Source organism: Muntiacus reevesi, chromosome 12, assembly GCF_963930625.1.
Source record: "Muntiacus reevesi chromosome 12, mMunRee1.1, whole genome shotgun sequence".
Lineage (NCBI taxonomy): Eukaryota > Metazoa > Chordata > Mammalia > Artiodactyla > Cervidae > Muntiacus > Muntiacus reevesi.
The window spans coordinates 19,207,177-19,268,124 of NC_089260.1; the positions used below are offsets into that span (position 1 = coordinate 19,207,177).

Below are 60,948 nucleotides of genomic sequence, written 5' to 3' on the forward strand. Positions count from 1 at the left end.
CGGCTCCAGCACGTGGCTCTGGGCGCAGGTTTCCTCTCCGCCCGGGCCGCGCGGCAGGGTGGTTTTTGGTTTTCACCCTCTCGGTTCCCCCTCACCGCCCCCCGCACACTCTCCCCCCGTGACTTCTTGTAAAGAAGCCTCCGCTGGTCCCCACCCACCTCCGCCCTCCCGCGGCTGCCGGACCCAGCCGGCCCCCCTCCGCCTCCCCCGGAGGCAGCGCTTTCTCCCCGCCCCTGGCAGCGGGCTCGGCTTCGGAAACTGTTGACTCAGAGGGTGGCCGGGCGGCCAGCGTCTGATGTCAGCTTGGACTGGGGCCAGGAGCGGAGGGGCGCGGGGAGGAGGGCGCCGGTGGCGGGCGGGAGCCGGGGGTGGGGTGGGGAGGGCGCTGGAGGCGCGGAGCGGGGTCCATCCCGGGCCGGGGTCCATCGGGAGGAGCCCGATGCCCGGCGCGGGGCGCGGAGCGGGGTCCACCCGGGGCCGGTGGAGGTGGGGGTGAGGGGCCTGCGCTCGGCGTCCCGACTCGGCGCTGCGCGCTCGGGGACTGCGGCTGCCCGGGCGCCCGTGAGTCACGGTGCGTCACCGGAGCAGATGCCCCGGCGCGGCTGGAGGCTCCCGGGCTCCCGCTGACTCATCAGAAAGCCCTGCCGCGCGGCCCGGGAGGCGGGAGGCGGGAGGAGGGAGGTGGGGGGGCGGGAGGAGGGAGGTGGGGGGGCGGGAGGAGGGAGCGGCCGGCGGGGTCATCTGAGGCGCTCGGAGCCGGAAAACCCCAAGGAGGCGTCTGCGGCAGGGGGGGCTTTAGAGTGGGCGCGGCCGAGGGGAGCGGGGACCACTGGCAAGCTGCCGGCGTCACCTGCGGCGCGGGCCGGCGGCGGGCCACCGCAGGAAGGAACAAGGCCCCCACCGCCGGCACTGGGCGGGCCGCCTCCGGGACCCCCTCCCCTTCCGCGATCTGGCCATGCAGCGCGGGACCCCGGGGAGGGTGGGCTGCAGGAGCGGGCGGTTCCGCGTCACCAGTGCTGGCCCCCGACGTGGCGGGGTTCCACCCCCCTATCCTCTTTAAGACTTCGTGGAGGGAGGGCGGGGGTGTCTGTGGGAAGAGACCGCATCAGCACGCAGGCATCCACGCCCTCGTCCCCCGCCCCGCCTTCTCGACCCGCCCCTCCTCCGAGGAAGCGGCTCCGGGGCCGGGGACACCACGTGCTGGGTCAAGGTCTGGCTTCGGCCCTTTCCTGTCGCTGCCGGCTAACCACAAGGCCCCCCTGGAACTCAGGAAATAGAGCGGCCGGGCCACGGAACTAGCAGCAAGGGGCCTGAGCGGAGAGGGTTGGTCTGTGTGACTGTCCACCCTGCCTAGGAACAGGGACAACTTCTGTCGCATTCAGGAAACGCGTGCAGCCCCTCCAGGCAAGGCGCCCCCACCCCCAGGGCCAGGCGGGGCAGGAAGAAGCCACAGAGGGTCCCTGTGCCGACAGCACCCGCCCTTCCTGCATGCACAGCCTGGCCGGGGTGACAGCCGGGGAAGCGGGGCTGGGGGAGGTGGGGTGGGGGCCGGGAGACAGGCGCTTACAGAAGCCCCCGGGGAGGCTTCCTGGTGGAGCTGGCATGAGGGCAGGGACCTTGAAGAGAAATGATTTGAACAGATGGGAGAAAGGACATTCCAGACGGAAACAAATGCCTGGAACCAAAACCTGGAGGGGGAGACAGCGGGTGAGTTCTGGGAACAGCAAGCAATCCAGTTGGACTGGAAGAACAGAGGCTCCCAGAGCACCGAGGCCTGGCAGCGCAGAGGTGGATCTGGGAAGCAGGCCCCGTGGCCCAGAGGGGACCCGGAGCCGCGGGGTCCCGCCCTCTGCGCCCCCCCCCCCGGGGGGGCACCGAGTCATGCCAGTTCCCAGACGGATGGATTCTTTCCAAGAATTTGTCAGCCACAGCTGCAGGAGCCGTCCTGCCTTGGATGGCTTTTATTAGCTGGTCTCTAACGCAAATCCTCCTTTGTTCAGATTTCAAATACTTTCCTATTCTGTGCTTTGATCACACTCTGTATTGATTTCCCTCAGGATTTCTCAACCCGGACAGCACACTGAAATTACCTGGGGGTGCTTTAGAACACACAAATGTTGAAGCATGGGCCCCCTTCCCGCCAGGTGATTTCACTGGTCTGGGGTGTGGCCCAGGCATCAGCATTCTTTTACTGGGGAGCCAGGGGTGAGAACCGCTGATGTAGATGGTCACCATTGAGAGGGCCCAGACTCAGAGCAGGGGCCCCCAGGCCTGCAGACTTCCCAAGTCCAACAAGCCCTGAGAGCCACCCAGACAAAGATGTCCAGGAGCAGTGGACTCCCCTAGGCTGGAGTTGAAATGTGTTTCCCAAGCATCCACTCTGCAGCTGAGGCCAAAGTTTCCAACAGGAAGGGAGGGTGAGGCTTCTGTTTGTTTCCCAAGAGCCAACTGACCTTTCAAGCCAGTGATAAGCACTGGGGAACCTCACTGGTGGGAGGACCAGGCAGTGGATAGGAACTGTAGCCATTTCCTGCAGACAGCTCCACACAGCAGCTGGAAGGGGCCCTAGGTGGAGGAGGCACCACCTTCTGCAACACTCACTGGTCCTCAGAGGTGGAGGAAGATCCAGCTAAGGACAGACTGGGAATGCCCAGCAACAGGTCCTCTGCTTTCTTATGCACAAAAAGGAGGTAATGATTCCCACCTCCAAGGTTCTTGAGAACCTTGGGATAAATCACCCCAGCATGGGGCTAGTTTTCAGTAGGCATTCTTTTCTTCCTGTTTTGCTAGGAACTCACACATTGAGGGAAAATTTCCCTATCTGGGCCTCTCAGCTTTCTCAGCATGTCCACCCCCACCTCCCCAGAATTGGGGGAGGACTTTGAAACCATAGCTAAGGTCAGGGGTAAAGGAAGGTCAGGTTGAGGAGCTTGGCAGTGGCCCATCTCCTCCGAGGGAAATGACATCGATTAACAAGGGGGTGACCAACCGTCCTCTGCCGGGACTGAGAAGCAGATGTATAGCCTTGAGCCTGGGGAGGATCTACAGCTCCGGGAAGAATTTCCTGACAAAGGGCAACTTTGCCAAAAGGACACATGAGTCTGTGAAAGTGGGAGATTAATCCTGAGTACCCGACCCTGTCACCGCCAAGCAGTGTTGTGTTCCCATTTGACAGCTGAGAAAACCGAGGCCGAGTGACACTCAACCACTTGGTGAAGCAGCAACAGACAGCAAGTGGCAGAGAGCTGGGGCTGGAATCTGAAAGACCGGCAGTTAAATGTAGTGGGGCAAGTCCTCCCCGCCTTTTGATTCTAAGATCCTGGGATTTTTGAGTTTTTCATATCGAGGGTTGTTCACAATCAGAGTCCTAGAAAAGCCACACTTAAAAGACCGAGAGCTGAGGCATTTAACCCAAGGAGAAAGTGGATCATTGAAATGCTTATGCACTCTTCGATCTTTGAATCTTCACCATCGAGAAGAAAACTATGGAGGGTAACCAGTGTTGATTGGTCTCGATGTGAGCCTACTGGGAGGGAGGTGGATATCGACTTTTCCTTTTTTACAGATGAGGAAGCCGAGCAGGGCCGAGGCTGGGATCCGATGCTGGCTGGGAGCTGACAGCATAAATTCCTTCCCCGGTCCCTGAGGGTGGCCTGACCACCTACGGCGGACCGACTGGTGACCTGGCCGCCCTCCCGGGCCAGACTCTCCCCGCGGCGCGGCGGCCCGGGGCGCGGCGGGGCGGACTAGCCGCGGGAACGGAGGCGGCGCGCGCGCGCACACACGCGCCGAGGCGCAGGGCGGGGGCCGCGGGCGCCGGGAGGAGCGCACGTCCCTTCCCCCTCCCCTGGGAACCCGGCGCGCGGGGAGGGCTTGGCCGCTCCCCGCCCCGGCCGCCAGGTGCCCAGAAACCCGGCCTCCCGCCCCCGCGCCTGTTCCCGGCGCAGCCCGGGTCTCGGCGGTCACGTCTCCCCATCCGGCTCCAAAGTACGAGGCAGCCCGCAGCCCGGCCGACCCCGCGGAGGGGCGGGGGCAGGGGAAGGGCGGCGCCGGGGGCGGAGGGGGGCCGACGGCTGGGGCGCGCGGGGCCCCCTCCACCCTCCCCCGCGGCGCGGGCGGGTGTTTCCAGGAGCCCGGCCCGGCCCGGCCCTGGGGGCGAGGCGCGGGCGAGGTCGCCGCAGCAAGGCCGCCGCCCGACTGGGGCGGGAGGCGGGGCGAGGTAGAGAGGCCCGGCGGGGGAAGCCGGGAGACCGCGCCTCCCGAGCGGCGCGCGGGCCGGTGTTGCTGGGGAGGAAAGCGCGGCCGCGGCCCCTCCCGGAGCTTCGCGGTCGCGGCGCCCTCTGCTGCTGCAGCTTCAGAACTGCAGCGAGCCTCCTGCCCGAATCTACAGCTATGGCGCGGCGACTGCGGAGGGGGAAGGCGGATCTGGTCTAGTTCACTGATAATGCTGGTTAATTAAAGATCACCATTCTCTTAAAGAGAATGGACTATAAAGAAAGCTGAGCGCCGAAGAATTGGGGCTTTTGAACTGTGGTGTTGGAGAAGACGCTTGAGAGTCCCTTGGACTGCAAGGAGATCCAACCAGTCCATCCTAAAGGAGATCAGTCTTGAATATTCATTGGAGGGACTGATGTTGAAGCTGAAACTCCAGTACTTTGGCCACCTGATGCAAAGAGCTGACTCATTTGAAAAGACCCTGATACTGGGAAGACTGAGGGCAGGAGGAGAAGGGGACGACAGAAGATGAGATGGTTAGATGGCATAACTGACTCAATGGACATGAGTTTGAGTAAACTCCAGGACTTGGTGATGGACAGGGAGGCCTGACGTGCTGCTGTCCATGGGGTAGCAAAGAGTCGGACACGACTGAGCAACTGAACTGAACTAATTCTCTTTAAAAAAAAAACAAAAAAAACCACAACTAATTCAAAAACGAGTCCTGAGCACTGGAGGCAATTTTGGAAACGTGGAGAAGAAACAAAAATATACTCACATTGCCTGGATCAAGAAACGCTCTTACAATTTTACTGTCTGCCCTTTCAGAGCCTCTCTCTGCTAATCTGTGTGCACATCCTTCATAGAATTTTCAAAATACAGTTTGTCAGCTTTGTGAACATATAGGGTTTGTGTTATTCACTGTACTCTCCTCAGTGTCTAGGAAATTGTTTAGCAGTGTTCTGGGTGCTCAAAAACCAAGAGTTGTTTCTACCAACATGCGATTATGTTTTTCACACTTTCAGGATCTTCATTTTTAGCATGCTTACGTTTTCTTGTACGCTCCCCTGAGTAGTAAAAGATTGATGATAAAATGGTCCACTAGCCCCCTTCTAGAATCTGAAGGAATGTGTTTGGAATTTAGATTTTTCACAGAATACATATAAAGTAACTGCACCACCTCCACCACTAGCTGTGGGCTCTGGAACAACACCCTGTAATCAAACACACCACATTCCTACAGCAAAAAGGGTAAATAAAGACTATAAACATTTTCACGTCCCTTCTGTCAGGTTATGAGGCCAAATGAGTTTACACCAAACTAAACAAAAAACTGAGTTTCCAGAACATTTTGAATTTGAAGAGACTGCACTAAAGTCTAGGACACAAGGGTTTGGAGATGTGAGTCTCTGCTGTGAGCCTGTGTTTTCTCATGTGTTTCAGTCTGTTACACACTGCATGCTCAGTGTGTGTGTGTGTGTGTGCACGCGCGCGTGCGTTCAGTCACTTCAGTCATATCCGACTTGTCACACCATGGACTGTAGGCCAACCAGCACCTCTGTCCGTGGGACTCTCCAGGCAAGAATACTGGAGTAGGTTGCCATGCCCTCCTGCAGGGGATCTTCCCAACCCAGGGATCGAACCCACGTCTCTTATGACTCCTGCATTGGCAGGCAGGTTCTTTACCACTGGTTACCTCAGTAACCTCAGGAAAAACTGAGAGGCCAGCTGATAGGATGTGAGTGAACAAGGGGCGCTGTGTGGAAGGGTGAGATATGGTTGGGTTAGACTTTTGGGTGTGGTCACACCTGCTTCTCCAGGCTGCCACCTTCAAACCAATGGATGTCACCACTTGTGTGCGTGCCTTTGTTTCTTCCTAGATTCACTTTCAGGGCCACATTCATCCCACTGAACCCCGCCTGGGGAGTTTGGAAGAGAGCCAAATTCCCCACAAACTCCCCCACCCACCTGAAGCAGTACCATGACCAAAAGGTCCCAACAGTAATGTCCCCAGGAGGGCACGGGAACCGAGGCGTTCGTCGGTTAAGTCTTTGGTTGTGCTGTTATCACCTGCGCAGACCGTATGCGGCCTCTGGGCTGGGCCTCTCTCTGAGCTCCAGACTGAAGACCCAGCCTCCTACTGCTATCCCCACCCCAGAGTTGCCTCAAATGCCACACGTCCAAGACCACACTCAGAAACCTCCCCTCAAAACCTGGTCCTCTTCTCTGGGGACCCACGGTCAGTGACCAAACCCGTCATGCAGCCACACAAGCTGGAGACGCAGTGCCTCTTCCATCTCCCCCATCCGTATCCAGCCCTGTGCCCTTCTGCCTCTGAAACAGCCCTCCACTGCACCGCCACCCTCTGGGCCCAATGCCAGAGCCTCATCAAGCTGCCACTGTCAATTCTTGCCCTCCCTCAGGTCCTTTCTCCAGAATGAAGCCAGACAAATCCCTCTGAAACACAGTCAGTTACTTTACGCACACCCCCAGGAGCAGCTCCAAGATTCATGGCCTCACTTAGGATTTCTGCCAAATCATTTGATGTCTCTAAAACACACCCCACCCCTAGCTATAAAAACGGTAATGCCACCTCCCTATTTCATAGGATAAAAATAGAAATCCATAAAAAGGCCTGCAGAGCCCTGCTTGGGCTGGCCCTGTCCTGCACCAAGCTTGTGCTCTGAGTCTCTCCAGGGAAACTGGCCTTCTTCCTTAGCCCGTGAATTTCCATCTCCTGGACTTTGGTACTTGCCGTTCCCCTTGTCTGGAACATTCTCCCTCCATCTCTTTACCTATGTAAAGAGGCAGGTTCCCTCTTTGTTCACATCTCACTGCACCTGTCATTTCACCAGGAAATCTGACCGAGCCATGTTCTTCATCATATGCTCTTTAGCATCAGTGCTGCTCCCTCAAAGCTGAGGCTCTTTTGTGTAGTCTTATGTGTATTTGTTGATTACGTCAGGACACAGTCCTGTTTGGTTTGCCCACCGCGGTGTTCCCAGCACCTCACCTGGTGCCTGGGATAAAATAAGTGCTTCCGTGAATTCGTGTGTTCCATGAATCCACTTCCTGTCTGCTCACCCATCCTGGGACAAGCCCAGGAAGAAGAACCGGAAGCACAAAAAGGAGGGGGGTGTTTGTGAGTTCCTTCACCCACCCTGCAAAGAGCTTCTGGTATATGCCACACTCTGGGAATATGAAAAAGATACACCCATGTCCTCAAGCGCTACTGGAAGATGGCAGACTGAGAAACCAGCAAACCAAGTGCCTTCAAGATCTTAACTTTAAGTCCTAACAACTGACCCATGGATCTAGCAAAGCCATAGCCCCACAGGGAATGCTCACCAAAGAAAAATAGATTCCTTCTTTGAACCTGAACCAATCAACAGTCCCTTATGTCCTCACCTACCAGCCCTAATCATTCCCTGTTTTTCCAGCTGACCTCCACCACCTGGTCCTACAAGAAGCCCACCCTGACTTCAAAGACCGAGAGGTTCCAACGCCTTGCCTGGTGTGTGGGCTTCTTGGATGCATCCGACTAAGTAAACTTGGCTTCGTGTGACATAGGCATGTCATTGGTGGGCCTGACACCCCCAACTTGAAGGAAAAAGCCGCATTCAAAATCTTAAGAACCACATTTCTTGAGCATCTAGATGTTCCAGCCTTTGGTTGTATTGTCTCACACCCAGGAACAAGGGTTCCCCCTTGGTCTAAGAGTTGTCATAGTAACTTGTTAGTGGGCGCAGCTCCAGCGGTTGTCATGGTAACTGCAAACCTGTACTTTGTTTGGGATCTGTGGTGGCAAAAACTCATGCTAATAAGGGTGGGTGGATGGAGGTGGGGAGGGAAAGTGAGGGAGAATCCTCTTCTCCTCCTGCCTCCCACCCCTCCAACCTCAAAACCCACCGTGGCAGTGTAAAGGACAGAGAGGCGGAGGCTTGTGTGACGTTCAGAAACACGACAGAACAGACGAACTTAATAGCCACGTGAAATCGGCTAAGAAAACGGAAAAGCAATTGCTTGCTGCAACGTCGAGGTGCTGCGAGCAATGATGATCCACGAGCGCCATCTAGTGGGAATAGCGGCCATTGCCGCCCAACCCCTGAGCCCTCCTTGAGTGGCAGCTGCGTGAGATGCCTGCTCGGTTCCCACCAACCGGGAAGGCCCGCCACCTGCATCTGGGCCCTTGCTAGAAAAAAACATTTTGAGCTTAATGGCCCCTGGCGTTGTGCTCTACACTGTGAAAAGAAAACCTCACCCATATCCTGCGGATGCTTTGAATTTTGTTAACAGTTCTAAAATTTGAATTTAAAGTGTTTCCTTTTTAACGGCTGACTTGCTAGGAACCTAAGAGACAAAGTGGAGTCAGACCTTACCAGGACCAAAAGTGGTGATCACTTTTGGATTAACCTAACCTCTGCTTTATCTAAAGTTGTTTAATTATTTAGAGTTGTTTCCCAGTTTTTTGCCATATTATTGCTTATTTTTTTGGCTGCTTGGGGTCTCCTTTGCTGTGCATGGGCTTTATCTAGTTGCAGCAAGAGGGGGCTACTATCTAGTTGTAGTGCACAGGCTTCTCGTTGCAGAGACGGGCTCGAGAGCGTGGGCTCAGTAGCTGTGGCACATAGACTCGGTTGCCCCGTGGCACGTGGAATCTCCCCCAATCACGGATCGAATCCGAGTCCCCTGCTTTGACAGGTGGATTCTTAACCACTGGACTGCCAGGGAAGTCCCTCTAGTTTCTATTTTATATGAAGGATATTTCAAAGAATTTTTGGAAGAAGGTGGAGTCATCAGTAATTCCACGCAGTCTCCATTACCAGAACATCTTATCCAGGAGTCATCAGGAGTGAGAGGATTTTGAGCCCCAGGGAGATTCAACAAGCAGGATCCCAGGAGACACAATGGCAAACACATGCTTAAACTTTACCACATGCTGAGCACTTTTCTCAGTACTTTAAAGGTAAAAGCTCAGTTCAGTTCAGTTCAGTCGCTCAGTCGTGTCCGACTCTTTGCGACCCCATGGACAGCAGCATGCCAGGCCTCCCTGTCCATCACCAAGTCCTGGAGTTTACTCAAACTCATGTTCATTGAGTCGGTGATGCCATCCAACCATCTCATCCTCTGTCATCCCCTTCTCCTCCCACCTTCAATCTTTCCCAGCATCAGGGTCTTTTCCAATGAGTCAGCTCTTCGCATCAGGTGGCCAAAGTATTGGGAGTTTCAGCTTCCGCATCAGTCCTTCCAATGAAAATTCAGGACTGATCTCCTTTAGGATGGACTGGTTGGATCTCCTTGCAGTCCAAGGGACTCTCAAGAGTCTTCTCCAACACCACAGTTCAAAAGCACCAATTCTTCGGCACTCAGCTTTCTTTATAGTCCAACTCTCACATCCATACATGACTACTGGATAAACCATAGCCTTGACTAGACAGACATTTGTTGGCAAAGTAATGTCTCTACTTTTTACCATGCTGTCTAGGTTGGTCATAACTTTCCTTCCAAGGAGCAAGCATCTTTTACTTTAAAGGTGAAAGCTCACTGAATCTTGTATTTTTTATAGGTGAAGACATGAAGCTCAGAGTGTGAGTGCAATTTGTTTTACATCAATACATGGAAGAGGTAACTGAGGATCAGAGAGGTTAAATAACTCGTCCAGGGTCACACAGCTAGTAAGTGGTAGAAATGGAGTTCGGACGCCTCAAGTCCATGTTCTTAACCACTAGGCTCGACTGCGGCTTCATGAACTCTGAGTCAGGCAGTAGGCAAGGCCAGCAAGCAGAAAAGCAGCTCTGTTGCAAGGTCACAGGCTGGAGGAGGAAGCGGCAGAGAGCTGGGGAGCTGTGCGGCACTGAACCACCTGCGGTTGCTTGGTGTGTAGTCGGGGTTGTGTGAATATTACAAGGTTGTGGACTCCTGCCCAGCCCAGCATGCTGGATGAGGGATATGGGGTACCCTGGAGGGTCAGACCACTTACTGTAGCAGGCCTGAAGATTGAGTGGGGGCTGGCCTCACTCTCATGAGTTGAAAGGCTCTAGGACGCCTCCTGGATTGAAAGTGCCACCTGGGCTAGGGTTTGGGGATATTTTGTTTACTGTCACCCCAATGCTAGAATAGTTCCTGGCCTCAAAATATCAAAAGATATTTGTTGGAGAATGAACAAGCAAATGAACGGATGAATAATAAAGTTATACTCACCCCTGGGCACGGTGTGAAGGAGCCACGCTGAGAAGCACTGTGGGCTCTCACGGGATGTGTGGCAAGATAGCACTTTCTGTTTGAAGGCTGACGGGGGCTAGAAAGCACAGATCCCAGATGGGACTGTGGAGGCGACTGTAAAGCAGATGAGTGATTTAATCAGACCAGTTTCAGAAGCTCACTCTGCGGTCGTAAGGATGGTGGCTCAAAGGGGAGATGCTGGTAGCAGATCAACTAGTAGAAACCATGAAATAGTCCAGGTCAAAGAGAGGAGGCAAGGCTCCAGATCCAGGTCTCTGGCTGCCTCTGGGCCCTGCCACAACCTTGAGGTAGTTTGGTGCTGCAGATTTTCTGGGTCATGCTGTGTGGGGCATGGGTTTGATCCCTGGTCAGGGAACTAAGATCCCGCATGCCAAGGGGGGAAGAGGCTCATTCGGGTTGAAGAAGTTACTTCTTAGACATGCTCTCACACCTCCAGTTGTCCTCTGAGCCAGGCCTGACCTCAGACTCACCTTCCCAAGAGAACCATCTGGAGAGTGGCAAACTCTCCGCATCCCTTTGAATCTACCCTTTCTAGGCATTGCAGGTGCTCCTGAAGTCTCACCTGGATGTTCCCCTCCAGAGTCATGGTGCCCCGGCAGGACCCCTGGATGTTCCCCTCCAGACGGTCCCCCTGGATGTTCCCCTCCAGAGTCATGGTGCCCCGGCAGGACCTGAGGCCTGTTCTCTGTACTGTTCGAGATAAAAAGTTCAAGATGATTGGCAGTGGCAGAAGTATAACGCTGGGCAGTGTCCAAGATGGTCAAACTTTTCCCAGAAGGAGAAGAGGGGTGGGAATTTGAAATGCACACAGGTATCTAGAAGGTAGTGCCGCAGAAAAGTAAAAGCACTGGTTTCTGCTGGAGAGTTTTCAGGTGTTTTTTGGTCAGAATTTTTTTTTTTTAAGTTTATAAGAATTTTATAATAATAAGGTGGGGAAAAAAACACCCAAATCCCTTAACCTTGTAGGGAAAAGGGAAGATAAGAAAGCAGGAAAGTTTGAAAATGTGCTAAGTGAGAAAAGGGAGGGGGCAGAAGGAAGCAGCTACTGTAGGGGGATGGGGTGGGCAGGGGGTGCCCACGGGGCAATCAAGCCAGGGGTCAAGGGTCAAGCTAGTGCCCGGTTCCAAATAGCTACAATACATATCTGTTGTTATAGGTTGTGTTCCCCTAAATTCACATGTTGAAGGCCTAATCCCCAGGACCAAGGGATGTGAACTTCTTTGGAAATAGGGTCATTACAGACATGATGAAATTTCATCTGAAGTCATTAGAGAGTACTCTAATCCAGTATGCCTCGTGTCCCTATAGAAAAGGGAAGTGTGGAGACAGATTCACACATACAGGGAGAAGGCCATGTCCACATGAAGACAGCGGTCTACACGCCAGGGAGGAAGGCTTAAAAGAGGCCCTTTCTTTCCTCACAGCTGTGGGAAGGAACTACCTTGATCTGGGACTTCCAGAACTGTGAGACAATACATCTCTATTGGTTAAGCCGCCCCAGTTTGTGGTACTTTGTTACAGCGGCCCTAGTAAACAGAAACACTTTTCTCTTTTTTTTTGGCTGCACCACAGGGCAATGTGGGATCTTAGTTCCCTGACCAGGGGTCGAACCCAGCCCCCTGGAAGCCTGGAGTCTTAACCATGGGCCCACCAGGGAAGTCCCTGATACACAACTTAGCAGAATTTGTGGTTCTGACCTTCTTAAATGAACACTGAACATGATTGGTTTTATTCCAATGACTGACTACAGCAGAAACTCTGCCAAGAAGCTCTGAGGCCCGGGGACCCATCCCCCAGCTACCGGCCTGCTGAAGGCCCAGGGCTGCCTTCCTCACTGGGAACTGGCGCCCGACTTTGTTCACCTCTGAGGGGAACTGCTTGCCCGGGGTTCCATCTCTTCCCAAGGTGCAGCTGTAGCCAATGACTGGCTAATACTGAGATACCAGGTCCCAGCCCCCGGTTCTCCATTTGGCCCAGTTGTGAAGGGCCATCCCAGCTCCAGAGCCCCACATAAGGTCAGCTGAGGCCTCCGTTGGCACTACAGGACGGATTGCCCTCTCCCTCTGCCCACTCCTGCTCCCCATCTCCTAGGAGCACTTCCAACCAACCTGCACACAGCTCTGTCTCTAGGTGTGTCCAGGAAACCCAACCTAAGACAATGACACAGGTTTATCCAGTCTTAGGTTCAAATCCCTGCTCTGATACAGCCTCGCTGTAAAATTGGGGGGCCAACCCCTTAACCTATCTGGGTCCCCATTTCTGCAAATATGAAATGAAGAAATTAGAGGAAACCATTTCTAGGGCCCTTTGAATCCCTTATGTGTGTGTCACATAGAAGTATCATGAGGCTGCGGAGATGCTGGCCCTGACTACATGGCTTAGGTAGGCTTTTAATTCTGCTGTGTCCTGTGTTTTTGCTTAATTGCCATCAAACTGCTGTCATTTGAGTGGGCTGGCAATAGTAAGGACTCGAGTGTAATCATTTATTATTGATACACTCTTCAAACGTATTCCCAACAGCGTGCAGGAAGTCAGTTTTGAAACTGCTTGTTCCTTGGTGATTGATTCACTGGGGATCAATGTTAAGGTAACATGAACTTCATGGTTCTTAATATATAAATATGCAAAATACATACTCCTCACATATGGACCGGCTACCTCAGTTCACCAAGGGTGTAACAAGCTATACCCACCCATCAACTGGTGATTCAGTTCAGTTCAGTGTAGTTGCTCAGTTATGTCCAACTCTTTGTGACCCCATGGACTGCAGCACGCCAGGCTTCCCTGTCCATCACCAATTCCAGAGATGCTCAAACTCATGTCCATCGAATCAGTGATGCCATCCAACCATCTCATCCTCTGTCATCCTCTCCTCCTGCCTTCAATCTTTCCCAGCATCAGGGTCTTTTCCAATGAGTCAGTTCTTCCTATCAGGTGGCCAAAGTGTTGGAGCTTCAGCTTTAGCATCAGTCCTTCCAATGAACACCCAGGACTGATCTCCTTTAGGAGTGACTGGTTTGATCTCCTTGCAGTCCAAGGGACTCTCGAGAGTCTTCTCCAACACCACAGTTCAAAAGCATCAATTCTTCAGTGCTCATCTTTCTTCATGCTCCAACTCTCACATCCATACATGACTACTGGAAAAACCATAGCTTTGACTGCTATGGACCTTTGCCTGCAAAGTAATGTCTCTGCTTGTTAATATGCTGTCTACGTTTGTCATAGCTTTTCTTTCAAGAAGCAAGCATGTTTTAATTTCATGGCTGCAGTCACCATCTGCAGTAATTTTGGAGCCCGAGAAAATAAAGTCTGTCCTGGTTTCCATTGTTTCCCTATCTATTTGCCATGAAGTGATGGGACCGGATGCCATATCTTATCGTTTTTTGAATGTTGAGTTTTAAGCCATCTTTTTCACTCTCTTTTTCTTTCATCAAGAGGCTCTTCAGTTTCCCTTTGCTTCTGGTGGTACAACCATCCAATTTCAGATAACCCCTCCCACCACTTCCCAGGTAGCGCTAGTGGTAAAGAACCCTCCTGCCAATGCAGGAGACATGAGAGACGCTGGTTCAATCCCTGGGTCGGAAAGACCCCCTGAAGGGAATGGCAACCCACTCCAGTATTCTTGTCTGGAGAATCCCATGGACAGAGGCTACAGTCCATGGGGTTGCAAGGAGTTGGACATGACTGAGCGACTAACACACTCCCACCCCTTCACAACCCACAAGCTGCAACCCTTCCATGTCCACAAAACATATGTCTTTTTCAAGGTAAAGTGATACAGTGGTTGTAGTATCTGTGTATTTAACATGCATACAACTGTACACCCATTTAAAATTGGTTACCATCATATTGCACTGCTTCACTGACAGCGTGAGTGCTCCCAACCTCGTATTTCTCATCAGCCCATGGTGCGACAGTGTAAAGATTTTTAGGCAAACACATGCCAAGTTCTAGCAAAACTGACTGCATATAAAAGGGAAGGGACGGTAGCATTCTGTCACTTGGGCAGTATTTTCCACAATGTGAACTTTTCATATGTTCTCAAATGAAGTTTTACACCCCTCTCCCCAACACCAACCTAAAATACTCTAAACCCAGTTCCAACTGGGAGAACATGAAGGTAATGTTAGTTAAACCAATTTTTAAGAAACATTTCAATATGATGCTTTTCTTTTGGACACCACTGAAGTTCTCCTCCCTCTCCCAGCAAACTCTTTATGTGTATTCTTGTAGAATCACAGAAGGAAGCCAGACTTCAAAAACGCCCTTGCTTTCTTTACCCCTGTTGAGAACAGTAAGAGAGACTATTAAGAGGGTAAGTTTAAGTCATAGAAGTAACTAAAGCTGAGGGGCATTGCTGAGCAGTCACAAGGTAATTCCCTAAGTGTATTAAGACTGGTTGGGCAATAAAAGCTTAGTGTGTGACTATATGTTGCACAAATTATAAATTAAAAAAGCAACCCAGTAAGCTTAAAAGAATTTTAGACAAATGCAGAATTAGTATGAAACTTTAAGCCACCCCCCAAATTTAGCTCCATGAGCAGATAGTTTAATCTCCCTAAATTTAAAAGGTCTCCTAATTTGACTATGTCTATGCATACAGAATATATTGAGACATGTTTACAATGGTGACATCAAACATGCTTCTTCCTGAACTAAGGCAAAAACAAGGATGGAGGCATGAGAAGATGAAGTTGGAAAGTGCACAGATTAGTTAATTATTTAGCAACTGCAGGCAACAGAATCCCAAACCAGGGGCAGGGTGGGAGGTGGCAGGAGGTTGAGAGACCAAAAAAAAAAAAAAAAAAAAAAAAACCAAAAAACCCCACACACCCTCAAATTCCAAAACGTTGCAGAGAAACTGGCAGCAGATCCATCTGGAGGTAGGAGCAAAATGGTCTGCAAGTCTAAGCATTCAATTCCCGGATCCCTTTTCCTGTGCTGCACAGCTGGGCAAGAAGAGCCTACTCATTCCTCAAGACTGGAGACAAGGATCCTTGTCTCAAGAGGGCAAACAGGCCTCTGGAGTAATGGACATGGAGCACTGCTGAGGGCAGGGGTAGTACCCTACTGCACACTAAATACAGAAACCCAACCCCTTCAACCCCGCTTGTCTTCTAGAATGCTAGCAGATGGCCTATTATTCCTCCAGCAGGGGGATATGAAAAGTATTCAGAGACTGGGCAAAGCCTTCAGGGTGACCTAAGAGGTTTCCCAACAGCTCCACTAGGACACAGCACATTGAGTTGACAAGCCAAACTCATGTGCTGAGACCTTCCTATTAGCTTTTTAGTCCCCACTCAGAAGGGTTACTAACACATCTGAAGAATGCCTCTAATGATGAAAACATACAGCCCAATCCAAAAACAGAGACAAAAAGACTTGTCTAGGACTGGGTTGGAGGGGAACTTACGAGAAACTTTCTTGGAGGCCATTAGCTTGTAAGAATTTCAGAGGTTAAAAAATAGACTTGGAATATGGAGCTGAGAAAATCTCACAGAAATTAATTTAAGAAACAGAAAATAGATGACAGGAAATCAGTGAAATCCAGAGAATTAAAAAATTTCTAAATTTTAGCTCAATTTTGTGTCCCCCCTTCCTCTGCATACTGTTGCTAAAAGCTGACTGGTGACAGAGTTGTAGGCACAGGCACACAGGATGAAGTCTGGCACCGTCGTTTATGAAAAGCTTTAACTAGAATCTGGGACTAAATTTAATCAGAATTAAAACCTGCTGGTTCACCAGAGGATCTTCTCTTGCACTCTTATGCAACTCCTTTTCTATTGCCAATGCATTACCCCTTCATCTGTTAATCAACTGTGGATTAACTTTCCAATTTCCCATAATTGACCCAGTGCTAAATTTCTCACTAAGTCATCAACTGCAAAGGGTTTTGACAGGCATGAGTAGTATGGTAGAACTGGGATTTGAAAATCGTTAAAATGGAACTGCTTTTGAAACTGAAGCCATACAGGTCAAGGAATTAAGCTGTCAAATGGTGCTTACCTGCTCCAAGCATCATACAAAAGCTGGGAGCTTATTCCTTTAAGTAGATCAGCCTCTGGCAAAAGCTAGATTACAACTAGTTGTGGCTTCTCAACTGTAAACCAGCTTTGTTCCCACAAAAGCCTGCAAGTGCAAACACTGTACACCATACTTCTATTCCTACTTCAGGATGGATGAGGCAGGGATTGAAGTATTTGCAGGATTTATTCACAACTTGAATATGGAAAACCACTAAGAAATTTATTCTTTCACTCTTCCAAGCCAATTAAGCAAGCATTCTTCACTATATTATTGGTCAAGTTATCTACCTGTTAACTACCATGAAGAAATTGAGAGTAACTCCCCAAAAAGGGACAAAAAGAGAACAGGTATGACTTTTTAAATCTAAATTTGCATTCACTGATATCACTGCCCATCTTACTTAGAAGGAATTAATACAGCTTAATTTATACAGAACTATTTAAGTCTAAAAACTGTTAGGAAGCTGGTGAATTAATGTGTCTAGAAAATGTGACCCTAGAAAAATCTTTGTGACCACATATATATATTCATTTCATCAGTCTTCAGTATTCCATATGTAATACCCAGAATTTTACCAGATTCAATTTGTTACTATGTAATAAAGTAAGATACTGAAAGAATGCTTGCAAGTCAATGTACACAAAGCTGTAAGTAAAATTTCAACTCTTTCGCAACAGAAGCCAAAGCAAAACTAAAACGTAAGGAGGAATTAAAAACATTTTATCTGTGTATTCAGAATCACACACAAGTTACCTTTACAGTTCAATTTACTATATAGAAATCATTTGGGTTTTATATTTTCAGTTAAATTCTGAACTTACAATATTGATCTTTTTTTAAAAAAAGATTGTTACATTAATTCAGTACTTTTTTTTAGCATACCAAATTGAAATACATTAAGATCAAACTTTAGATTTATGGCAAACAGTCTTCAAATACAACACAAACATTTTTTAAAGTTACCATATCGTTCACATGTGGTACTTGCAACTCTGAGCTGTTATACACAGAATAGCTCTCCTTTAAATACGGCAAAACTGACATGCCATGAAGCTCAAAGTTGTATAGTCAAGCCAAGGACTCAAAGTTGTACCATCTCTTAAAAGATTTGGCATTTCTGAACCAAAAAGCACAACATGTAAAGAAGGTTAGGAACAATTCCTCCTCCTCATTACAGTTAAAAAAAGTTGCATGGTAGCTTGGAATTTTGCATAAAACCCCACATTATACCTTGGAAAATTCCAAGTGTAATTAGATGACAACGGACTGGAGTCCTTTTTCAATTAATAGAACCCATAAAATTCAAATGGGAATTAATCAAATCAAAAATATTAAGCACCTACTGGTTTAAGAGATTGAAATTTATTAGATTCATGATCAATTTCTTTTCACCTTGAAATCAAGGTGTAAAAACCAGCTATTAAGTGCATTCCGAACTTCTCCTATGTAGCACACGCAGAATTTTCTGTCCATTGGCACCAAAGTGAAGTCACATTTCCTCTTGGGAGACAGAAATTCCACGTCTGAACATAGAATAAGTTAGGAAAAAATGACCCCTGTTGTTTACTTTATTACTATTGTGATTCTGAAATCTAGGATTTCTAATATACTAGCCATGAACAACGCAAATTCCTGGCAACAACTGTCAGTGACTCTAACTCACTTCCCCAATCACCATAAAATTTTAGTATGAAAAGAATGAAAACTAATTACACTAAGCTGCTGAACAAATGGGAAATAACAGGAAACTAAGTGAACAACAAAACAAGCCCTAGTTGAAATCACTGCAATCAAGAAATTGAAAATAGGTGTGCTTCACCCCATCCCCCTCACAACTCTGAATTTAAATAATATTCCGTGCAAAGGAGCATCAGGTTTCTGGATATAGATGTAGCCCTTCTTTAAGATTTAGTGCGCAGCAGAGTTTTCTGCATTTCCCTCCCCAAAGTTTATTCAGAGTATTTAATAGAATCTTCCATTTCAGCCAAAAGATTTGTGATTCAAAGATTTACTAAGGTACTCTACGCATTCTATCTATACAGAAACACCTATTAATTATTACAATTGGTTTATGCAGGATTAACATTTTTGGTGTTAAAATTGTTAAACATCATGCTTACTGCACATCAACTCTCCATAATTAATCTGAACTTCACAATGATTTACCAAACATTTTACTTAAATTACTAATTAAATAACTGAAAAATGTACTAAGCCAAACTAAACTTAAATGGGCTATAAAGGAAAATAACCTTCAAAACAGCCCAAATACACATCTATTTCAAAACTACCTTTGCTAGCTAGCCCCTTTCCCAAAATTTTAGCCTGAAAAAACAGTAAAATCTACACAAAATTTTATTGCAATCATACAAGGGTTACATTAGGTCAAATACAACAAATACTATGATGCAATTTTACATTTATTAAACTACAGTTCAAAGCACAAATTTACACATTCTAAATACACTAAACGTATCTAATGAAGTCACACTGGTCTTCCACTGACATTTGATATATCTGGGTGAAAGACATTAACTTTACAAGACTTTTTAACACGAATCCTTAGTATAAAAACTGTGTACTTGTATGTAAACGGTTTAATGGGGAACCCAATTAATGGGCTTCCATCTCCACTAAGTCATCCATTTTGTTGCATATTTTATTTTAAACGCTTAAGGGGTAGGGCAAACTGGTAGGTTTAAATCTGGATACATTATCTTAATCTCCCAATTACCCCCAGTGAATTATAGAGCTGATTTTGTCTGGTCCCAAATAGCTATTACTAGTAGTTTTTGTTTCCAAGAGAATTAACAGACTAAGATTGTTCAAATTTTTTCCACACTGGAATGTAGACCAGACAAGCTTATTAACCTGCAACTTCAGATCTACAGAAGCGTTAATGCCTGCTTAAGCTTCAGTGGAAAAGTTGTCTTCTTGGCTCAGCTGAATGCAAGAAGGCACAAAGAAGAAGTTCTTCATCATTGTGTCTGAAGTAATTCCAGCATCTTGCATCTCATACCTAAGGAAAAAAAATAAATCAAGACATTTGAATTTAAGCACAAAGACCATAAAATCACATAACAAATGGACAATGAAAAGAACTATAAAATAACTGGTCTTCCAATTATGCTTAAAAGATCATTCTGTTAATACTTTTAAGTTGTGCATTCATCATAGAATTAAAACTAACAAACCCTGTCACCTCAAATATCCAATCTGCTTTAAAAAAAAAATAAAAATCCATCTTACCAATCACTGTATGACATCATGTAATAAATAGCTGGCCTCTGAAAATCATTGAAAGCAGATGGTTCATGTACAGAATCTGCTCCCATGTTATCAAAGATAAGCCAATCTCCCACATTCAGCTCAGGAAGAAGACAGTTTTCCACAATTTGATCAAGCTCATCACAGGATGGACCCCAAAGGCTGCTTGTAAACAGAGGCTCATCTGCCTTGCATTTCTGTAGGACAAAAAAGTAACTTTTGTTAAGCTTTTAACTCAGGCAGGCAATGAACTTGAAGGTGGGTAAGAGTGTTTTTTCACCATTTCAAATCAAATGTGCCCCTGAAGAAAGGCCTAGAGCCAGGGGCAGTGATACTCCTCCTTAACTCCATCTAAGGCAGCAATTTAGAGAACAAAAGACTTAACAGGACTCAGAGAAATACAAACTTTCAAAAAAGGGGGCAATCTTCTCCCATCCTAAAATATTTCTTTGAAATTGGGATGAGGGCTTCCCTGGTGACTCAGTGGCAAAGAATACTGCCTGCCAATGCAGGAGACACAGGTTCAATCCTGATCTGGGAAGACAGCATGTGCCACAGAGCAACTAAGTTCGTGCACCCCAACTATTGAGTCTGTGCTCTACAGCCTAGGAGCTCCTGGTTGCCACAACTAGAGAAAAGCCTGTGGAGCAACGAAGACCCAGCACATCCCAAAATAAATACAATTTTTAAACTGGAATGCATCCTAAAAATAACAGCTCCATTCAGAAACTGCCAAATAAGCAGGTTTTATATTATTTGTAATAAAACTTGCCTTGTGAACCTCTGGAATGGTATTCAAGTCCTCAGACAGTTTACTTGCAAAAGAACCATAAACACCATCATTCATATAATACATGAAGGCTGGTTCATCACTTCCGGTCTTTCCTACTGAGGGAAAAAAAACCACAAAAACAGGAAAAGTAAAGATGAACTTACAGTAAAACAGCTAAAAGGCATATCAAAGTCTGAATTACTATTTATAGAATTGACTCATAGGTTTCACATTTTTCAAGATATAAACAGTGATAATATACTGACATAACTTAAAACTGTTAACTTAAAATACTGAACACACTTCACCAAGGAGGATGACCAATGAACACATTAAAAAAAAAAAAAAAAAAAACCCTGCTCTACATCATTACTCACCAAATAAATGTAAATTAAAACTACACTGAGATACCACAACACACACCTACTGAGTGGATACAATTTAAAACTGACCAAAAAAATAAATTAGCAAAGGTGGGAGCAATCAGAACCTGCATATATACACCGCCAGCGGAGGAGTAAAATGGCAACACCATTCTGAAATCTTTGTGAACACCTACTCCCTGACCCAGCAGTTCTATTCTTACATCATTCACTTAAGAACAATGTCCACAATACTTGTAGTACTGTATAATAATGCAGTAACAGTAGTTCTACCCTTAATAGCCAAAAACTGGAAACAATCAAATATTCATGGCAGGAGACTGAAGACAAAGTATATGCATTCAAACAGTGGAATATTAATTGGCAATAAATAAATGTAAAATGAAATGCTCTATCAAATATTATACTGAGCTGTCTTACAGAAGAATATACAAGATCCCACTTAAAAGAAGTTCAAAAGCAGTCCAAGCTAATCTATGCTGGAAAAATAACCAAAATTGAACAAAACAAATAAATTTTAAGATATGAAAATTATTTTATTTTGATAGGGATGAGATTGTACTGGTTCTTAAAGGGAATCAATCAATCACCTGGGGAAATTTATCTAACATAAGCCTATCTAAACATCAGCTTTGAACACAGTCTGATGGAGTGGGACATTAACTATGGCATTTTGAAAAGCTCCCTAGCCCCTCCCTACAGGTGGATGAAGAACACCCATTAACGTCATAACCCACCAAATGTCCGAAATTATATTTACATGTGATAGTATCTGATGAACTCATCTTCAAACTAATTAGAATTATTTACTAACAGAAAACTATAAACTTTGTAACTTACCTCCAGAGGAAAACTTATCATTTTCAACAACTTTCTTTGCAACGATATTAACTGCAAGTGTAAATGCAGAAGACACAAAGTAGCTTCCAGGTTCAGAAATTATCTTGATGCCAGATCCTTCAGGAAAGTAGACATCCAGCAAAGGGCTGATAACATGATTAACCTATGGGTTTTAAAACCCACATTATGGTTTTAATATTGGATTAGATAATTCACATTAAAAGATTGACAGCAATTAAATTTTTAAGGAAAATTAAGTGGCTGAACTATAGACTATGAAGCTTAGAAATAAAGCAGGCTTTCAAGTCATCGAAGTTGTTTTTCTAACTATCAGAATGGCATTAATTTAAAAAGTTATAATCCCAGTGGCAAATGGCTCCTGGTGATTGAAGAGTCATTGTTTCTATATTCAAGTCACTAGGGATGAAGGAGCAAAATTTCAAATCAGTTTCTATACCGGAGGAAGGTGAGAACTGATGTGTATCTGGACAAAACAGTTCAAGCTCTTTAAGTGATGAATGAATTAATCGTTGTCATCAAGCACTGAACACACACATATTCCATGATAAAATTATGCTACAGAGTTTAAACTTTTCTAAGGTCTTCTATTACCTATTCATTTGCTTACAAATTTTATACAATGTTACAGCTTTAGTTGCTGCTCTAAAAACTCTAGTCTACAAATCTACCATGTAAGTAGAAAAGAATGAGAGATTAGTCCAGTATGTCCATACACTGAACAATGTTTACCTCTTCCAATTGAAATTCAGTTCCTGTGAAGCCTCCACCAATGTCTAACATGTTCATTGTGAAGCCAAATTCTCCCTAGGGATGCAGGAGGGGGTGGGGGGAGGAAATCTTTAAACACTTTTCCAAATTGTAATGCATATAGGGACATCACACACACACACACAAATCCTCTAAGGGAGGTAAAAAATCTCTGTTCTGACCTTTTGTAAATTTCTTGCTTTCTACTAACAGAAGCGGATTATTTCATTATATTTTCCTGCTATTGTCTGTACTGTCTTTAGACATATACAAGTAACTACTGCATCTCTCTACACCCATTTTTTAAAATGTGCATGTCATAAATAAGTATGATCAGAATACTTTAGAAGTAGGAAAAAAGCTGAATATTTGTCTTAAATAACATCTTGGCTTAAATATCAAAATAATTTAAGGGAAAAACTTACAGCCATGTCAAACACACATCGCGCATCAGATAGAGCATGTACATATACTTGAGATTCTTTGCAAGCACTTGAAACATGAAATCTGAAAGACAAAGAGTAATAAATTTGAAGCTGCAGTGAATTTGAGGCCCTTCCTTTCTAACTCACCACATTCACACACAGAATATTCACATTAACTTTACTCAATATTTAAAGCATCAGAAACATGAACCTCTAATTACCCAAGTTACAATACCAGCCTTTTAAAAAAGGCAGTGTTTGGGTAATAATTTTTTAAATAATAAGTTATCAAAAAAAAAAAAAATAAGTTATCAGTTATACTTCACAGCTATCAGATAGGGACATACTTTTTATATGGTAAAGTAACAATAAATTGTTACTTTATTAAAAGTAACAATCACCCAATAAAACTGGGTGACAAAATCTTCAATTTTGAATGCACAATTCTACCTGAAAATATAAAAATCTATTGTGGGACTTCCCTGGTGGTCCCGTGGTTAAGAATCCACTTGCCAAGGCAGGGGACACAGGCCTGATCCCTGGTCTGGGAAGATCCCACATCCAACAGAGCAACTAAGCCCTTGAGCTGCAACTACTAAAGCCCAAGCATCTCTTGTGCTCCACAACAAGAGAAGTCAGAGTAACCTCTGCTCTCCAGAGTTAAGAGAAAGCCAGCTTGCAGCAATGAAGACCCAGTGTAGCCAAACACAAATCTTTTTAAAAAAAATTATCTATTGAGTAATAAATACAAAGTGAACATTAATTCAGTTGAGCAATACTGATAATTGTTAGTACCGCTCATTAATAGTGATACTTATCAAAGATTCAGACTATTTAAATACGAGGGAATTCCCTGGTGGTCCAGTGGTTAGGACTCTGCCCTTCCACTGCAGGGGCCTGTGTTCGAACCCTGTCAGGAAACTAAGATTTGACAAGCCATGCTGCAAGACCAAAAATTAAATAAAATTAAATTTAAAAATTTAATTAAAATATGGTCCTTTCCGTATCAATTGTGGCAGTGGTTACAAAAATGTTAAAATTCACAGAATACACCTCAAATCAATTTTCCTGTGTGTTAACAATAAAATTAACTGAAATATGAAAACTCTCAAATACTGTCAATATTGTCAGCTAAGGCAGAATTAAGTTTAACAGTGGTGATTCTTTATCCATCTTTAGGAACAATTTTAAAATCTGGCGGTCACTGCTCCAAATCTGATTCAGATCATGGTTTGGAAACTATGATCAAATCATTAATTCTCTGGGTCTTAGTTTCCTCATATATAAAACTGAGAGGGTAAAATAGTCTACTGATTTTTTGAAGTGCCCCTTAGGGATTAAAAAGGGGAAAATAAAAAGTCTTGGAATGGGAAAAAGAAAAATTGAAATGACATGTCCAACAACCATTTTGGTGTTCATCAGAATTCTAGTAAATCCTTCCATTCAATTTAAAAACAAGTGATTTAAATTACTAACCAAACTGTTATTTACTATTTTTTCTCTTTACTAGGTGAAGGGGAGATACATACAAGTACAAAATAGTATAAAGGATAAACATTTATTTTCCTAAAATAAGAAAACTATGTATAGTAAATCAGAAATTTAATCTATTAGCATTTATACAAAAGAAAACTTAAACTGGTAAACAGAAAGACTAAGATTATCACCACAAAATGAAGTTTAAAACTACTTACTTAACTCCAATAATTTGGACATCAAGTTCCTTAGCACATTCCAAAAGATGCCTACAGTTCTTCAGGGTAGTGCCAAACTTCAGGTTACCCTCTTCACCTCCCATACTATCTTCTGTTGCAATATGTAGTAAGACCCTAAGAGAAGGGGAAGATGATTGGGGCAGAGTTGGTTTACATCATCATCAGCACATGTGAAGCCTGAAGATTGTAGGAAGTGTGTTGATAATGTTGTCAGCGCTCCATAATCCAGCGTCGGATGAATCAAGTGAACCTAATGAAAAACAATCCTGTATAGAGAAAAAACTAGCAATTAGGGACTAAAGCATGAAGCTTACAAGGATGGGAATTTGGAAAATGCAGGAAGTTAAGACTCTGTTGTAGCAGCAAGAGTCGGTTGGGCTCTGTAATGAAAGACGACATTACTTTCAAATGAAGTCCATCAGTCCCTAAATCCACCTAGAAAGACTAAATTGAATAGCAATGCCATTACTGTCTTTCAGTAAAAACTATGAGCACTTTAAATGCTTCAAATTTCCTAAAAAAGTTCTAGCTAGTTAACCTTCTACCACTTATTTGGAACCATTCCTCCAATTAATCACATAGATGTAACAAGAAAAAAACATTTTTTGGACGTATCTTAATAGCAGCCTTTTAGACTACTGATTCAAATCTATTTGGTATTTCCTTCCAAACCATGACAACCATGACAGTGATCAAGACTGTCAGGCAATCTCTGAGTAACCACAAATCACTTTAAAAAACAATTATACAAAACTGATATTTGTAAAAGCAAAATTATTCTACCTACAGAATACCTTTCAAAGAATACCATTAAAGTAAGAAAATTATCAATATAAGGAAATATGGACATTATACACATTTTTGGTAACATATAACACACAATAACTTATTAAAAAGCAATTTTGTACTAATATACTTTTAGCATATTCTATATAAAATCCTCTTGATATACCAGTTCATGGTAATATTTATTTTGCCTTAAAATTTCTGTTTTTTGTTTAAAGCATGGCGAACTTATCGAACCCATGCCCCCTGCATTGGGAGCTCAGTCTTAACCACCAGACCACCAGAGAAGTCCCAAATTTTTGTTTTTAAACAGTAAAGTTTTTAGTTAGAAAATAAATCTTGGGACCCATGTAAGGTACAAGTAAAGACATTAAACCTCATTTTTGAAGAGAAGGGACTTAAGGACTAGGTTCCTAAGACACTGACACAAAGGACAACCATCTAAGAAACCGAGGCTAAGGGCAGATTAAACCTTCAGCTAGAAGGAAAAAAGCTAAGCAAAACACATTATGTTCCCAATGTGACAAATAACTAGAATAGTTAATATAATTGTGAAAATATAACCATAGCTTTAATTTGACCATTCTGCCAACCAGATATTCTTCCTTGAATTAAACATTATACACAAATTATATCCCAAAATGCCCTTATCTCATCCCAGTTGCCCGTGAAGGATCAGAAGTAGCCAATAAAAATGCTAGTAGTATTTCCCGTGTAGTAAGTTACAATAATTACAACATATACCACTGCTCTATATAAAAGCCTCCCCCTCTTCCCAGACTAAAGACAACCCCAAATCCTAGGTAAAAAAATATTTCTTTGTACCTAATTTTACACTTACTTGGCATTTGGGTGGTTACGTGCAATTTTCTTCAATTCAACTTCATTGTCACATGTCATGATATTAACTCCAACTTTTGCTGCATACTTTATCTGAGACACTTGCTTGCAAGGACTTATGTAAATAATGTTTTCTGGAGATACACCCAATTCTTGCACTAAAGCCATTTCAGTCTAAAAACAGATTTTAAACAGTGTCATCTAAAAGGTAAGCTTTCATTACTTTTCAGTCACTGCCATATACCTTTATTTTCTGGTTAAATTCAAATTATGTAAGGTTAAATTACGATTACATACATCACAGTTCATATTCTGGTAATGCTTGCTATATTATACTCTGTTAAAAAGCTTTTAAAAGGTATATAGGCATATCTCATTTTATTGTGCTCTACAGATAATTCCATTTTTAAAACTGAAGATTTGTGGCAACCCTGTGTTGAGCAAGTCTGTTGGCACCACTTTTTTCAACAGCATTTTTTTGAGGTGTGTACATTATATTTTAGACATAATGCTACTGCCTACTTAATAGACCACAACATAGTATAAACAACTTTTATACAAACTGGGAAATAAAAAAATTCACGTGACTCGCTCTTCTGCAGTGGTCTGGAACTCAATCCACAGCATCTCTGAGGTATGCCTGTCATTACCATCAGAGAAATCTCCCAGTTTAGGATATTATCTTGCTGTCATCAGAAGTAACTTGATCAAACTAGCTCTAGGCTAAGAATGAGGAACAAATAGAAGTTTCTGATTAAAGATAAAGAAAGCTCATAGAGTGTCATCTCACCTTAACGTTCCTTTCATTGATATACTTGAAAGTTTGTAACTTTCCAGCATTAAATGGCAAATTTAAATGAGTTAAAAAATGCATCCACAGGTCAAACTTCCTCGCAATTGTTCTCCTACTGCTATTGGTCACCAAATGTTGTTTTTAGTTGCTAAGTCATGTCTGACTCTTTGCAACAGGCTCCTCTGTCCATGCAATTTCCCAGACAAGAATACAGGAACAGGATGCCATTTCCTTCTCCAGGGTGTCTTTCCAACCCAGGGATCGAACCCGAGTCTCCTGCAGTGGCAGGTGGATTTCTCTACCACTGAACCAACAGGGAAGCCCCATCAAACATTAGTCAATTTTAAAATGCTGCAGTTCAATAACAAAGTAATGAAAATGACTTACTTTACTAGAACAAGCAAATCCAGTTCCAAGAGCTGCCAAAATCTCAAGCACAGCGGGAGTGGAGTTGCACTTCACCGTGTAGAATGGCTTTATCTGAGCCACTATGTTCTGCCACTGACTGTGCTTCTTCACAATCTTTCCAAGATCTCCCACAAAAAATGCATTTTTCCCTGTCTATTATAGTGATGAAAAAAAGAAACATAAGAACTACTGAAAACAGAGTGTTAAGTAAGAAAGAACTCCCCTTTTCCTCCACAAATGAGCCAAGATAAATATTTACATACCACCACATTTAAGGCTTGTTTCTTTTTATTTATTTTTTTGGGGGGGGGGGGGGACTTGTTTCTTTTTAAACTTGACTGTTTGCTGTTCTATGCTGACATAAAAAAATATTCTCTTAGATTAAAAAAATTAAAAAAAACAGTGTCAATGAGAGTGACTTTCTACTTCAGAACTGCTCCAATTTTACTTCTGGTGACTGGAAGGGAAGATTACTTATATCGTTCCATGCATTCCTTAACTGTTAAACCTCCTTTAACAGTACAGGATCTAATTTCCTAAAAAGGTGAGTAGAACAAGGAATGCTAAACAAAAAGCCATATCCCCAATGTGAACTACAGTTAGACACACTAAAACAAGGGAACAAAGAAATCCATTTTTAAGGAGGTAAGTTGGTAGTATCTGTAGAGGTGACAAAACTAAATTTAAAAATACAGAAGTACACTAAATGCCAAGTCCGATAAATCCAAGTCTGATGGTTAGGACTCAGTTTTCGCTGCCGTGGCCTGGGTCCAATCCCTGGGTCAGGGAACTCAGATCCCACAAGCCGTAGAAAGAAAGAAAGAACAAGTAAATGGATTTTTATTACAAATCTGGGAAAAGATCGTGATAGAGTCTGAAGCTGGAGCTACCCTAAGGGTAAAGAGATGACTACACATATCATCCAGGGAATAAATTACCCAATGTTAGATGGCAGACCAAATAATCTTTATTTAAAACATACAACATTCAGAAAGTGTTTGAAATGTCATGAAAATATTACTATTTTCTATAATCCACATTATTTGAAGATATACATCATTAGAATGTACTGACCAAAGACAGACTGCCACCCTTAATGTTCTGACCCAGGAAGTGTTGCAAAAGTGACTAAGACTAGTGACATGAGAGAACTAACTGTGGACTGGTTTGACTATAGAATAGACCGAATGGTAGGACAAGTGTCACTCTTCCTCACCCCCCAATAAAGAATTCTGATGACAGAAGAGAGCAGCAGGATTTTGCTGGTGTGAGAGAAGACTTAAACACATCTGTAGAGGTCAAGAGAAAGCTTTTTGGGTATCCTATTACTGAATATCACTAACCTGAAAACACTTCTTCAAATTTGGGGAATATAGGAAATTAGCTCCAACAAAAACAAATTCTTTCAGGAAGGCAATAAACAATTTACTGTATCAGTAAGTACAAAACAAAAATGATCTTAAGCAGCAGTAATGAGGCTTCATATTTCAGAAATTATTATAAACACTATTTTAAGAAATCCGGTATGACACCTACCAGGGTATGTTCATAAACATAGTTATCAATAACATTTCCAAGGTTTGTGCCTTCATCCAACAGGCCAACGGAGTAGTTTGCATCGTCAATAAATCCTTTCATCTCAGCCGTATTCCACAAAGCCGAAAGTCATAAACCAGGAAAAACAAGAGACGGGCCACCAAGCCTTACGTCTGGGTCCTTAGAATATGCAACAAACTGTCAAAATAGAAGTTATTTCAAAGTCTGTATTATTTCATTAGTTAAACTTAATATATGAGCTGTCAGTTGGAGTATGCTAATAAGAGGTACCTACTTTAGTGAAGAATCTGCATAATCACTTACCATTTTCAGAAACACTAGATCACCAATATCCTTTCCTTAGCGCCTATTTTAAAGCAAATGTGAATTTACGCATAAAAAGACAAGCTTAATAAGACAAGTAAATTTCTTGAGAAGGCAGCTGAAACATATGCAGAATATGTTACAAATCAACACCATCACCTTATTTACATAGAGTTGCGGAGCCAGTCTTTTTTATTCATCTTGCTTTGTGGTTCTTCCATATAACACAAACAACTTTACTCATTTTAAGTAAAGTTAGTTAGCGAAATAAACTAAATGTCTGCAGCTAAGCAATCAAAATAGTCTGAACTTCAAATCACTGCCAATCACATAACCAGTGTGATACCAGGTAACTGCAGATAAACATCTTCTAAGTAAAATTCTACAGTAGGTGACGTGTAAGCAACAGGAATGGGTGAAAGTGGAGGCAGACTTCAGGAGGACATCTGTAGCTCTGATACAGACTACCTGGATCCCACACCACAAGCTACAACAGAGCTAGTTCAATCAAGTTAACAATTAAGCCTGTTTGAGGTAAGCTTATTTGGTGAAAATGTTTCTGGAACATAAGTCAGAAAACCTAGTCCTGGCTTTGTCATTTAATAGCTGTGCAATCCAAGGTCAACTACTTCAAAAAACTGTTGTAAAAAAAAAAATCACTTAAGTGCTGACTTGAAAGAGCTAACTGCCAGAAATGCAAGAATGTCACTGTAACTTGAAACTAGGTATAAGTTAGGGACCTATATATACATCATAAACATTTATTTACTAAGAATTCTGATTTTTAAAAAGGCATCATACTGAATCCAACTCTTACCCAATCAAATAAAGTTTCCCTCTTTCTCCAAATCACCCAGTGTTCTCTGGAGCAGCCCATACCTAAGTTTATCTTCTTTGCTGAATTTACTGGTCCTTATCCCCTGGAGAAGGAAAAGGCATCCACTCCAGTACTCTTCCCTGGAGAATTCCATGGACAGAGGAGCCTGGCAGGCTACAGGCCATGGGGTCGCAAAGAGTTGGACACACACACCCGTTACTTTAATATAAAGTCTATAAACATAACATGTTCTCAAGACAGATGCTGTCACTCCTTGTCTGGGACTGATTTCTGGGTGCCACATTAATCTTAATGGACTTAGACCAGATTCTGGCAACATACACAGCTTTTCCTGTCTCTTTGATTACTCCCTTTCTCTTCCCCTCCCCCTGCTCTATGCCAGAGTTCACCTCAAGTGGAGCCCTTGTCCTAAAAATATATTCCATTTCAATGGTTCTCAAAAGTATCAGCTTTTTGGTTGCACCAAAACAGTTCCTCAATAAGCCACAGCATTAGTCAATTTCATGAAATAGAAACAACATTTTAAAAACAGCAACAGTTGTATTTCTAAGGAGTCAACTACATGCAGTTTACTGAGAAAATCTTAAGATTGTCACACCAGAAATGATTTAAATCTGTGCCCAGAAAGTAGACATTTAGGCTTGAGGATACATGTTTATTTTAAGCAATGTAAGACCAATCAAAACATCAATTTTAGGGGGATATTCAACTGCACTAACACAAACAGAACGATAAAGGTTATACATTCAAAAAGATAATTTATCCTATTAATAATGAAAAATACTTAATCAAGATCTTTAGCCTAGTATTTCAGCTCATCAGATTCCTATGTATTTTCTACTCTCTACGCAGCATTTACCTGGGAACCCTGAGTTATCAATTATGGACCATCACAGGCAACTGCCACCAAATGTAAAGTTGTAGTTTTTAAAGTCAGGACAAGAAGAACCTCCATTTCCTTCAGCTAGAGATGGCTGGATGGCATCACCGACTTAATGGACATGAGTCTGAGTAAACTCGGGGAGTTGGTGACGGACAGGGAGGCTTGGCGTGCTGCAGTCCGCGCGGTCCCAAAGAGTCAGACACGACTGAGCAACTGAACAGGGTTTAAGGAAGGCTAATTTTCCTCTGACACTATGATCCTAAACAGTCACAAAAACATCAGGTCCATTCATCCCAGTCTTCTCTGCTGAATGCCGACATTCTTCACAAATTCTTGTACACTAAGTAAGGTTATGGTTATCTGAGTGAAAGCTGCTCAGTACTGTCCAACTCTTTGCGACCCCAGGGACTAACCTGACTATACAGTCCATGGGATTTTCAAGTCAGAATACTGGAGTGGGTAGCCATTCCCTTCTCCAGGGGAATCTTCTCAACCCAGGGATCGAACCAGGGTTCTCCTAAGGATTTTTTCCAACTATTTTCAAACTACATAATCTACAAATTCAGTCAAATCTCACTGCCTGCTAAACTAGCTTAATCTAAAAGCAAGCAAACATTTTTTATAGCAGTGTGCCAAAAACTTTGTACATTATTCTCTTAACTCTCAAAAACCACTTCCATTTTATTGAGGCACAGAAAAATCAGGCTAGCTAGGGAGATGCCGATGACAAAATTACAGTCATACCTTGGAGAAACTGCAGATTTTGTTCCAGACCACTACAATAAAGTGAGTATCTCATTAAAGCGAGTCACATAAATTTTTTGGTTTCCCCATTCATATAGAAGTTCCGCTTATACTATCCTGTAGTCGATTAAGTATGCCAAAAAAAAAAAAAAAAAAAAAAAACCCCACCAAAATCCCAATGTACATACCTTAACTAAAAAATAATGTTCTTGGAAAAACGGCACCAACAGATTGCCAAAAACAAGGTTGCCACAAACCTTTAATCTACAAAAAATGCAACCTTTGCCAAGTGTAATAAATCCAACACAAGTCTCAGGCTTTTTGATAGAGACAATGACATCCCCAGATCAATTAAACATTTCTTAGACATATGAACTCTCATAGTTGTTAATAAACTCTACACTTTATTCACACATGGTACCAAAACATCCTATCATGCCTTCTTACAGTCTTCAAATCTTTCTTAAGACTAGTTTCTACATAACAACCTTGTTCCTTCTATATCTCTTGCCTAAATTCTCAGGTAAACCCTAAAGTTTTTTCCTTTTTTAATCTTATCAATAGTTTACATGCAGTAATGTACACCCTCATTCTGACTAGTGTATACACCAGTATAACCACCACTATCATAAAGATAAAGCTCTTCAAGTCCTTTTGTCCACCTCAGGGAAACATTTATTTGCTATCACTAAAGACTCTTGTAGAAGTGAAATAATTTTTTTTTTTGAAATAATTTTAAGTGTTAATAGTAAAGGTCAAACTAAAATAGCTGACAAATAAATGTACTATCAATGCGAATAAAAGTGTTAAAGTATGCCTTGCTCTAAAGGAAAGACTTAAAGAGTTCATGTAGAGCCGTTGTATTCCCATCACTGAAATAGAACTCTCACTTCTGAAGTTTACCAGTCCCAATCTGACTCACTAAAGGACTGTGACAAAAAAATAAAATTTGCGACATTGGCAGGACTGACAAAAAGGATCTGGGGACTGACACACTTGAAACCACTCAGACAGGTGTCAGCACAGTGCTTTCTACTTCCTTAATTACCCTGGGCGCTGCAACAGCAGCTGACTAAGCCAGTCCAGCGCCACCTCGCCCTAGGCCGGCGCACGTGGCACTGCCCCGGGCTCACCCTCCCGGGCGCTGCCTGGCAAGGTCTCGAGACTCCCGGCCACGGCAGGCGCCGAGGCAGACGGAGCAAGGACGACCGATTCTAAGAATGGGGGTTTAGAAAAGCACGGTTTCTGCTGGCAACGGCAAGGAATGCCCTACAGTGTGTTGGGAAAAAAAGGGCCGTCTTTCTTTCATACCTTAAAAGGAGCCAAAACCTTGACATACACAAGTGACCCACATGTAAGACTCAGTTAAAAACTAAAAGCTATGTGCAAAAAAACCTGTTTCCTCAAATGAATCCACAAAACACAAAAACCTTCAGGAAAGCTAGTTTCTAACAAATTTTAAGCCAACAAACCCTGTGCTCAAATGAAACATTCACTTGGAAGCCCAGGATTTCCAACAACTGAAAAGGCTTAAGTAGGAGGATAAGCGTGGGCTGATCTTGAGTTTTTCCTACGCCCAATCTCACGGAAGCAGTCCCAAAAAGCAGTTCATAATCATACCCTCAGAAGTCTATGCTTGAATTTCTTCACATGTAAGCAAAAACAGTTTAAAGTTCACTGCTGCAAAAAGGCTTATGATCTACATTTCTGCTTTACAAGGCATTGAAGTAAAGAAATATTTGACTGAAATATTTTCAAGAGGCAAATAGTTACTTGGTGATAACATTAAACCAAAAACCTGATACACAGCATGTTCTAGGGAGTTAGAATGAAAATAAGTGTTTATGTGTTGGGGATGAGCAGAGTTTATACTCTATGCCAGATCTGCCAAGTCAATCCAGAAAACAGGCAGTTTCCAGGAATCTCTGTTAAGAATGCAGACTTAAGGACTTTCCTGGTGATCCAGTGGTTAGGACTCTGTGCTTCCACTGCAGGGTGCCTAGGTTTGATCCTGCAAGCCAGGTGCAAGACCAAAAAAAAAAAAGCAGCAGACTCAAGCCCAAGTGATCCCAAACTCCCTCACCTTGATCCAACCCAACACACTGTGCCATTTTCAAAAATGGTGTATAAATCAGAAATAGGATTGATTTACTCGTTTCAGCATGTTACAGACCACTATATACTACAGTCTAGTGTTGCTGGACATTGATTTATTTTCACATTAAACTTAAGGAAATCTACTCCATTTAAATCTTAGGTTCTCTTTAAAATGCTTTATAACTTAAGAGCAAATTCATTTTAATAGAAGCTCCCAAATTTACTGTTATCAACAGACCCTAAAATATGTTCTCTACTCACAAGAGCGTTTAAGCTATTTTCACAAATAAACATCTTAACATATGGTGAAAGAAAGCTCAGCTTATTTTACACTAATACAATTGCTGCAATCACAATACTACATTTATAATATGTAATTTCCTCTTGGACATCATAGCTGGGAAGAAAAAAGTATTGAACAGTCCTTATTTACACCCTTATATTGGTGTTTTTTGATAATACATTTTTCAGGAAGAGCTGCCAAGGAAAGAAAAGGTTCCCAAGAACCACACTGCTCCCTGGAGCCTTCATGAGGCCGTGAGTCCTCATGTCATTGAGAGGGAAGCTCCAAGAGGAGTGGCTGCAGCAGCCGGGCACGTGCTTCGTTACACACCTGCTACAAAGGCTTCTACAGTTGATTGTACTTCAGAGGAAACTGACAAATCTCTCAAATAATCACAAGATAATTTTGGCAGCAACAGCCCACTTGACACCAAGCTGGATGAATATGAGTCTCGGATTTCTGAAGTGAAGACCTCCCTGGAAGTAGAACAGGGAGAGCTGAAAAGCTGAGAGTACTGTTTCAGAGACATCTAAGCAGGAAACCCAACTGTAACACATCACCAGTTTTCTAAAAGGAGTTTTACTCATTAAAATTGAGAACATAAGATATTTTGAAACTTACACTACTACTATTACCCTGGAGAAACCTAAGGCTATTTCTACTTTTTTAAATTATTTTTGCATAGACATTTGATGCTTAGCACTCAGTTCACAGTTTTAAAACTAGACACAATGCAGGACTTCCCTGGTGGTCCACTGGTTGAGACTGCAGTGAGTATAGGTTCCAACCCTAGTCAGGAAACTAAGATCTCTCGTGCCAAAAAAAAAAAGAAAAAAAGAAAAAATGCTGTCAAAAATCACCTTTGCCTTCTACATCCCACATAAAAATGTTACTTACCACACAGCATACCTTTAGAAATAATTGGTCACAAGAGCAGAAAGATGACAACGGCACTAAAAACATGAGGTCTGGAGCAGGCCTCCAGGAAGCCACATACCAGAACTGGTAGGTAAGAAGTGCCAATAAATCTGTGTTATCATTAAGACCATATAAAAATTTTCCATGCTGGATCAAAAATAAGTGATGGATTAAAAAAAAAAGTGATGGATAGTAACAGCCTATTTTGAGTACTTAGGATAATCAAGACAGGGGTTGCTTTCACTGACAGTAAGAAGAGAGCCAATAATGGCAATAAATACCCTTTAGTTTCTTTTTCAGGTGATAAGGTTGAAAAAAACTTCAGAGTAAGAACACTAAGGTATCTGCTGAAGAATTACTTAAAAAAAAAAAACAAAAACACAAGACAAGAATGAACAGGAAATATATAAAGGGGGAGGTGATACACAAATCCTAAAGGAAATGAGCCCAACAGGCTTAGTTTGAAATGTTCAGGTAAAGGCTGCTCAATGCAAAATGCTTCACAGTAAGTTCTAAAATACATCTTAATGAGAAAGGAATTTCACAGCAATATACTATTTCAAGTGATTAATTGACAAGATTAGGCTCCCTTAACCAAAAAAAGTGTCTTGACTATTTGATGTGAAGACTAAATTTCTTCAAGTGTGTACCTGCGTGGAAGTAAACTATGTAAATCCTTGTGGTAATTAAAATGTAGTAACACTGCAGATAACTACTATAATGCAACATCAACAGCAACAAACACATAATCATGTTAATTCCAAGTTTTCTAGTTTTCCTGGTGCAGCACAGGGAAATTCCCTTTAAACAAATGCACTGAACTATTGTTTTGAGTACCCAAGGGCAGATCTCACTGCCACCTCACCAAGAGAAAAACTTACTTTTATTATACAAAGCATGTGTACATTACAATTACTGCATTACACACCAGGTAAAGAGGACTGAATACCTTAGAAGCCCCTGCACATGGTTACTGGGTAGTTGTGGTTGCATCCCCTCATCCCCTCTAGAATAAACATGTTCCAGACTCGATTTCATCATTCCCCTGTTATTTAATCTTTTTATTCCCCTATATGCCCTTAAAACATTGGCTTTATTGGTTTTGAACCATGAATGGAATCACTGTTGTTTTCCTACTGTAACTTCTTTTGCTCAACTTTAAGTTTCAATTCCTTCACAGACAGACAGGACTGAAGTCCACTAATTCTCACTGCTGTGCACTATTCTTTATAGATGTACAACAGGACCTGTGGGCCATATTGTTTACAAACACCATATAATCTCTTGCTATTATTTATGTGCCCAAGAGGAGCATTACTCAAATTATGGTCCACAGGACTTCTCTGGTGATCCAGCGATTAAGACTCTGCTCCCAATGCAGGGCGTTCAAGTTCAATCCTTGGTCAGGGAACTAGACACACGCTGCAACTGAAAGATCCGGCCTGCCACAACTAAGACTCGGCACAACAAAATAAATAAATATTAAAAAAAAAAAACCCCGTGATCTGCAAACTAGCTGGTCCACAAATTAATAGCCAAGTAGCATGCTACCTGACATTCTGCCGCAAGAGTCCATCTTACTGACTGGCAGTTTAGGGAGCGTCAGTCTAGGGCCACATACCTGGGAGTGAAACTGCTAGTCTGCTAGAGAAAAACTGTATTCAAACCTTTTGTTTTCCTATTGTGTGTGTGTGGGCAGTGGTCTTGTTTTTCCTTCACTTTTTCTTATTGACCTATAGGAACTCTTCCAGGACTCAGGATAGCAAATCTCACTTTGAGTTTTAGTTTGCTACTAGTAGCCATGCTGAACATACTAGGACATCCCATCCTGCTTTTGGTCACGTCAGTTATTACATGGCAGTCATACTGAACCCAGATGATGAGCTAAGAAGAGACTATACTAATTTAGCAGCTTTTTACAAACTGGGCATTGAAGGATCTTTGCAATAAAAAACAAGAGATAGGGAATTTCCTGGCATTCCAGTGTTTAAGACTCTGTTTCTACTGCAGAGGCCATGGGCTCAATCCCTGATTAGGGAATGAAGGTCACCCAAGAGAAATATAGTCAAAAAATAACCCATAGTCATATATTTAATGTAAGCCTAATATTAATTTCAGTCTGATGAGCACATGAAGACAGCAGGGAGTGTGATTTTAAGAACATGTTGGGCAACAGGAGAATTCTTCAACAAGAATTTAAGACCGAAAAGCCTCTACAGTTGAGGAACAGCTTTTTACTAGACAAATCTAAGGAGAAAGATGTGTATAATTCCTTTGATTCTTATTAATAGATATTTTAAGATTAATACAATACTACTCACATTCATGGTAAAATTATCCTAGAGTGATGTTGTCCAACAGAATTTTCTGTGATGATTGTGCACTTAATTGCATCGAGCATCTGAACAACTGAATTCAATTTACAAGTTTACAAAACTTGTAAGTCAAACAAGTCAAACAAAAGTCAAAACTCCATACCAAGTAAATCCTAGAGAAATGAAATGCATGCTTACATAAGATAATAAAGGTGGGAAAACTTTAGAGCAGAGCATTCCAAAAGAGTTTATCACCTTGGCTCCTGCTACAAGTCACTAGACACAGGCAGTGAGGACCTCATGGTACTGGGTGTGGTTTGGGCAGACTGAACTTCACCAGCCTGATCCTTCGCTACTCAGCGTGCTGTACAAGCACTTTCTGTTCATGCCACAGTGCTCTTCACATTACTCACTGGATCAGAAAAAAAGGGTGGCCAAATCGCTGTTTCAGTTAGCTTGTGACAAACTGCTTAATTAAGTGTGCAGAGATGACCCTGGAATGGAGGTGAAGGACAAAATGATCTGTGTTTTCTAGTAGGTGAGAGCATTTTACTTGCAACAGCTCCTTGTGCTGGTCTGAACAACTGGCCAGCCTAAAAGCAGCTACAATTTACCTAGATTTTATAGTTTGTAAGACACAGTTCACACAATATCTTATTTACTCCTAATCAAAACAATTAAGTATTTAGAAATGTTTTTTTTCAGGGCAAAGAACCCCAAACTCAAAAACTCTGAAAGACGAAAGAGAATGTAATGGAATACACAGATTGGTAGTGACTTTAATTTTCTCAAGTCAACTATCTTCTGTAATAAATCCAAGAACCATTTTATTCCCCTTCAAGAATGGTCTACACTGCCTGCTACTCTATCTGGCCCTCCCAAGAAAGTCTAAATTTGCCTAAAATAAGAGTACCATGTCCCCCAAACTCTATTTTATCCAGTAACAGGCTATTATTCCCATTGAGCTTATACAGAATGTTTTTTTTTTGGCGCTACTTTACACAGGCAAAAAGGCACCACTGAATACTGCTCTTTGCATGCCAAGGGGATACACACACTTTAAAAACTAGTCCCTAAACTAGTGTGTTTCAATGAGAGCTTTATTCATCACTGTGATTCTTGATGACTATCAACAATCATTAATAAAAATTCTCAATCGACTTGCATCACAGAATCTTTGAATTACCCTAACTATTCTCCATAGACAGCCAAAAATCTGCCCTTCCTACTGACAAGAGTAAAACACAAAGGAATAGCTCCACACAGTAAATTCATTAAGAGCATTTTATGTCCCCAATAAAATAATTTCAACTTAGGTAAGGCAGCCCCTTTTAAAGCATGTAGATATTAACAAACAGGAGAGAGAACATGAATATTTAAAATTTTAAGGCTCCATTTAGATAAATCAATTAATCGAATCCCTTTTCCATTCTTATCAATAGGAACAAAACATTAAAAGGAATACACTAATAATTAATCTGACTTCATCATTAGATCTGCTAATAGAAGCAGCTGGTTAGGAGAATTTGGTTTTCTGAAATAATCTTTAGAATTTTTGCACTGGGCTGATCTATTAATCATAATCAGAGCTCTAGCTAAAATAACTTGAAAAATCTAGCCCACTGGAAAAACCACTGCAGCATAGAGTCTAAGAAGTTTCAAAGGTGCTCAAAAGTTTTTCTACAATTTGAACCCTTCATTAATCAGATATTAGATAAGCATTAAGATATCTTTACAGTGCTCACACACAACACCACACACGTATTCAAAAGAAAAAACTTTACTATGTAAGCAATTTATAAAGTTTCTAGATACTTAATTACTATCTAAAAATTCAGATGATTACCAGATTTGAAAACCTAACTCTAAAAGTCAATCCGAGAGCTCAGACCACCTACCTGCACAGAAACCCTACTGGAATATTGGGAGTATGCTGCTGCTACTGCTGCTGCTAAGTCGCATCAGTCGTGTCCAACTCTGTGCGACCCCATAGACGGCAGCCCACCAGGCTCCTCTGTCCCTGGGATTCTCTAGGCAAGAACACTGGAATGGGTTGCCATTTCCTTCTCCAATGCATGAAGGTGAAGTGGAAGTTAAGTCACTCAGTCGTGTCCGACTCTTCGAGACCCATGGACTGTAGTCTACCAGGCTCCTCCGTCCATGGGATTTTCCAGGCAAGAGTACTGGAGTGGGTTGCCATTTCCTTCTCCAACTGGGAGTATAATGTGGTTCAAATAGAGCTTATTTAACTATACATTTTGCAGTGCTATGTACCAACTGTTCTCCATGAAGGCCAGTGTGTTATTCTTTTGAATGACTTAAAATTTTTCAAATAGTACTGTTGCTCCACAGGAAAAATCTCAGGATTTCAATGTCTAGTACCGCAAAACTGCTATTGATATCTAAGGATGTTTCTAGAATGCAAAATTCAGGAATATTAGCACTAAATGGGATAAGTCAAAATAAAAATAGCTTCAAATTCAGCTCAGATTCAGGTCCACTTTTTGTTCTCAAATCAGGTTAGGTCATACCAAGGAAGCTATAAATTTTTTTTTAAACCTTTTGATTTTAGAATTGTATGATTAAGAGGTTGTGGCTGTAGCAAAGTACCATGAACTGAAAGTTTCACTTAACATAATATATACTGTACCTGGGCAGAATAAATCAGCCAGTCACTCTGGCTGCCATGACCTGCAGAATGAATAGTGTTAGCATTTTCTATCTGTGCCTATAAACACAACACCTCCACACACAAAAGAGGAGAAAATTATAGACTTTCTGAATTCTACAGTATTAATTACCCTACAGACTCTGCCTTAAGCTGGCAGAATCATTTATCAATGTATGAGCTCTCTGATATTGGTTTCTCAAGTCTAAGAGGAAATACCACTAGAAATATGACATATAATGCAAAGTTAGGTTTTCATTAAAAGAGACTTGCAACAAAAGAAGTCATCCTTTAATATGGTCTTGCTTAAAACAAGAAGCCTGCTATGAAATTTCCATCTTAGAATCTACTTCTGACTATGGAATCAAGTACACCGCACCCAGAAAAGTTTTAAAATCTTCAAGCCAATTTAGGAGAAAACATCAGATACGCTGGAAGTAGAATAGATGACTAATAAAATGTGAGAACTAATTGGCTTGGCACTGAATTGGTGACAACTATACTTCTCTTTTGGAGAAGGAAATGGCAACCCACTCCAGTGTTCTTGCCTGGAAAATCCCAGGGATGGCGGAGCCTGGTGGGCTGCCATCTATGGGGTCGCACAGAGTAGGACACGACTGAAGCGACTTATCAGTAGCAGCAGCAGCATACTTCTCTTTAATAAGCATACAAGCCACTTGGTTAAAATGCATATTTCTGACTCAGGTCTGGGTGGAATCCAGTGTCTGCAATTCTATTCTAGGTTATGCTAATCTTGAAAGTCCCTTGGACTGCAAGGAAATTCAACCAGTCCATCCTAAAGGAGATCAGTCCTGGGTGTTCATTGGAAGGACTGATGCTGAAGCTAAAACTCCAATACTTTGGCCACCTCACGTGAAGAGTTGACTCATTGGAAAAGACCCTGATGCTGGGAGGGATTGGGGGCAGGAGGAGAAGGGAACGACAGAGGATGAGATGGCTGGATGGCATCCCTGATTCGATGGACATGAGTTTGGGTAAACTCCAGGAGCTGGTGATAGACAGGAAGGCCTGGCGTGTTGCGATTCATGGGGTCGCAAAGAGTCAGACACAACTGAGCGACTGAACTGAACTGACTGAATGTTCCAAAGAAGACACTGCATTAACAAAGCATGATTAAAATACTCAAAAAAAGAGAAATCAACCTGTTTAGGGTTAAAGGAACTGTTCCAGTTCAATTTTCTCAGCTGTGATTTAAAAAATAAGCAATTTGCTCAAATTCACACAGCTAGGAGAAGACTGGTATGGGAAACCCCCCAATCTGGATTTTAAGTCAGTAGAACTTTACAGAAATCATTTTTCTATCTCTTTAAGACTAAAAAAAAAAATTCTAAAATTGTCACTTGAGGTTAACAGTAAATGTGTTGAAAAGGTTTCCTTTAACATACTCTATCCAATTAGATCTCTTTCTTGAAATTTTCTTATGTTACTCCCTCCAGGTTCTCTAGCCCACTTAAAAACACCCAAATCGCAACACCTAAACCCAAATTTCAACAGCTAAAAAAATCTACAAATAATAAAACAATTTTAATTAATGACCCACACAAATTTAGCAGCACAAATTCAAACACTTTACTATAAAACTGCATTCTGCACAGAGGTTTAATTCAAAGTTAAATCCATATACAGAAAATCAAGTTAGCAAAGTCAAAAACTATCCTTAAAAATCTCTTGGGAAGGCGGTATGTTGGGAGCTAAGCATGCATCATCTTTGAAACATCCAGTTTTTCCACCAGATGAGTATTATATAGTCATTTTGTGAAAAAGAATATAAACTCTAGAAATCACATTGTATCTGGCAAGATGCTCATAACCAGAAAACAAGAATTAAGATTCACCTCTTAAATGCGATGCTCTAGGATAGTGCTCTGGTGAGTGGAATGGAGAGTAGACTCTTTTACTATATTTAAAAATAAACTTTCTTTTCTGACTTAAGCCCAAATACTTGAATCTACCAAGTTAAATGGTTGAATGGTGTGATAAGTTACCACCCACATTTAATTAAAAAAAATAAAAAACCATCTCTCCAACTTATATTAAAATCTGGACTAATAAGATTTCCTGAAATTTAGCCTGCAGTATATACTTAAATATAGTAATAATGTGCACAACTGAATCAACTAAATGGGTAAGTAGGGAAATTCCTTGGTGGCCCAGTGGTTATGATTCCAGGCTTTCTCACTGGCATGGCCTGGGTTCAACCCCTTGTCAGGGGAACAGATATGGCGCAAGCTGCAATGTATGGCTCAAAAATAGTGGGGGAGGGAGTAAGTAGTAAATACAATTTAGAATTTTGAAAAGACTGAGCAAGAACTCTCCTTTACTTCTATTTTACAAGACCCTTCCTCACCCTCTGCACAGATGTGAAAATACTTACATGGACAAGTTAGGAGATGGAACCCCCCTATCATCAGCTAGGTTCCCAAGGTGGCTCAGCGTTAAAGTCGAACTGTTCTCTATACAGCACTTCTCCTAGGCCCTCTGGGTAGTTGTATACTTGGTCAGAAAGTTCGCCCTAAAGAAGAAAATAAAAATATATAAGTCATATGCTAAAAAATGCTAGGATGTGCTTCAAGAAGGTTAAGTTGATGCAAAGATTAAGTTCAGGAAGAAGTTTCAGTTTGAAGTGTTTCATTAAAGCACATTACACAAAATGATGTTTTCAAAGGGTTTATCATGGTATCAAATACTGTTTTTATACAGTAAGCATTTCCAAGCTGCAAGAATACATAAGACAGAATTTGAGGTCATGGTCACCTTACCAAGTTGCTCTATCTACCTCAATCAGTTTCTAGGCTTCTTCACCCAATTCCATTTTTGCTTTTACTTACTCTAAAACCCAAATTTCTAAGTGGCCTAAAATTTTTAAATGTACAAGTGCTCTCACTAACCTAACATGTATGCAAGATTTTATATGTGTATCTAATAATCTGAAACTAACCAGAACCTTTCTTTTACTCTCCAAATTCCAAGTTTTTCTTTGCTTAAGTATAAAATCCTACTACATATTAAAAATAAAAGCATATTTTGTGACTTAGCTAATACACTATGTATACAAGTGAAATAACTTTTGAGACCTGCCTAACATATCTGATAAGTAACAGAGGTTTACCTCCTTCTTATTCCTAACCTATCTACATCTAAGTCACTTTACTATCACTAGGAACAACATATGAATGTAAACATTTAGAAATGGTTTTTACCTATTAAGATTTGACTGAACAGACTTATCACCTCTAACCTAAACAACTAAACCTACTATTTGTACTTCAGTGATTGCTATTTTAAAGTAATACAACCTGACAGTATATCTAGAAGATAGGGGGTAAGAATGAAACCAGAATAATGATGAAATGTAGGAATCTTAAGAATCTCAGATTTCAGAAGCACTCTAGACACATCTTCAGCATATCTCATATCTCAACCAGGATAGAGGCACCCTTGGGGGAAGTAAAATGTTCTTTCAATCTATTAGGGGTATCCTGATCACATACTCAATGACACTTATGGATAATTAGGAAAGAATCCATATCAACATGCAACAGTGACTATTAACATCACATTAGATTCCAACGAAATACTCCAAAACAAAGGTTCCAATTCTCCCCAAACCAACATACTTTAAGTAATTAAAAGCCATCCCCACTGGAAACAGAGAAAGAGTTTATTCTCAACTATTCTTCGGAATAGGATAATTATCCTAGCTGAGATAGCCCCTCCCCCATATATCAGTAGCTATTTTGTTGCTCAGTGCAACTGAAGAGCAGTGCTGTGAAATGTTAATGACATTAAACTTCAGGAATTCATGAATGTTCTTCAGTAGTATCTCTAAAACATTTCCACCTAACAGAAAAGATACTAGTAGGAAATGAAAGTTCTGAACTTCAAAAGGCACATTTTAATATAAATAAAGGGGGTACAGGGTCATTTACTTACAGGATAAACAGAATGTTCATTTGTACAGTCAAGATTAACCATTAAGAGGAGGTTAAACAAAAATATGGGGAGGGAGGTGGAGAAAATACAGGGAACACTAAATTTGTCTCATTTAGAGTGGTGTGTATGTCAGTTGGATCACGTACAACACTGTAATCAAATCTCTCAGTTGATTGAAGAGAATGTCCCTTGCTACACTATCTTGGCAAATAGCACAGAGAGAACTAGAGTTAACTGAGTCAGCAACTGACCAATAAAAAGCACCAAAAAACCTCCCATCACTTTGACAGTAACTACCCAGAAACTTAGTATCCCAAGTTATCAGTATGTCTCACCTTACACTGCCTTTATCAGTGACTTTGGTATTCTTTCCAAAACTCTAAAACCCCAGCCTAATCATGAGAAAAATTATCAAACAAATCCAAATGGGGGACATTTTATTGGATACTTGGCTGGTAATTCTCTAGACTGTCAAAGACACGACAACTAAATGCAGTGTGGCACCTGAGACTGGACCCTAGACAAAAAGGACATTAAAAACTGGTGAAATCCAAAGAAAATCTGGAGTTTAGGTGGTAGGCATCCGGTCCCATCACTTCATGGCAAACAGATGGGGAAACAGTGGCACACTTTTTTGGGGGGGCTCCAAAATCACTGCAGATGGTGACTGCAGCCATGAAATTAAAAATGCTTACTCCTTGGAAGGAAAGCTTTGACCAACCTAGACAGCGTATTAAAAAGCAGAGTCATTACTTTGCCAACAAAGGTCCGTCTAGTCAAGGTTATGATTTTTCCAGTAGTCATGTATGGATGTGAGAGTTGGACTATAAAGAAAGCTGAGCACCAAAAGAGTGATGCTTTTGAACTGTGGTGTTGGAGAAGACTCTTGGGAGTCCCTTGGACTGCAAAGAGATCCAACAAGTCCATCCTAAAGGAGATCAGTCCTGAGTGTTCATTGGAAGGAGTGATGTTGAAGCTGAAACACCAATACTTTGGCCACCTGATGCAAAGAGCTGACTCATGTGAAAAGACTCTGATGCTGGGAAAGATTGAGAGCAGGAGGAGAAGGGGACGACAGAGGATGAGATGGTGGATGGCATCACCGACTCAATGGACATGAGTTTGAGTAACTCCAGGAGTTGGGGATGGACACGGAGGCCTGGCGTGCTGCAGTCCATGGGGTCGCAAAGTGTCGCACACAACTGAGCTACTGAACTGAACTGAATGTATCCAAGTCAGTTTCTTAATTTTGACAAATATACCACCTCTTATAAGGTAAACTAGGTGAGAAGTATGAAGTAATAACTGTATTATCTTTGGTACTTTTCCGCAAATCTATAATTATTCCAAAATAAAGTTGTTTAAAGAAAAAAAAAATCAAGCAAAGTATTCATATGATGGACTACTATTCGGCAGTTAAAAGGAACCATTTACTGGTGAGTGCACTGTGGATGAGTATCAAAAACAATCTGAATTTAAGAAAACTTTCACACAATATATACAGTTTCATTTATATGGAAGTTGTAGAATAGACTTCTATAATAACTGCTGCTGCTAAGTCGCTTCAGTCGTGTCCAACTCTGTGCGACCCCATAGATGGCAGCCCACTAGGCTCCTCTGTCCCTGGGATTCTCCACGCAAGAGTACTGGAGTGGGTTGCCATTTCCTTCTCCACTCATAATAACTAATCTATGGTTAATAAAAAGAACAGTGACTGCCTTTGTGGGTAGTGAGGGATGGAGCTTGAAGGGGCAAAAGAGAAGTTTCTGGGTTTGATGGCACTCTTCTCATCATTGATAAAGGTTTGTATTATACAGCTGTATTTTTGTTAAAACTCGTCAAATGGTATATTCAAGATGTGCATTTTGCTGTTATGTAAATTTTACCCAATTTTTAAGAAATATTTAAACTGTTAAACTAATGATATGTGCATACTGAAGTTGGAGGGGTAAAGTGTTCTGGTGTCTCCAACTTACTTTGAAATACACAGAATAAAGACTGATGAATGAATAGAGCAATTACAAGTAAAGCAAAATGTTAATCGGTTACTGAATCCAAGTGAGGGTACAATTCTTTCACTCCCTCTGTATGTTTGAAAATGGTAAACCTGAGTGGCAAGAGGGACGGCACTGATTACTTGATTACGGTACCTTCCATTATCACCTATGACCATCAGGAGCCTCATATCTTTCCCACTAACTCTTCAGGGCTTATTTGCCTTCATAACCAGCATCTGCACTCTCCTATATTTGTAAAAGAAATCAAAAGGTTGGTAGGGCTCTGCCCTATAATCATTCGCTGTATTTCTGCCAGGCCTATCTATAACAACCTTTCCTCATCACATATCGACTCTCCCCCTTGAGCCTTCATGTTCCCAACCAAGCAAGAGAGGCTCAAGGGTGGAAACACGACAGAACACAAAATACCTTAATGTGTCCACGATGCAACCACAAAATCCACTTAAATCTGCTGAAATATCATGGGGCCGTTAACAATGCGCTAGACCTTTTCAGCTTGCCGAATCAGTAACTTAGCCTAAGAAACACACGTTTTCCAGATACACACTGTAAAAGGCTGTTAAAACACCACCGCTGGTGGAAATTGTTAGCCGCTCAGTTGTGTCCGACTTTGCGACCCCATGGACTGTAGCCCGGCAGGCTCCTCTGTCCGTAGGGATTCTCCAGTCAAGAATACTGGAGTGGGTTGCCATTCCCTTTTCCAGGGGATCTTCCCAACTCAGGGATCGAACCTGGGTTCCCTGCATTGCAAGGCAGATTCTTTACCCGTCTGAGCCACCAGGGAAGTACTGAAACACCACCGTTAACTGCCAATATAGTACTTGATAAGCCACCCAAGCCTACTGCTCTTCCTCTCTCGGCCCAGGAATCGTGGCGCGGACTGGAAAACGAAGCCATGGTGACTAATCCTTGGGCTCCAGGAGGCGGCCCGGGGTGAGTGAAGGCGACTCGGCCCAATCGCCAGCGCCGCAGGGGGCGGGGCGGCAGCCCCGAGGCTTCCAGAAGGGGCCAAAGGCCTCTAGCTCGCTACCTGACACCGGGGCTTCCCCGCCGCCGGGCCCCTTGGCGGCGTCAACTTTCCTCCGGCAGAGAGGGGAGGGCCGCGTTCTCCGCACCCTCAGGCACCCGTCCTCCCCCGGCAGCTGTCACAGGAGGCCGGCGCCGGGCCCGCCCCGCTCCATTCATAGCCTAAGGCCGCGGCGGTTGCAGACGCTCGCGCCGCCCGCCCGGGATCCCGAGACGAAGGCGCGGCGCGGCGCCGCTCAGAGCCGGGCGGCGGCACCAGGGCCCCTCGGGGCTGCAGCCCGGCCCCCTCCCCGGAAACAGCAATGCACCACGGGAGCGGGGTGGGGGCCGTCTGCCGCCGGGAGGCGACGCCGAGCCCCGCGGCGGCTAGACCCCCGAGCGCGCCCCCCAGTCCACACATAGGTAGACACACACACACACACGCCCCCTCGCCTCAACCGCGGCCGATCGGGGCTCGGCTCGGCGGCCACCGGAGGCGCGCCAGCCGCCCCAGCCCGCCGCGCCGCCGCCGAGCCACCGGCCGCCGCCGCCACACACGCCGCCAGCCGCCATGTTCGAGGTGGCCGGCTGCGGGGACGCTGCGGGGGAACGCCGGCCGGTCGGCGGGGCCCAGCCTGAGGCGGCCGACAGCTGCCCGAGGCCGACCCACCCCCCGGCGCCCCGCGCCCCGGCCCCGCCCGCGCCCCTCGGGTCGCTACTCACGTGAGATAACGGCCCAAAGAGTCGGGTAAAGCGTCTTCTCTTTTTCGGCGGAATTTTTAAAGAGGGATGTGGTTACCTTGAGCAGAAATACCCAAGGCGGCCTGGGCCATAGGCTGCAGGGACGACGTGGGGGGAAAAGCGCGGCACCGACACCAGCTGTGCAACAGCGGCGGCGGCGGCCGAGAGAGAGAAATGGAACAACGGCGCGGGCAGAGGAAGAAGGAAGGCGAGAGGGCTGGGTGCGGAGAGGATTCGGCCTCGTCACACCGCAGAGCTGGAGAGCGAGAAAGGATGAGAAGAGGCAGAGAAGGCGGAGGAAAAAAAAAGAAAAAAACGAAACACAGCAACCCAGCGAAGAGCCAGCGAGTGTGGGAAGGCGGCGCCGGCGCCGCCAGGCTTTATACCGAGGGGCGGGGCTTGGTGACGTCACAGCCGGCCGGGCAGCCGCTCGAGCCGGACGGCGCGGGGCCGCGGCGCGGAGAGGAGGGAAGCGGGCGGAAGAGAGTGAGGGCCGGCGTGGGGCGAGCAGAAGGGGGCGGGGCGGGGCGACCCGCGGCGCAGGTGCCTGTCCTCCTCCGCACCCAGTCCCCCGCCCCCGGCCTCTTCCAACCCTCCGCAGCTTCCCCGGCCGGTGAAGGGCCAGCTGCGCGAACTTGGGCGGGCGGGGGAGAAGGGAGGTGGCCGGGACAGAGCGCGGCGTCGCCCGCGCCCCCGACGCCCGGGCGCCTGCGCTCACGCCGGAGGCGGGCCGGGGCGCTTTGGCAGCTGGGCCCGGCGGCCGCGGCGCCGAACGCGGTTCGGGCCCGAAGCTGGCGCGACGCCTGCACTGCCTGGAACCTGCTCTGCCTGGAAGAGGGTGAAAGAGGGCGGCCACCCCCGGAACTTCCCGCCTCCGCCCCCTCCTCGAGAGCTCTCCGCTTTGTGCGGGCTCTGTAGGCTACGCCTGGGGACTGCCCTCCCGGGGTGAAGCGTCAGCCCCCGCGGGATGCGGCGCTCCTTTTTTTTTGGAAGCGATTTTCTAAGGGCCAGAACGGCTCGGCCCAGTGTTCGGGTGGTTGCAGGGGCTTGTGACCGCGTGGGCTTGTCCCCAGTGTTCGCACGTTGCAGTGTGGTGCAGTAGGAATTTTTTTTTTTTTTTTTTTTTAAGGAGTGTGGCTTTTACGTCTTTACTTTTACAAGGGTTGAGGCCGGCAGACCCGGTCTTTATTCATGAAGGACCTGTATTGGAGAGGGCATTACCGACGTTAGACGGGCACAGTACTTTAATTCCCTACGTCTCATTGCGCGGTCATTTTAATTTTACTACTCCAGAGCAAACTTATTTTTACTGGGGAACCTAGGACGACCTACATGACTTTTAATTTATTCTCATGTTTTTAAAATGTCTTCGCGCTCGCCATCAGAAACCCTGAGTTCCTCCCGTGCTAACGCCTTGCAGCTCAGATGCAACGGCACGAATGAAATGTATATTGACACACACTCCAAAATCTTTGCAATAAAGACTGAGACTTTTTTCCACTGGCATTTCCCGACCATATGTTTACTTTGTAGCACTGTGGTTGGTACAAATCAGATATGAAAGGAAAAGAGAGCTTTCTTGGGTAAGAAGGTAGCAATGCTGAATGTAGACTCTGAGGTGCAAGTATCAGGTAAAAACCAGGGGTTGTGGATTCTATTCCTGATTTCATATTTCCATATTTCACTGTGCTGTCTCTTGGTTTTTTCTTTTATTCCTTAAAAATTCTTTTCGTTTCAGAACATTTACAAGCACAGCAGTTTACCAGACCCCCTGCTGGAGGGAGGAAGGCTAGAAATGAATACACTTGAAATCTTGGTAACAGTCTAGCAGGGTAAATAAGACAACTACACCAAATAACTAAGTTATTGTAAACAGATAAAATGTTGTGTGGAATCTAGTGGAAGGGGGAAATAACCGCAGCTCAGTGAGAGAAAGGCTACTGGGGAAAGGTAGAGACAGATTTTGAGAGCAGACACTCCAGACAAGGGAAATAAGTGACTTTGAGAGCAGATATTCCAGGCAACGGAACTGCATGAGAAGGCACAGAAATGGGCCAGTTCAAAGAACTGTGAACTAGCTTTCTGGCTCCAACATAGGTACCGCTGCAAATGAGATTGAAAAGGAGGGTGAGGTGAAACGTAGGGATCATAGCCTGAACTTCATTTGGGAACCATTAATCGGGGACATGATATTTTTAAAAGATTTCTCTAGCATCAATGGGATTGAAAATAGAAAGTTTGGAAGAAAGGAAACCATGAAGGCGACTGTTACGTAGTTAAGAGAAGCAGGAAATTTGGAATAGAGGAGAGGAATGCATAGATGAAGGCATAGAAAGAGTAGGGATAATTTTGAATGTTAAGGGAGAGGAAAGAAAGAAAGTGAAGTTCCTCAGTCGTGACCCCAGGGGCTGTAGCCTACCAGGCTACTCCATCCATGCGATTTTCCAGGCAAGCGTACTGGAGTGGGTTGCCATTCCCTTCTCCAGAGGATCTTCCCAACCCAGGGATCAAATCCGGGTCTACCGCATTGCAGGCAGATAGATGCTTTACCGTCTGAGCCACCAGGAAAATGTGATTTGGGGATATGAAACTAATCAACACGGAGAATTATGGAATCACAAATGGAGAGAGAATGTCCCAGTTTGGGGGAAGACTATGAGCCTTCCTTGAGCATAGTCCGAGCTGTCGATATGATATTCATGTAAAAATGGTCCAAAGGTCCCTGAAAACACAGATCTGGAGCCCTTTTGGCTGTAAATTTCAGACCCTCTCCTATAGACATGGTAATTAAGGAAATGTTAAGGTCTAAAGGAAAAGGGATCTAAGCACAGGACTTAAAGAAATGCCAGAGAGGAGAAAAAGAGGACCAGCCCAAGGAGTAGGAGAAGAATCACAATAGTGCGAGGACAAGCCATTCATGGAGGGTGTTCCAAGATGGAATGAATGATCGGAATGTCATATTCCTGAAAGGGATTCTTCTGATTTGAGAAAATGGCATGTCATCGGTAAACTCCAAACTCATGTTAAGAAGTTTGGATTCTTAGCCAAAAATACTTCAATCATAAGGGTGAGTTGAATTTTAGAAAAGGGGAGAGTGTGAGGGTGAGAATAGGGACTGTATATTTGTGGCAGGGAGAACACTTGGAAAGCTATTATAAGGAGAATGATAAGGGCCTGAAAAGAAGTTATGTGTGACCTTTAACTGAATAATTTCAGTGGAGTGAGAGACACAGAACAGGGCAGAGGTTTGAGTCAAGAGAAGCTGAGATGAAGTCAGCAAATGTCCACTCTTTCAACTGGACTAGACCCTACTCCATCATTATACAGTGAAGCAACTCAACAATTTATTATTCAAACCATGTACTCACTCAGTTAGTATTTGTGTATTCAAATCTAAATCATACTACCTTTTATTGCATACAATAGAGCCTTAAAAACTGTCCTGCAATGAACTAGAAAGCATAGTAGGTAACTTTAACAGAATGATAGCTGCCTAATGAGAACAGCATGTTTAATTGTGTTTCAGGTTTGAGGTTTGGGGTTTTTTGCCAAGTCAGGTTACTCATACACAAATCACAGGTAGTGCCAGAGAAAGTATTACTTTTAAATAGAGAGCCTTAAGATAAAATAATACCATTCACACTTAGATCATCCTGGTTTATTGATTCAAACTTGTTTGCTTTTGTGCCAATAGATGTAAAAGACTGAATGAATTAGATCGTTGATAAAGACAAGTCACTCAAAAAACAATGGGTAACCCTAAAATTACCAGCCTATAATAGAAATATCTTGTAGTCACCTATATAAATGTGACAAATAGTCCAATGGTAATTGAGCATGGAAATCATAATTTAATGGGAATGTTTGAAAAGAGCTTAGTAAGAATTTTTATTGTGATACCATGCAGGGCCCTGTGGAGCACCTGGGCACAGAGCCTTTCTGGGTCCCTCATTTCTTTGATTATGGAAAACAGCTTTCATTTAGCCTCCATGACCTTGCCTTAGTGTGCAGTGGGCAGATTCAAGCTGTTGCTAATTAAGGAAGGGAGGGGATGCAAGACCAGGGAGAAATAGTCAACAGTAGCCTTGGGACAAGGTCCTGTTTTCCCATCAATGGATATGAGTGAGTGAATGAGCGAGTGAGTGAAAGTCACTGTGGTGTCTGACTTTTCGAAACCCCAGGGACTATACAGTCCATGGAATTCTCCAGGCCAGAATACTGGAGTGGGTAGCATTTCCCTTCTCCAGGGGATCTCCCAGGGATCAACCCAGGTCCCTCACATTGCAGGTGGATTGTTTACCAGCTGAGCCACAAGGGAAACCCATCAATGGATATACACAGCAATTTTTTCAAACTATTTTGTAGATACTGAAACCCCTTCCAGGAGGCAGAAGTTACGGATCAGTGATGGTATGCTGACCCAAAGTATGTAAACCAACCCCAGACCTGTTGGACTTGAAGGTGGATGATGCCTACTCCTAGCTAGCTCACTACCAACCCATCAGAAGAATGTCCACAAGCTGATCATGCCCTCTTTGAACAATTACTAGAAAACTCATCACTATTTTCCCCAAATTGGGATACCTAGTTTGGAGGGCATGAGCCCACTGTGCCTCTTTACCTGGCAAAGCAATAAAGCTAACTTTTCTGCTTCACCCAAAACTTTGTCTCTGAGATTTGATTCGGCATCAGTGTACAGAGAGACTGAGATTTCGTCACCAACTGCTAAGATACATTCTTAGAGTACACTTTATTTTTTAGAAAACCAAAATATATAGGTTTAGAATAGTTAAAACATTCACATTTTAAGACGTCATATTTCAGTTGTCTACCACATCTTTTTGTACACTGTTGATCTTCCATAAAAGCAACTTGCTTATCAAGAATCTGGCACTGTGTCTTTTATAGACTAGTAAAAATCCAAAATCACGGCAGATGGTGACTGCAGCCATGAAATTAAAAGACACTTGCTCCTTGGAAGAAAAGCTATGACCAACCTAGACAGCATATTAAAAAGCAGAGGCATTACTCTGCCAACAAAGATTCAATAGTCAAAGCTATGGTTTTTCCAGTAGTCATGTATGGATGTGAGAGTTGGACTATAAAGAAAGCTGAGCACTGAAGAATTGATACTTTTGAACTGTGGTGTTGGGGAAGACTCTTGAGAGTTCCTTGGACTGCAAGGAGATCAAACCATTCAATCCTAAAGGAAATCAGTCCTGAATATTCACTGGAAGGACTGATGCTGAAGCTGAAACTCCAATACTTTGGCCACCTGATGCAAAGAACTGACTCACTGGAAAAGACCCTGATGCTGGGAAAGATTGAAGGTGGGAGGAGAAGGGGATGACAGAGGATAAGATGGTTGGATGGCATCACCAACTCAATGGACATGAGTTTGAGCAAGCTCTGGGAGTTGGTGATGGGCAGGGAAGCCTGGTGTGCTGCAGACCATGGGGTCTCAAAGAGTTGGACATGTCTGAGCGACTAAACTGAATGAACTAAACTGAAAAATGAGTAATTAATCATTTACTTGCTTTGTAAATTACTTTGGGAAGACAGTTCAGATTACATACCATTCTCTTGTCAAATAGAATTGATATATGCTATCCTTTATTTGCTAAGTATCTGTTGTTATAATCTCTTAAGAGTTGTAATTCCTTTACCTAGGTTGATTTTCACCTCAAATATGGAATCACTTAACTTGGAAGGAGACTTTATTGTCATGTTTTTGTTTTCTCACAAAATTTAGGGATCAGGTCAGTAGGGTTTTGTGGCATCCCAAAACAGGCATCCTGCATTCCAGCACTGGTATCTTTCATATCACCCATGTCTTTGTCCTTTGAGTTTCTCCAGTGGCTCAGAAGTAAAGAATTCACCTGCAGTGCAGGAGCCACAGGTTCCATCCGTGGGTCAGGAGGCTCCCCTGGAGGAGGACATGGCAACCCACCCCAGTATTCTTGCCTGGAGAATCCCGTGGACACAGGAGCCTGGCGGGCTACAGTTCAGAGAGTCGCAAAGAGTTGGACGGACTGAAGCGATTTGGCACACACATGCGTATCTTTGTCCACAGGATAATTTAAACTATACAGTGGTAAGCCTGGAAAGCAAAGGATGATAGAGTCCAGACACAAACCCAGTTTAAGAGAAAAGAGTTTCTATTTTCATGTCAGTGGCTATGTATGTTATTAGATACAGGTCAGTGTATCTGCCAAGTGATTCTGGGTGGTTTCTAAGATAAGTCATAAACTGTACACTAACATCTTTTATTACTTTGAGAAATAACAAACTATTCACTGTTAATTTAAGAGGACTGTTTTGAAACCCATATTAAAGGGCAAAGCAGTAATCCAGTTTTACGAATTAAATGTAACACACATGACTAGAATAATCAATGGGCTGACACATAAGGTTGCTCCCTCATATCTTCCTCTAATCTTTGGGAGTTAGGAAATCCTTGGAAAATTAATCTCATTTTCACTTTGTTATCCATAAGTGTTTTGTTTGTTGGGTAATACATAGCAAGATAGGCTTGTATCTCTCTGTCTCAAAACAACTGCCTGGCAGATCTCCTAAACTTTTTGGTTCAGGTCATAGAAAATAGGAGCTCTGAAATCTATTTTTGTCCAGTTTGAATTATGATATGCTCTATTTTTTTTTAAATAAATAGCCTAGGTGCTGCCACATAAGCACCTAAATGACTGTTAATAGTGGTAACTGCAGGCTACATTTTGTTCCTTTGTCATTTAATTTGAAGTTTTGCAAGTTCTGTGATAAACATCTGTAGCTATTTAAATTCACTGTACCTAATATTAACGAAAAGGAGAAAAACTCATGCCATAAAGACAAAGAGAGATTAGTTGCTTCTTTATTAAAATAGGGAGAAGGAACATAAATGGTTTGATTTCACAAAAATAACTAATATTTTTGTATCATTCAACCATCTGTAACAACCTTCATTGTTGGTAGTAGTAATTTGAAAACCTTCTTTCATCTTGGTCCTTCTTAGCTAAGTCATTTAATTTTAAGCCACTGCTTTTATTTTTTTTATCTTTCGGCTGCACTGAATGGCTTGCAGGCTCTTAGTTCCCTGATCAGGGTTAGAAGCCATGCTCTTGTGCCATAGGGTCCTAACCACTGGGCCACCAGGGAAGCCCTGCTGAAACCATTTACCATAGATTGGGACTTGAACCCATGAGCTGGGACTTGAACCCACGTGGCTGGCACTCAAACCCAGGCAAAATCCCCAGTACCTGGTTTCAGGACCTATTGAAGCTCAGGTTCTTGATGATGTCTCATCACAGAAAGAATTTAGTGAAAGACAAAGTGATAGGTAAGAAGTGGATTTATTTAGATTCAGAGAGAGGCACACTCCAGACAGGTGGGCCATTTCAGAGGGCAAGTGTGGCTGTGAAATGTGGTATGGTTAGTTTTTATAGGCTGGGTAATTTCATATGCTAATGACTGGGAGGATTATTCCAACTATTTTTGGGGAGGGGTGGAGATTTCCAGGATTTTGGCCACCACCCACTCCTTGGTCTTTTAACAGTGCCTTGGAACTGTCATGGCGCCTCTGGGTGTGTCATTTCACTTGCTGGTTGAGGATCAAGGTCTAGTCTTGTCTGCCATCTTTGTCCCATTAGCTTCTAATCAGTTTATGCTGTGTCCTTGGGCTGTGTCATTCTTTCCAAAGTTGTGCCCTGCCCTCTTCCCTCCTGTTACACCACCTCCACTGCTTATAGAAAATGTATTCCTCATTCCTTTGGGAGAACATCTTCCCCGCCATACCCTGAGCTCCGCTGGGCACTGCTATCTTTTTAACTCTCTGACTTCCTGGGACACAGTAACTGGTTTACAGATTGATAGCTTCTCACCCTATCTTGGTTGTAGAGGCAGCTCAATAACGATTGGTACATATTTGATTCAGACCTTGGTTGGAAGGAGGAGGAGTGGATGGGGAATCATTTCTTCTGTTGTCATCTCATGACAATATGAACAAGGAACTGCTGGCACAAAGGTCCTAGGAGAAAATGAAGCCACCGCTCATTTTGAAAAAGGAATAGTCAACAATCTAGTTGTCCCATTTTTCTTGTTCCTCAGCTATACCAACAGAAAATTTTGTTTTTCTTACTTAGGTCAGTTCCAACTAGTTTTCTCTTACTTGCAACCAAGAATTCTGGCCTACACAAAAGAATGAAAAGAAAAGATCTTCATTTAGAGTCCAAAAATCAATTGCATAAGTACAAGACAGGAGAGACCTGATTGTTGATTATCTAAATACTACCTAAAAAAAGAAAAAGAAATACTGCCTAGAAAAGATAGTTGACCACAGCTGGCCATGAACCAATAAGGCATGTGAGGAATTGCTAAAAACAAGCCCAAAACCAAAAGGACTTGAATACAGTAATTTGGGACATTCAATAAATTAATGCATTGACAAATTACAGGTCAAAGGAAGGTAACAGTTTGGTTTACTGTTTTGGTCAGAAAATAGTAAATTTGGGAAGGGAAACTTTTACTGTTGTAAAGTTCTAGTTAGCACATTATACAGGAGAATGAAAACTAGATAGTTTGGAGGATAACCAAAAAGATGGAGGCTTCCCAGTTGTCGCTAGTGGTAAAAAACCCACCTGCCAATGCAGGAGACATCAGAGATGCCGGTTCAATCCCTGGGTCAGGAAGATCCCCTGGAGGAGGGCATGGCAACCCATTCCAGTATTCTTGTCTGGAGAACCCCATGGACAGAGGAGCCTGGCGGGCTGCAGTCCATAGGGTTGCAAAGAGTCGGACAGGACTAAAGCGATACAGCACAGCACAGCCATAAAGATGAGAAGGTCTAGAAAACAACATACTAATAGGAGTGATAAAAATGTTGGACATAATTTGGGGAAACTCCAGAGAGACCCCAAGTCTTTTGTGCCAAGTGAGGATGCAAGAAGTCTGCCCCTTGAAACAGAGCCATCAGCCAGCCATGTTGGCACCCTGATCTGAGACTTCCAACCTTCAGCACTGTGAAAAATAAAGTTCTATTTCTTGTCCATTTTATGATATTCTATTATTAACAGTCCCCATGGAATTAACCTAACGTTCTCTATAAATCTGTTCTGAGCCAGGCATTGTATAAGCATTAAATTTAATATTCACATATAGTTTAAAAATGGGGGGAAAATCAGAGGGAAATTAGAAAAACATAAAAGCAGAAAGCTATGATTTTTTTATACACCTGGTGCCAGGCACTATTCTAAAGTCCCTTATATTATCATTTAATTCTTCAATAGGTTTGTCAGGTAGGTCTTACTATGCCCATTTTACAAATTAAAAACAGAAGTACAGGGACCTCTCTGGTTGGCCAGTGGCTAATAATACACCTTGTGATGATGTATGAATGCAGGTCCCATCCCTGGTCAGGGAACTAAGGTCCCACATTCCGAAGGGCAATCGAGCCCCCAGGCTGCAGCTAGAGAGAATGGGCCACAGCAAAAGTCCCACGTGCTGCAACTGAGACCCAACACAGACTAAATAAATAACTAAATATTTAAAAAATAACAAACACTGGAAGTACAGTGAGGTTATGTAACTTGCTTAAGGTGACCCAGCTAAAAAAGAAAAGGTTCAGCTTCATATCCAAAGATGTCTAATGCCCAAGACCCAGCTTCAGGCTGCTCAATTACATTGCCTCTTTGACTCGTCTATAAATATGTCAACTCTACACATGGACAAGAGAAACCACAGAGTCAGTCCAGACAGCAGAACTAGGTCCAGTGGGTTCCCTTGGCTATGTTCTACCTCCTTCCTAACCTTGAGTTTCTAAGAGGTTTGGTTTGTGCCTTTCTAGAATCCCTTGGGCTGCAAGGAGATCCAACCAACCCATCCTAAAGGAGATCAGTCCTGGGTGTTCATTGGAAGGACTGATGCTGAAGCTGAAACTCCAATGCTTTGGCCACCTCACGTGAAGAGTTGACTCATTGGGAAAGACCCTGATGCTGGGAGGGATTGGGGGTAGGAGGAGAAGGGGACAACAGAGGATGAGATGGCTGGATGGCATCACCGACTCGATGGGCATGAGTTTGAGTAAACTCCGGGGGCTGGTGATGGACAGGGAGGCCTGGTGTGCTGTGGTTCATGGGGTCGCAAAGAGTTGGACACAACTGAGCAACTGAACTGACTGACTGACTGATGGCCCCTTTAGATTCTTGTCTTATGTTATTGTAATTATTTTCTGAACTTTGCCAACAGTGTATTAAGCTCCTTTATGGCAAGCGTTTTTTTCTTTTCTCTTTAGTCTGATGGAACACTCAACACAGTGCCTTGAACATAGACCTCTGACTACTTTCTAACAATGCAGTAACTGGCAGTGCCCTAGGTTGTCTCATGGAGCAAAAGGCTGTCTTGTGACTGGACTAGCTCAGAGATATAGATAGGATTCTGCCCTGGGAGGATATCGGAGAAGAGGGACCTCTTAGACACTTTCTTTACTTAATCACAAAGTAAAAGTGAACATATTCATTGCCACTCATTAAATAGTATTTTTTAAAAACTAGCAAAATTTAGCATTACTTTAACTTTAAATATGATGGTTACATATTAACATATAAAGAAGTTCTATTTCTTTATAATGCTTTATTTATTCATACTAAAATTAGGATGCATTTTATCTGTAATTAGCCATTATTGATTCCTTCTCTTTTCCAAGAAAATCAGTAGTCTACAATAGAGGAGGAAGAAAAGAAAATGCCTGTCTAATTTGAGAGAACTGAATAGTGAGCTTTTTTGTTTGTTTTATTTTGTTTAATTTTAAATGGTAGTTATAAGCTGGTAAATGGTTAAATGGTAGACATAAGCTGTCCAAGAAAAACTGGGGTGTGTTTTTTCACTTGTGTGCCTAATTACCAAGAAAAGAGTGTTTGCTTTTCAAGGAAAGTGAAAGAATGGAAAATGAGGGTTACTATAATAGTATAACATCAAGAATGCTTAAAAAAAAAAAGTCAGTCATTGTTCTTTGTGCACAAAAACAATGGTGCTTAACAGCACCATTGATTCCTAAATCAAATTTCCAGCTGCCAACCCTTGAGTGGGAGATGACTTAACACAAGCGGTCTGTGTGGCGCATGCCTCTCACTTCCCAGGCACTGTCCCCACTGGCAGCAGAGCTACATGACTATCAAACACTGGGATCCGGCATTTGGTGGCTAATACCACAGTGAAATAATGAACCAAGGCTTTTAGTTGTTAGAGAACAATGGTCATTAAAGCAAAATCAGTATTCTTCAAATATGATGAGCTGGCATTACTTAGGGCCTCTGATCACTGCTTGCTCTGCCCTCTGGTTGCTTAGGTCTGGGGAGTCAGATTGGATTGGACCAAAGCCTGGGTGATCTGTCAGCCCCAGAGAGTACTCCAGACTTGCAGGGAAGAACCAGGACTACGTATTCTACAGTGACAGCTCTAGTCATGAGGAAAGAAACCCTTGGAAAATCTCCTCAGTGTTCTGTCATTTTTGCCACTTTGGGAAACTGCCAAACCAGCTTACTTGACATTCAGCCACACATACAGAATACTGAAAGTGTAGGTGAAGAAAGCAAGAAGGTACTAGAATGTGTCAACCTTGAGGGCCTCCAAAGCTCACAGAATTAGTAAAGTCAACAATAAAAAACAAAACTAGAATTTCAGCTTTCTTGTAATAGAGTAATAGCATTGAAAATGGGAGGATAGCCTTTGTGTTTTTCCTAAGAGCATACTACTTGTAACCTTAAGAAAATTTCTGAACTACTGCAGGCAAGTTTTTTAGTTGGTGAGTATTGCTTCAGCCACAGTCCTTTCAATGAATATTCAGGGTTGACTTCCTTTAGGATTGGCTGGTTTGATCTCCTTGCTGTCCAAAGGACAGCTAGGGACAAGAGGCCACCTGAGTGATCTTGGAAGAAGATTCCCCACCTCTCCCAACTCCCTTCTGTCAAGCCTTGATATGACTGCAGGCTGAGACCCAGAGGTCGATAAATTGTCAAGTTCCTATAGCTAACAAATAGCAAAGCCAAAATTCCTGTCTCTCTTCTACCTCTTAATTCAATTCTCTGCTGTCTTCCCTATGTCTTTAGTCTCCTCTTCTCTTCCCACTTTCTGTCCTCTGCCTTGGATAATTTATTCATTCCTACAGAATTATTTGACAGGTCTATGCTTATGACTCCAACATTGTTGTCACTAGTTTTGATCTGTCATTAAAAATGCAGCTATAAATGGTCAACTGCCTCTAGGACTCCTTTTCTAGGATGTCCTCTGTTATCTCAAACTCAAGATTTCCTTATCTGTAAAACATGAAAGTTAGTTGTTCCACGTGGCTAACTGAAAAGTCTCACTTAGCTGTAAGATTCAAATGAATCTAGGTCCCAAACTAAATTCATCACCATCCATTCCATCCCACTAAACTGAGCCTCCTTTCATGTCTCCCCTGCCCATGCTTGAGAACTTTCAATTCCTTCTTTTCTTTATTTCTCCCATACATAAAACAAGTTCTGTTCATCTTTATTTTGAAATTATCATTTTTTTCTCTTCCCTAGTCCAGTTCTATACCACATATTTAGATAGCTGCAAAATCTGTGGCAAATCTAGTTTTTCCTGCCCCAATCCATTTAGTGTAGATATTTCTTATACTGACTGAGTGAGTGCTCAGTTGTGTCTGACTCTTTGTGACCCCATGGACTGTAGCCCACTGGATCCTCTGTTCATGGGATTTTCCAGGCAAGAATACTAGAGTGAGTTGCCATTTCTTACACCAGGGGATCTTTCCGACCCAAAGATTGAACCCAAGTCTCTTGCATTGGCAGGAGGATTCTTCACCACTGTGCCATCTGGGAAGCCCATTTATGTACTAATCTTCCTTAGATGCTGTTTTCATGTCCTTCCACTGGTAAAAACTCATAACGAAGCTTTGTTTCTTACCAATCATGTCTTAACTCCTCTGCTGGCTTACAAAGCTCTCCAGAATCTAGCCCCACCCTTGAGAGCTAGCGTCTAATCCCCCACGCAAACCTGCAGCTTCAGCCTGTCTGGTTTGCTCATGGGCCCGCGGGAGTTATCTATGCTGGTGTCTCCCTCTAGGACTTTGTACTGTTGTTTTATTGTCTACCCAAATTCTACAGTCCCAG

At 43.0% G+C, this 60,948-nt stretch overlaps 1 protein-coding gene across 2 annotated transcripts; it reads right to left on the reverse strand.

Annotated features, from left to right (window-relative positions):
* Positions 1-17,184: 17,184 nt before the first annotated feature.
* Positions 17,185-48,289, reverse strand: AZIN1 (antizyme inhibitor 1). 2 transcript variants are annotated; one of them, XM_065902666.1, is made up of 13 exons: positions 47,789-48,289; positions 42,484-42,621; positions 34,518-34,663; positions 29,019-29,216; positions 27,462-27,635; positions 26,283-26,455; positions 24,635-24,769; positions 22,941-23,022; positions 22,498-22,572; positions 21,748-21,910; positions 20,525-20,640; positions 19,735-19,949; positions 17,185-19,504 (listed from the first exon to the last, which is right to left on the reverse strand). In XM_065902666.1, the coding sequence occupies exons 4-13, from the start codon at positions 29,118-29,120 to the stop codon at positions 19,393-19,395; spliced, it is 1,347 nt and encodes a 448-aa protein (XP_065758738.1). In that variant the 5' UTR covers positions 29,121-29,216; positions 34,518-34,663; positions 42,484-42,621; positions 47,789-48,289; the 3' UTR covers positions 17,185-19,392. The 2 variants fall into 2 exon arrangements, with proteins under 2 accessions (XP_065758738.1, XP_065758740.1); XM_065902668.1 differs by lacking the exons at positions 27,462-27,635; positions 29,019-29,216; positions 34,518-34,663; positions 42,484-42,621; positions 47,789-48,289 and having other exon boundaries at positions 24,635-24,921; positions 26,283-27,446.
* Positions 48,290-60,948: the final 12,659 nt, after the last annotated feature.

What these genes read in the sequence shown, in the direction of transcription:
- AZIN1 (XM_065902666.1), bottom strand. Translation starts at nt 29,120, where the DNA reads ATGAAAGGATTTATTGACGATGCAAACTACTCCGTTGGCCTGTTGGAT. An exon ending in ATGTTTATGAACATACCCTG is followed by an intron (nt 27,636 to 29,018) that starts GTAGGTGTCATA and finishes TCACTATAATAG; the next exon opens with ACAGGGAAAAATGCATTTTT. An exon ending in GTCCAAATTATTGGAGTTAA is followed by an intron (nt 23,023 to 24,634) that starts GTAAGTAGTTTT and finishes TTTGTCTTTCAG; the next exon opens with ATTTCATGTTTCAAGTGCTT.